This window comes from Glycine soja, chromosome 5, assembly GCF_004193775.1.
Source record: "Glycine soja cultivar W05 chromosome 5, ASM419377v2, whole genome shotgun sequence".
Classification (NCBI taxonomy): domain Eukaryota; kingdom Viridiplantae; phylum Streptophyta; class Magnoliopsida; order Fabales; family Fabaceae; genus Glycine; species Glycine soja.
In genome coordinates, this window is record NC_041006.1 from 29,372,096 (window position 1) to 29,444,184 (window position 72,089).

At 32.4% G+C, this 72,089-nt stretch overlaps 2 protein-coding genes across 5 annotated transcripts; one reads left to right on the forward strand and one right to left on the reverse strand.

Moving 5' to 3' along the window:
* The first annotated feature begins 6,446 nt into the window (after window positions 1-6,446).
* On the forward strand, window positions 6,447-9,035 carry LOC114412463 (scarecrow-like protein 32). The gene has a single exon (XM_028376371.1). The coding sequence runs from the start codon at window positions 7,339-7,341 to the stop codon at window positions 8,779-8,781; it is 1,443 nt and encodes a 480-aa protein (XP_028232172.1). The 5' UTR covers window positions 6,447-7,338; the 3' UTR covers window positions 8,782-9,035.
* A 9,284-nt stretch (window positions 9,036-18,319) lies between these two features.
* On the reverse strand, window positions 18,320-28,248 carry LOC114412464 (alpha-(1,4)-fucosyltransferase-like). Of its 4 annotated transcripts, none has more exons than XR_003666750.1 (7): window positions 27,876-28,248; window positions 26,925-27,015; window positions 26,552-26,654; window positions 26,192-26,276; window positions 19,623-19,700; window positions 19,473-19,534; window positions 18,320-18,919 (listed from the first exon to the last, which is right to left on the reverse strand). XR_003666750.1 is itself a non-coding variant. In XM_028376372.1 (4 exons), exons 1-3 carry the CDS (start codon window positions 28,200-28,202, stop codon window positions 19,478-19,480), a joined length of 462 nt encoding a protein of 153 aa, XP_028232173.1. In that variant the 5' UTR covers window positions 28,203-28,248; the 3' UTR covers window positions 18,320-18,919; window positions 19,473-19,477. The 4 variants fall into 4 exon arrangements, 1 of the variants encoding a protein (XP_028232173.1); XR_003666751.1 differs by having other exon boundaries at window positions 26,552-26,593; window positions 26,925-27,357; XR_003666749.1 differs by having other exon boundaries at window positions 26,925-27,357.
* Between the last annotated feature and the right edge of the window lie 43,841 nt (window positions 28,249-72,089).

The window sequence follows — 72,089 nt, forward strand, 5'->3', positions numbered from 1 at the left end:
ACTGATTTCAAAAGTTAAAGATTAAATACAAAATAAATCAATTTTTTAAGGATTAAAATCACCATTTGCAAGGCCTCCAGGCCCTTCTTAGCAAAAAAATTTTTACCATATATGTATTTTTTTTTGATACATTCATCCAAATATTTAATATAATTTAGGATTTAAATTTGAGACTATTAGTTAAATTGAAACAATCATGTTCTAGTTAATTCACATGTTTAGTGGTATATATTTATTTTTATTGTTTCTCCAAATGTATATTAAATATGTCGATGAATATGTACATGTATTACATGACGGGGTTAATTAAAAAAAAAATAAAAGAAGATGCAACATGGCATGGTTAATTTTTCTTTTCTTTTTGGATTTTTTTAATCTTTTTAACCAGAGAAGACACTTGATTTAAATCAGGAAAAATAGTAGGCCATCTCTAATGACTGGTTAGATATTTTTTTATAGATTAAAACATTTTTTTCTTGCTAGTTATTAAACTTGAAATGCATATATAATAACAAAGAGAGATTGTCATTTTTCGTTAATATATAGCTCAACATCCGATGCCGCTGTCTTTATACCTTTGGCTTGGTTATGTTTTGGGTATGTTCCATTCCTAAAAATTAACATAATCCACCCAGCGTGCATATTATGCATAATTTAAAATACAAAGAACAATTACTATCAAATTGGGCATCTAAATGCACATGATTATATACCTTACTTTCGTACTAGCATTTTTTTGTCTTTATTAATTGTTATCGAGGAAGAAACATTTTACTATGAGTGCCAGAGAATTTTCTAGCAAGAAATTCCAAAGTACTGCTCCAAGACAATTGCTTTATCCTATATGTCCTGTAGTTCTTGTACCTAGTTCAGGAATCCTCCTCAAAATTCTCATGTACAAGTATTAAATTTACGGTTCCTTAACTTATGTGTTTCTCCTTTTGTGCTTTCCTTCAGATTCTTCTCATTCCTTTCTTTTGCCGAGCCAATGCACACACATATATATATAAGGCTTAAATTATATCTGGAATTATATATGACTGAAAAAAATAAAATTTAAATAACCGAGATGGGAAAAGTTTATCAGCTTTTTGATTGTAGGATTCCATTCTACGCCTGAAAAAGAGAAAATTAGTTAGCAAACGAAGAGCTATATTGTTAAAAGAAACAAACATGCTGGAGCTTTGTGGGATTTCTTGGAAACCATGATTTGGAAAATTCAATATTAATATTTAGCTCCTTAATTTATATTCCTGTGGTCCAAAATGGTTTTCTCAGTATATATGAGATGCGGGGCCCGTTAATAATTTTGAAATCATATACATCAGCATTAGTTTATTTAATGCAGTATGTAGGATGTCTTTTCATGGCTGATAGAATATTATTTTTGGTGGATTTCATGCCTGATGATAGGTGATACAAAATTGTCGCTGCTATGTACGAAACAAAACCATATATACACCACATATATTACATCAAGCCCGAGAGAAAAAAAATGAAACGAGGGAAATAAGCACATGAAAAGAATTAAAAAAAAAATCAGTGTTTGGATACAATTACAAAAGTTCTTAACTTTAAATATATTTTTAGTTTCTTAAATTTAAATAAATTTTTTTCTTTAAGTTTAAAATTGATTTTTCTAATTTTGTAATTTGTAAAAAAAAAATTGTTTTAGTCTTTCTATCCAAAAGTCCTTTATTTAGACACGATCAAAACGATTACTTTAAAACACACATATGATAGAATATACTAAGTAAACTATTTGTACTTTTTAGTTAAGTGAAATATCTAACAACATATTTTAACAGAAGAATTGAAACAAACTCATTTCAAATCACAGGAATGAAAAGATTAATTTTAAATTTGAAAGATAAAAATTAAATTTATATAAATTTAATTTAATTAAGTCAAATCTCTAACATAAGTTGATTAGTCTATTTTAATTTAATTTTTTTGGATACAATTAGTCTAATTTAATTTAATTGATTTTAAAGGAATAGTTAATTTTTATCTTTTTAAAAGAAATAATATAGTATAAGTGAGTATCTTTTCATAGGATCGGTCAGTTTGTTACGATTTTTTTTAAAAGAAAGTGATTTTGGTATAAGATAATTTAGTAATTATTTTTTATAAATTTTAAAAAAGCAACATTAAGCTACTTTATGTTTATTTACAATCATAAAAAATATTTTAAAAAAGAAACAAATAATTTTAGGAGAAGTTAGTAAAAAAAACTAATGATTTAATGTATTTGTTTTTACTCTTTTGAATTTTTTTATTTAAAAAACAAAAACAACTCATGAAAACTAAAGAAGTTACTGTTTTTTAAAAAAGAAATTACCTTTTTTATACAAAAAAAAAAAAGAGTCGTAAATTTGTTACCATGAAAAGGGCTAAGTGTATTGTATCATAAATGACAGCTGTATAACGAATTTGACTTTATCCTTACAAAAAAGTTATGATTAAGGTATCCCAAGGAAAATAACCTAAATTCATATTGTAAAGCAAGTCGCGTGAATAGTGAGAAAAAGAAAAGTTTGTTCTAATCAGCAGTCTCATACAGGTGTGTTAATTAGATACTTATAGTAGAAAACTTTTGTCACTTAGTAATTTTATCCGTTACAAAGTAGGTATCATTTCCTTAATTAGTTGGAATTTACGCTGTTAAATTTATGGTAGGGTTTTAACACCTCAAGTGGAAACTGGAAATACACTTGAACATATTTGCTGAAAGTATATTTGTTGAACATATTTCTCTCTTCTCTTGTCTATGTTTTGCTGTTGGAAAAGGACATGAGAGGATCCAAACACCCCATTTTGAGTTTCCGTAGGCTAACTAGCTAGCTACTAGATAAAGAAATCTTATAAATCTTCCTCTGATCCAACTTCTCAACAAAAAAAGAAAAGAAAAGAAATTCTTATGTAACTTATTCTTTAATTTAAATGGTCCAGTTCCCATATGTATGCCCTCGAGAGTATGAGTGAGGAATACTGATTAGAGACTTTACAAAGAAATTTACTCCCTGGAGAGTTGGTAGATATGTGTTGAGTTACATGCTAGATAAAATACATGTCTGGATTTTGATATTAAAAGAGAGAATCGGTGTGTGAAAAAATAAAAGCAGAGGGAGAGAGAGAGAGAGAGAAAGTGGGGACAAAAAATGTACTCCTTGGATAGTTGTAGTCTTGTAGATATGCGTTGGGTTACATGCTAGATAAAACAGATGTTCTGGTCTGGATTTTGATATTAAAGAGAGAATGGAACTAGGAAGAAAAAAAAAAGAGGGTGGGGACCAAGGAGATATGGAAAATGATATGCATAGCAAACAATATAAACAGTACTTTTTAGACCAGTGATTCTTATATTATTTGTTCCGTCAATTTTGTCATTTGAATTTCGATGTAATATATTGTAGACATAATTATGAATATCAAATACCAATTGACACAAATAATAGTATCTTGGGTCCTTTAATCATGTAATTGAGATTTAAATCTTGATATCGGATATAAATTTTATATATGAAATAAATCATATTTTAAAAAAATATGCACGTGTGCTCATGTTTCTAGTTGAGATTCATTACTTTTGGTGCTAAATATATACTTCGTAACAATACCATTATAAAATAAATTGGAGATTAGTTGCTTAAGGCTCCTTTGTAATTTGCACGCTAAGTTTCCCAGATATATCGGGTTGGGGATTGTCCTATATATTCGATTGCGTTTGAAACAGCTTGCGTAGAGTTATATTTTATTTCATTTACAACTTAATCATGCTACATATCATTTTAACTCATTATTGTAGACGTGTAGTCGCTTCATTTGATATACGGAATAAAAAATAGTTAGACTCCAGAGTCATATGTAAGTAGACTCAAAATATTAATTAAAAATTATACAAAATGAGAACATGATACATAAAGTGGATAAAATGGGTAACTATTCACCTGACTTTGGGATCATTCCTTTCACCTACAAAGTACAAATTAAAAAATATGTTCTAATCTTTTAGTCTCTCTCCATTGTGTTAATTTGTTGATTAACGATCTTTCAATATCTTGCCCATGCACAACGCAAGGACTTTGGTTGCCGTACATTATTACTTTGTTCTATATGACGTGATCTTTACATTCTTCATGTGCAAGATTAATCATGTTTGGACGATATTGATTTTGGGTTCAAACCTATATTCAGTTAACTAGTGTTAGGGTAGTTTACACAAAGTTTTGGGTTCAAACCTAACCGTTGTAGTAACAAACAAAAAGTTAAACGATGTTTTAGTTTTATACGAAATTCAAAATTATTTATGTATGCTCAAATCTTTCGTTGGGTTAAGGCATCTGGAGACTATTAAAGCCACTTAGTATGCACCTAGCTCACGGTATTTGCTGTATTCTAAAACATAATCTAGAACACCCAACTCACGCTACTCATACAAGAAGTTCCAAAAAATGGTGTTGTGGTTCCTTTGCAGTTTTGTTGCGGCTACATTGCAGTTGTGTAGCGAAAATTCATGTGATTTAAACCCACATCACAATTGCAGACTGATGCGATTGTGGGTAGCTCTACAACAACAATATTATGACAGAAACAAGTGTTGTAGTCCACAACTTAGAACCCTGGATCTCATATATAATACCTGATACCAATAGAGTGGCAACTCACCAGTATTAATAATGTAAACTCTCTTTTCATATATTATTACATTGTTGGTTCTTATATTGACTTAAAGCATTGGAATTCCTTTATAGATATCTTTCATCTTAATCATGTTTCACCTTTTAAAAAAAAAAATCCTCTTGTGGGCCTTTTAAGTACGAGGGCTTAGATTAATAATTTTAGCATCATACGTGAAAATTCTTTATTTACTTATCTCTAGTTACTTAAAATTGTCTTTATTCTTACTCCTAATTACGATTCAACCTTGAACCATTAAGGCCTATCACATGATTGTGATAAGACCCTTTCCCACATCAATGACAAAAAGGAAAGTTGTATTGGAAAGGGTTTTCCTTGCCCCTCCTAAAAGGAGCCGTGTACCTAATAAACCAACTGATGTGTCTCTATAAGTCCAACTTTCACTTTGTTTAGGAGTCATGTAAGACTTGCGACGGTTTAAGTAAGCTTCTCGAGAAAAATTTCAATGAGAAGAAAATAAATGAAATAAAATTCTTTATAAGTCAAAATAAAATTGATTTTTTTTTTAAAAAATTGAAATAAATAAAGTTGCTTCCAAGCACATTTAAAAAAACATGCATTTACTCCTAAAAATTTCTAATTTATTATCATCTAAATAAAACTTATTCTTCTAAAGTCATTTTTAAAATTCTATTACCAAAAAAAAGCAATATTTTAGTATATTTCCTTTTTCTAAATCAACTTTATAAAATTACGTTTGAGAATAAACGAGACTGAATCGTATGTTTGAAATTAATTTTTTCTTGAAAATTCAGTTTGGGAAAGTAAGACTTCAAATATTTTTGCAAACTGAGTTTGTAAACTTAAGTTTAACCTAAACTAGGGAAGTTTGATGAAAAGGAGATAATTCCATTTGGAATGTATCAAATGGGGTATTTTTTGAATTAGTTCTCAAATGAGGATAAGTTGTAGGAATTTTTACCACTTCTTGGTATGAAGTCATAAAAAAATTCATGATTTTGACTTTTTTATTTTTTAAATAGTGAAGTTATAAAAAATTCAATGACTTTAATTTTTTTTAATTATTTATATAAAATTATAAATTTTTCACCACTTCAAAATCATGCTTAATTTTTTTAAAATTAATTTTAAACGATTTTAAAATAAAATGAACTTATATCGTGCACAACAACATGAAAGAAAAATAAAATAGTAAAAAAATATAAAATTATAATTAAAATGATTTTAAAGTCGTTCACAATTAATTTAAAAAAAAATTAATCATCACGTTGAAGTCGTAAAAAAATTACGACTTTATATAAATAATTAAAAAAACTAAAATCATTAGATTTTTTATGACTACACTATAAAAAAACATCGTGATTTTTTTTACAATTTCGTACCTAAAAGTCATACAAATTCTTATAACTTATCTTTATTTGGGAATTAATTCAAAAAATACCCATTTGATAAATTCTAAATGAAATTGTCCCATTTTAGTCAAATCTCTCCTAAATTAGTTTCACACTTGAGATGTTTCAAAGTCAATGTCAGCAGAATTTAAAAAAAGCATTGGAAGGTGAGCAGCACATCGTGGCTATACCTTTGTATTTGTCCCATGTTAACTATCTCAATTAATAACCGCATCCAAGGTACCTGGGCATAGTCTAGCTAGGTGTGTTATTTTAGCAAGATTTTCACAGCAACAAACAACACACTGAGACTGATAAAAGGTAAACAAATTGGGTAAGAACGATTTGTTCAACAGTGCCCACCATCGATGGGGCAGAAAAGAAAAGGAGGTGGTGATGAAAAAATGATTTGTTCAATTATGTGATGACCCGTGAGAGAGTGAGCCAAAAGCTTAACTGCCTTAAGTCCCTCCCACAGTGCCCACCATTACATGACAAAATCCCAACTCCCATATACAAACAATTTGATGGCCGGCTGCTTCACATGCCTCCAAAATCCAACACGAGCAGTGCCTCCTACGGCTATAGGTACTACTATCCTCTTCCTCTCTCTCTCTCTCTCTCCCACTGCTGCTGCTGCGTCTTATATTACACTACACACATCTCTCTCATCCCTCTCTCTTTCCAAACCAAAAGGGTTATCTCAAGAAGTGGGATTAGCACCCTTTTTGTAGCCATGAAAGTGATGTTCTCAGCACTACTCCTTTTGCCCTTCTGATAAAGCCTGAACTTCCCCTAGAATGGTCTCTTTTGCCCAATTTGACTTCAAATATGTTTTCTTTTCTCGGGACACGAGTTTCCCTCCCTCTCCTCCGATCAGTCTCTGTTGCTGCCAAGAACCATAATAATATAAATCCCCCACGAAAAAGCTGAACTGTCTCTTTTCCTCTCGCAGCCAATTTCACCCACAACAACCTGGATCGCTCTTCCCAAAGGCAAAGGTACCCACTACTACTACTAGTCAGGTCCCTTTCTCTCTTTTCCCTCTTCTCTGATTTTTCTTTCTTTTTTTAAACACATGCATCCTCCATACCTAAAGTAATCTTATTTAAGTCTGAATAAAATTATTATTCAAGATCTTTGATTAAGTTAGTTAGTTAGAAGAAGACTTATGATTAAACCGGAACAATTCAACATTAGTTGATCAACCTGCTTGATGATTCCCTCTTTTTTGACAATTTGTTAATTGTTCCCCCTTTCACTCTTTCTCCCCCCCTCCCCCCACATGACGCAATTCACACCCTCACTTCCTCCCTTGCACCACCAAATCACACCCCTCCTCCAAAACCCTAACATAATGAACAAAAACCAAATCCCTAGGCCTAGGCCTTGGCCTGCAGCATGCTTCCCTACTACCTCCAAGGCCCTCTCCAACTTCGGCGACGCTAACTGCATGGAACAGTTGCTTGTTCACTGCGCCAACGCTATTGAAACCAACGACGTAACCCTCGCACAACAGATCCTTTGGGTGCTCAACAACATAGCTCCCCCTGATGGTGACTCCAACCAACGCCTCGCCTCTGGCTTCCTCCGCGCCCTCACCGCACGTGCCGCCAAAACCGGCACGTGCAAGATGCTCGTCCCCGCCGGCGGCACCAACCTCTCCATTGACACGCACAGATTCAACGTCATTGAGCTCGCTAACTTCGTCGACTTAACCCCGTGGCACCGCTTCGGCTTCACCGCCGCCAACGCCGCCATCCTAGAGGCCACTGAAGGGTTCTCCGTGATCCATATTGTCGACCTAAGCTTGACGCATTGCATGCAAATTCCCACACTTGTCGACGCCATCGCCAGCCGCAACTACCACGAGGTGCCGCCGCCGATAATCAAGCTCACGGTGGCGGCGGACGCTAGCTTCAGGGACAACATCCCTCCCATGCTCGACCTCTCCTACGACGAACTCGGAGCCAAGCTGGTGAATTTCGCCCGGTCTAGAAACATGGTCATGGAATTCAGAGTGGTTTCTTCGAGTTACCGAGACGGGTTCGCGGGTTTGATCGAACATTTAAGAGTGCAACAACAACATTTTGTTTATGCAGCAGAATCTCGTACTACTCCGAGTGAGGCTTTGGTTATAAACTGTCACATGATGCTTCATTACATCCCCGATGAAACCCTATCTGATACAACAGGCTTGACCTCTTTTCTCTACGATTCTTCTTCTCTTGCTGCTTCTTCTGCTGTTAGCGTTACTCCCACTTCCTCACTGCGATCATTGTTCCTTAAGTCCCTGCGAGGTTTAGACCCAACGGTCGTAATCTTGGTCGACGAAGATGCGGATTTGACTTCGAACAACTTGGTATGCAGACTAAGATCCGCGTTTAACTACCTATGGATCCCTTACGACACAGTGGACACGTTCTTGCCGCGAGGGAGCAAGCAGAGGCAGTGGTACGAGGCAGACATATGCTGGAAGATTGAGAATGTGATTGCACACGAAGGGGTTCAGAGAGTTGAGCGGGTTGAGCCTAAGAACAGGTGGGAGCAGCGAATGAAGAATGCGAGCTTTCAAGGAGTTGCTTTCAGTGAAGACTCTGTAGCAGAAGTGAAGGCCATGCTCGATGAACATGCTGCTGGGTGGGGATTGAAGAAGGAAGATGAACACATTGTGCTCACTTGGAAAGGACACAATGTGGTCTTCGCCTCTGCTTGGTTACCTGCTTGAACATTATTGTTTTGTACTTTATGAATGAATGATTAATAACTGACATTATTATTATTTTTATTATTTTCCTATTTAGTAGTCTTTGCAAGCTAGTAGCTAGTTAGTTACTTTCTTAAATAGTAGTACAGTGTACTTTTTAAGAGTAAATAAGTAGATCAGGAGTTATTTGTAGGTCTTTGTCATGGTTTTAGATAGTCTAAATTAATGCAGGTGTTTCATATTTTAATTCTTATAACATTTGCTTTTACACTTCATCATTCCTTTCTTTTAAATTAAAGTGGCGTTATTGATCATTTCTATTACTTTCTTTTTCTTTTTTCTCTTAATTTTTCTCTCCTCTCTCAAAGTATACACCTTCATTGAGTGTAATTTTATGTTTTGTTTGCTTATAGTAGTGATTAAAATGTCACTAACCAGTTGGATACAAAGTTTGTAATCTCAAGTAGTATCTCTAGAAATAATAGAAATGGATCAATAATCCCAATTATATAATCTCAAGGTTTATACCGCAGTTCATTGTGTTTACCACATACTTATCGATAACCAAATTGTTAGCCGAGTATAGGTGCGAAATCTCATGGGCAGAAAAACCATTTTCCTGTTGATTGCAGTGTTTTGGACTTAGAGACAATCAGACAATCATTTGCCAAAACTACAAAACAAATTTAATTTTGAAAAAAGATGTGGTCAGCGAGTTTCTTATGAATAATTAGCAAGGAATTAATAAATAAAAATGCTTTATTAAAAATCATGATAACATTAAACATTACATTTGTATGAAAAATCTTTCACTTTTAATTTCTCAAAACCATTAATTTCTTTTATTTAAACAATAAATTTTGAACACGATATCTGTAACCACTGAATATTTGACCACCTGAAACTAATATTATTAATGCTGAAAGTGCATTAAATGAGAAGCTAGTGACACACTATAATTGTCGTAGACCAACATGTACGTGTGATCATCAGTGTTGGTTTGTTATAATTGTCAGAATTCGATTCTCCTAACATAATGTTTCTATAAGTACTGTGAATGAAAAGAGCGTTGTGATAAATTTTCTCCTTAACTAAATTTACCACGACTTGATTCCGGATAATACGTGAAAGTGCAAACACCGAACGTAATTTTCAGATATTAAAAGATTAAGAAAAAGTTATGTACTAGTCATATTCTTGTGCTACGTTTGGATAGTGCGTAATAATATTCTTTTGCTTAATTAGCAGAAAAAAAATTCAGAAAAAAGAGTATTTACTAAACTAATGCTTACTTTACTCAATTACTGTCTTCTTTTTTTTTGTTGAAAAAAGTGACTTTAAACTCAAGAGATTTATTAAGAGAATATTTAAATTCGTGAAGAATTATGGATGAGTACTACAGACCGAAGAGTAAATGCGTAACTGTGAAGAACATTGAACATACGAAGTGTTGATAATGGCAAAAGGTTGCAATCCGAAATTCACTTATGTAAGTGACAGAGCAAGGTGGCAACAAAAGCTAATCTACAAGCTAATATTGGTTGTTGTTAGTTAAAACTTAACAACTGCTACTGTAACAAGTTGTAGTTGTGGGCCGTGTATATATAATATATATGTGTGTATAACGCTCTCGGGGTTCTCTATAAGTTCGAGTTGCATTCTCTTGTATCGAAAAGGTTTGGTAAGAGATATAAAACTATTAGGAAGAGACAAATCTTTGAACGTGAAAAGTAGAAGAGAGAATAATTATGCCTTTTTCTTCACTCATTTTAAGACTAAAAGAGTAATTTTATATAATTTGTCATTTTAAAAAGGAAATATTTTCTTGCTAGTAATTTTAAATCTAAAATAATAATCTTAACTTTCCCGCTCTATTTTAAAATAAAAGTTTAACTATACAAATAATTTTATCATATAACTAATATAATTATAATTATAATTTTATATTTAGAAAACATTATATTTTTATTTAAAACGTGATATATAAAAGGATATTAGGAAAATCAAAATTTATTTTATATTTAAAAATGGCAGACCTTTGTTTTATTTTTCTATCAAAAATTAATTTAAAATCTGGGAAAATATTTATTTTATATTAATAATAAATATGACATTTAAAATTTATATTTTTAATTTTATATTTCTAATTGATAATTAAATAGATAATAATTTTACACTAAACGCATTTTCTTAAGATTATATTTTAAAGCTTAATTGTAAGAATGAAATAAAAATAAAAAACAAAAAATTTACAAGAACCAAAAACAATTTTTTTCTATTTTTTCATTTATTTGTTAATAAAAAAATAATTACTTGGATGAGTATTGAGTAATCATTGGTTGCCACATTATATTAATGAATTATCCATTTAATGTATGATCAACATAATAAAAATAAAATATTTGTTCGGAGAGTATTTATAACAGAAAATTTGAATATACATCCAAATATGATCTAAATCATGACAAAATTGAGATAAAATATATCCAAATCAATTATAATTAATAAATACGTTATAATATTGTTTTTATCATTTGATATTAGTATACCATTTTAATACTTAAGTTATAACTAAATTGAGCTATAAAATTATGATTCATTTTAATTTTAAAATATAATAATAATAATAATAATAATGAATTATATCAACTAGAAACACATAATTAACATAAATTGAGTATAAAGCAATGTTAGATTTTATTTGTGACACATTGTTGGACAAAACTATTGGGATGATTAATATTTTTTTATAATCATTGATTTTTTTTAATTCTTAGATATTTATATTTAAATTTAATTTATAAAAAATTTATATGGATGATGTTTAATTTTTTTTTTATATTCCAACATCCTTCTTTTTTTTTAATTTAGAAGTATAACAGTATGATATTAAACTATTGTATATTCTATTTATATTATGTAAATTCATATTTATATTTATCTATTGTAGGGTTATATTAGGACAAATCTATTTGGACAATTTTTTTATTATAATCATTGCATTTTTTATATCAAGAGACACTTAGGTATTTATATTTAAATGTAATGTACACAAATTCTCTTATGAATGATATTTATATTTATTTTTATATTTAAAAGTCATTCATTTTTTCAATTTGAAGATATAAAACATTATATTTTTAAAAAATTATATATTTTGTTTATGTTGTGCTAATTTATACTTATATCCATCTATCACACACGGAATCATACTAGGAGAAATTCATTGAGACAATTAATATTTTTTTATGTTATTAGACTATTGGATATTTATATTTAAATTTAATTTATACAACATTTATATGAATGATGTTTAAATTTATTTTTATATTCAAACATCCTTCATTTTTTAATTTAAAAAGTATAAAATATATTTTTAAACTATTGTATATTATTTTATGTTGCACTAATATATATTTATATCTATCTATTACACAGATAATCACACTAGGAAAAATTCATTAGAATGATTAATATTTTTTTTTACAATCATTGTTTTTTTATGTTGATAGATACTTAGATATTTATATTTAAATTTAATGTATTCAACTTTATACAAATGATGTTTAAATTTATTTTAAATCAAAATATCATTCCTTTGTTTATTTTAAAAGTATAAAAATTATACATTTTTAACTATTTTATGTTCTATTTATATTGTGTTAATTCATATTTATATTCATTTATCATACTATTATTCACAAAAGAATAAATTCATTTTGGTGATTTTTTTTTATAATTATTTGTTTTTATGTAGAGAGACTCTTAAATATTTATATTTTAATTGATACACACAACTTATATAAAAATTATATTTATATCTCTTTTATATAAAAAAATCCTTCATTTTTTAATTTGAAAATATAAAAATTATGTTTTTCTTAAACAATTATGTATTTTATTTATGTTTCTATAATCCATATTTATATTCATTACACAAGTGACCATACTAGGAAAAATCCTTTTAAATGATTTTCTTTTTATAATCATTAGTTTATTTATATTAAGAGACTCTTAGATATTAATATTTAAATTTAATATATACAACTTTTATATATGAATGATGTTTATCTTTCAACTTTATACAAATGATGTTTAAATTTCTTTTAAATCAAAATAGCATTCCTTTGTTTATTTTGAAAGTATAAAAATTATACTTTTAAACTATTATATGTTCTATTTATATTGTGTTAATTCATATTTATATTCATCCATCACACTATTATTCATACTAGGATAAATTCATTTGGTGATTTTTCATATAATTATTGTTTTTTATGTCAAAAGTCTCTTAGATATTTAAATTTAATGTATGCAACTTTTATACAGTTTAAATTTATTTTTTTAAAAAATTAAAATATCCTTCATTTTTTAATTTGAAATGATAAATATTATATTTTTGAACTATTATATATTCTATATTTTGGTGCACTAATGCATATTTATATCCATATGTAACATGCGTATTTATACTAGGACAAATTTATTTGGGTTTTTTTTAACCATTATTTTATTATGTCAAGAGACTCTTATATATTAATAATGTTTAAATTTATTTGTATATGAAAACATTATTCTTTTTAATTTGACAATATAAAAAATTATATTTTTTTAACTATTATATATTCTATTTATATTGCGGTAATTCATATTAGTGAGTTATTTAAATTCCATAATTTATTTTCTTTGACTAAAAGTTATAAGGCATAGCAAAAAATTCTTTGAATAAGAAAATGGTATATTATATTATGATATATATTGGCTTAACCATAATCACTAGAATTATTATATACTAAGTATAAATATATAGAAATTCTAGTGATTATAGAATATCTTTATATAATAATATAAGTATGAATAATAATGAAAACAATAATATATATGAATATAAAAATAATAATATATAAGATAAAAATAGTAAATCCAGGTATCCATTATATGATAAATCCTTCCATTTTGTAGTAGGTCTAGTATTTCGGACAGTTGCAATGGCTTCTTTATTTCTTCATGTTAAAAAAATAAGATTTTTTAGATATGGAAAACAAAGTCAAATTCTGAGGTTTTTTATTCCCCAACTATAACACTAAATTTAAAAAAAAGGAGAATAATGAGTATAATCTTCCCCTCACACAATGTACTAATATACTCTATGATGGAGGTTCAAAGAACAAGCACATCTTTTGGGCCATTTCTACTTCTTAGGTTCATTGGGGTTACTGTTGGTTGCAATTTCCAGTTATCTTGATATGAATTTGTTCTTTATTTCTAAGGAAATTAGTGATTTTTCATTTATTTCAAACTTCATTATTTTTCAGATGATTATTTTTTGGGATATAGGTGGTGATTTTTATATCTTCAATAAAAAGGGAAAAAGGTAAGTTTTGTTTGTTGGGGATTTCATGGAAAAAAATAATCGTATTATTCTTGAAATACCCATGAACAAGCTTCACTCCATAAGAATAATAATAAAAGTTAAAGAAGAGGGTATTTTTACATGTACCAATACTTTTGATAGTATCATTTATCCGGAAACCATATAACAATGGTTTATTCCCTTGACTCGTATTGAAGATACTTTGAATGGGACACAAATTGCACATAAAGCTAGCGAATTATCCATATTTTTTGGGTGTACCACTTTTTTAATAATGAGAATTGGACTTAATTAAAAATTAAATTGCACAAAAAGCTTCAGAATTGTCTTATTTATTTCGTGTACCTTTTGAAATATTTTAATTTTTTTTTCAAAATATTTCAATTTTTATAGATGAGGTGTTATTTGATTTTGAAATTCGACTATTGTATTCCTAACCTGAAGTGCTTCTTGGTGTATTCATAAAAAGTAATAATTTTTTCTTCAAATCTTATTCAATTTATGTATTTTTTTTTCTAAATTAAACAAGGCAAGGAGTAACTCTTGAATTGCAAGTAAAAAAATATGGGAGAATAAAATATATAGTTATCTATAAACTCTATGATTTGTAATAGAGTTTATGCTTGATCCAAAGGTTATTATCATATAGAGTTGACGAATGAGATGAAGTTGAGTTCATTATATAAAGATGAAAAATGACAAAATAAAATATTCATTCCCCTTTTATATCTTACATCTATAGTCTTTTTGACTTGGTGTATCTCTTTCACAATTAAGAAAAAGTCTTGAATCTCGATTTATTAATTGGTGAAATACTAGGAAATCCAAAATTTTCTTGAATGATATTAAAGTAACAAGTATTCTAAAAAAATTCATAGAATTTGAAGAATTGTTTTTCTTAGATGGCATGTTAAAGGAATGTTCGAAAACACATCTACAAAACCTGTGTACCTAAATCTATAAAGAAACAATCCAATTAATCGAAATGCACAACAAAGATCATATGAATACGATTTTGCACTTCTCGACAAAAATATAATTTGTTTCTTTATTCTAAGTGGTTATTCTGTTCTTGGTAATCAAGAACTTGTTGCTATTAACTCTTTGGTTTAAGAATTTATATATAATTTAAGTTACACAATAAAAGCTTTTTCTATTCTTCTATTAACTGATTTATTCATAAGATTCCATTCAACCCATGGTTGGAAACTAGTGATTGGTTTCATCTATAAAGATTTTGGATTTACACAAAATGATCAAATTACATATTGTCTTGTTTCCACTTTTCTAGTAATTTTAGATACAATTTTAAAATATTTGATTTCTGTTATTTAAATTACATATCTCCATCACTTGTAATGATTTATCATTCAATGAATGAATGATGGAAAAAATGATTCACTTATCCAATTTTAATTTAAAGTTGTTAAGCTAAAAAGAAAAAAGCTTTTTATTTCTCTTCTTTTTAACCCCCTTAAATGAAAAAGGGGTTCCCCACCTTGGATAGGGAACTATGTGAGTGACTACCTAATCTTATTGTAGAAATTTTTAGGATCAATGATTAGACCATGCAAACTAGAAATTCTTTTTCTTGTATAAAGGAAAGGATTACGCAATCCATTCCCATATCGATCAAGATATATATAATAATTCTAGCACCCATATCAAACGCAAATTCAATTTTTGCACAGTAGGGTTATGAAAATTCCCGAGAAGCAACTAGTTGTATTGTCACTACTACAAAAAAACCTTCAACATCGATTCTGAAGGACTTTCAACATCAGTTTAGAACCGATGTTGAATCAACCATCATTGAAAGTGAGCACCTTTTGCATTGATTGTAGCCACAACCGATGTAAATCATCCTAACCTTTTGCATCCCATTCATCCTCTTCAACAATGAGAGGGTTACCAATTTTCAGAGAAGGTCCAGAAAAATCAAACACAATATTTTCATATACGACCCAAGGTAACAATTTAATAAAAGTAAGAGAGGTTGCAGTAGACTCTAGACACTAAGTAGTTATAACTTCCAAATAAGAAAGGAAAAACATCCTTATGCCTCTCTACATTAATACTTGCTTTATTTAAACATCTTTTTTATTGAACAATTGAAAATTTGTGATAATATGAAAGAATCATTAATAATTAAAATAAATTTCTGAATAAAAAATAATAATTAAGAACCAAAAAATGAACTCAAGAAACTAGTGTTAGTGATATATAAACAATAAATGATTGATTTACTTGCTTTGACATTTCAATAGCTGTTAGCTTTGCTATAGCAGTTTTTGCCTAAAAGCATGACAAAAAATAAGTTAGGCTAACTTACCAATGGTGTAGTAGAAATATTTTTTAAAGCTAATCCAAAAATGTAATAGTGAACATGATATTTTCCTCTCTCCTCCTTGACTGTACTTAGTCTAATAGTGATAGCACCAATTTTCGTACCTTGAAAATACAAGCATTGTATTTAGATCATATAACTACAGAATAATAAGTGTCATGAGAAGTAAACATGTTGGTCCAACCCAATGACCCATGCCCAATGACTTAAATAAGGAGGGACAATGTCTAAGAGTGCTTTATCTTAAAGTGTTGCATCTAAGCTACCAGCTTAAGCTTTTGGCAGAGTTATAGGTGCCCTTGCCTCTTTGGTTTATCAAGTAGGATTTTAAAAAATAATCAACCTCGCAGTTAGCACCCGCCATATTAAGCATGAGGGTGTGTGCACAGAGATCTTATCAATATTAAAAGGACAATAAAAGGAAGATGAAACAAATTTTCATATATCATTGTGAATAGGATAGGAAAATAAACTTAACCTAGAAAACATCAATATACAAGCATAGTGATCATATGAAAATATTGGGAAAAACAATCAAACTCAAATCTCTCCCAGCCCACACCCTTTTTTGAATCCTGTGCAACTGCATTTAAAATTATTTATTATCTGAGAAAAGAAATTACTATCTGGATAAACCATCTCATTTAGCATGCTAGATAGCAAATTTTATATCAATACTTCAACTATTAAATATTAGAATTTTGGTTTTTAATACCTAGCCTTATTCATATATATCACTAGCAGATAGTTGCAATGTAAACTAGATTCTATTATCAAATGATCATACACTACAAGAACATTAGAGAAGGCTAGGCAACCATTCATGCCAAAAACTAAGTTTGTCAGAACATTTAATATCAATGCTACTGACATCAATGTTACATACAACAAGAAAAGTAATTTATTTCAGAACATATGGAAAAAATGTATTTATGGAGTTTGTCTTAATTACCAATTTTAGAAAGCTGAAGCTTCATCATGGCTTTGACCCTTTCTTCATATGACTATAGAAGCAATTGATACCAAGTATAAAAACTCGTAGCATTCTTCAAGAATAGATAAGCCAAACTTAAACAAGAGATACAAATCTAGCAAGTAAGAAGCAAATAAAAATGAGAGCATACTTGATAATCATCGTACTTTCTCAATATTTTAACTCTCACTTTGACGCATGACAACTTCATTACACTGCCAATTTAGCCTTGGATCAAGAAAGGTGGAAGAAAACCACCTTTTTAGATGATTAATTAGTTAATTTCCAATTTCTTGGGCTAACATTAGGACACGGGAACTAAAAAGAACCCCGAATTAACAAGAACCTGCCTGATAGCAAAAAAAGCACATTATCAAATGCAAACATTTGAGTTCTATATTCATGACATAACAGCTTTTCACCATACAAGTTCCCTATTTATAAATCACTTTCCAAATTTAGTGTCTCAGTCATCAGAATACACATACCAAGATGAAAATAAATAACAAACACACATTTAAATAGGAAACAAAGTGACTAAGAATTCTGGTATAACCAGGACAAAGCATTTGTTAAATTAATTCTAAGTATTTTTCAGTTAAAAAACATTAAGGTTATTGAAAGAAAGAATTCGTGAGACAAATTGTGTGTTAGGCTACACATTTGTTCTATTATTTATTGATTGGTTTATAAGCAATTAGAGCAAAATCTCAACAGATCAAAAGCTAATATCTAGCCTAATAATTAGTAATTGATTATTATAATCTAATGAACACAAATACATATGATTAACTATATATTTTAGCATTCATGCTAGTATTCTAATCTATATGTTAATATTATAACAATGATCACTTCCTTTCGGGGAAACATTTCTATAAGCATACTAATAATTAATTTACAATATTTCACTACTAGAAAAATTGCATTCTACATCGGTTAATAAGGACATTCTACATCGATTTACAACCGTCATCATAGGCGGCGTCGTAAAAAACATAGACTATTCTACATCGATTCTGTAAAGACCGTCGTAGAATGGTACAACTATTCTACATCGGTTTTGCAAAGACCGTCGTAGAATGACATCCATTCTAAGACGGTCACGTGCGAAGAACCGTTTTATAATGGTACGCATTCTACGACGGTTATCCTAGAACCGATGTAAAATGTATCCTATTCTACGACGGTCTTCCAAGAACCAATGTAGAATGATACTCATTCTAAGACATAATTCTAGAACCGATGTAGAATGCTTTTTTTTTGTATAATTGTGTCTCTCTTGTTCTTCTTTCCTTCTATTATTTAACATAGAAAAATAGTTACACACAAACTTATGACTCTTCATAATCACTAAATTTCATAAGAAATAATAATATTAAGCATATCTTCTTCAGTAGCATAGCCCATTCCTAGCATAAGTTGTGCTAAATCATCATGGTGTTCTCTTCCAAGTCTACTTGCACTGTTGGAAAAAGTATAATGTGAGATATACCGATATTTGAATTAAAAAGCAATGATTATGGAAAGAGGGAGAAAAAAGTAATCAAAATACCATTTTACTTGCCTTGTCCACATACCACAGACCACACGTTACAACTAATCTCATTTCTCTTTTGAGATTATATCAAATTAATAGTAGTAATTGATTAAACTTTAAATTAAGGTCTTTATATTTTTGTAACCATACTTTCTATTTAAATATAGATACATAAATAAATATTTATTCATTAAATTCTTCTATTAAAATAATAGCAGTAAATATTTTTTGAAAGTATATATTTAATTAAAATAATTTATTACTGACCATTGATTATATCAAGGAAAACTAGGTTCGGTGTGACCATTGATTAAATTTTACAAAAAGAAATGACATGTACAATACAGATGCATAAACATGAACATAAATATAAAACAAACTACCACTGCATCTAAAAACACAAGAAAAAAGTAGTACACAAATAACTAGGAAAAGAACATTTTGAGGAAGCTTAAAACTGAAATTATGAATTACAAACCTGGGTTAATTGTTGCGGATTATCCCATATAACTGACATCTAGCACCGCGTATGTACATACCCTGCAAGTAGACATTTTAGTATGTGCTTAAACACAATACACTAAAATAAAAGGCATAAATAAGGATGATGATTTTCAGTTAGGATCACCTGCTTTCTTGCTTTCTCAATCTCCAACTCCAATTGCATGAGCTTCACACGACTTGTTTCTAATTGTTGAACATAAGCCTATGAATTACATAAGTAAGAATCAGATTATAAACACCGGCCACCTTCCTAAAATATCTCCACAACTTAATAGTATGAATTGAATTAAATTAATGTTGGGCCACTAGCAACTGTCCAAAAAATTACCTGGCTCCACAACTTTCCCAATGCAATCTATCTAGTGTTATGCTTTAAAATTATAAACAAATAAACAAAGGGATTGAAATTGAACATCTGGATATGTAAATGGTTAAACAACATTAAAAAAATGATAGTATTTTTATGAATTATTTCTTTAATTTTACATTAAGTTACGTAGCTTTTTTTGCATTTAGTATCTAAATTTTTTAAAAAATATTTTTTTTTAATTTGATCTATTTTCAATACAAATACTTAAATCTAATTAATTCTAATTAAAATTTTATTTAACTTTTAATTTTAAATTATAAACTATATAAGATAAAAATGTTTTTATAAACTATATTTAAAAATTATTGTAATCTTTTTTCGTCTCCATTAAATTTTGAAGTTTGACATGTTATATTAATAAAAATATATTTTATTTATTAAAGTAATTTTTTTATATATTTAATTTATTATTTAATAAAATTAATGATGATAATATTTATTTTATATATATAATAAATATTATCATCATTAAACTATATATATATATATATAATAAATATTATCATCAAATTCAAAAGGCATTCTTTCGAAGTAAGAATAACTCCATGCATATCTATAGCTTGACAATTGTTAAGTTGAAAGGCAAAGTTAAATTTTCTTGAGTTTTATTTTATATTTTTTTTTTGTACATTGAAGGTTCATCAAGGACTCAATTGGAAAAATGTTAAAAGTAGGGGAAAACATGAATACAGCCCAAAAATACAGGGACAAGCCTATATTGTATAATAATGGAAACAAAATTAATCGATTTCAGTTTGTTTCATCAATTTAATCATCTTAATATTTCCTTCCATTTTATTTTTTTTATAGGAAAGTTAACACGTCAACATCAGCATAATTAACATTCTGAGATCCCAGCAAACTCTTAAAATTTGCTCAACATAATTTTCTTTTATAGTTTCTTGGATGGCACAACTAATAACAATTACAAACAGAAGAGACTTATCCCCACAACCTCACAAAGGTTTTCAAATCAGAATTCATATCATGAATCAAAAAATTTATTTACCTAATCATGGATTGAACCGTAACATGAATCAATTCATGATCAATAATTAAAAACGCCATAACAAATATTTTAACAGCAAAGAGTAAAAATACTAAAGTATTGGTATTTTAAAGTAAAAAATAGCTCACTACACAGCTAATAAAGTGAGATGTAAACTTCAAAATAGCGGGGAAAAAACTAATTATTTAAATTCAGCCCATAGCAAATGTTTTAATAAAAGCAAATATAATTTAATGAGGAAACAAATTCATCCAATTCTAACTACCATGATGTGCAATAATCCAGCATAGTTTACTCCCAAATCATAATCCTAAGGAATATTTTACTTCAAGGCAACCATTTATACATTATCTTCAAGGCAAAAACACCTTGAGAGCATGCACCTAGTCAAGCAAAAAGCACATATAGCAACCAATCCTCAGACTAGTGAAAATGAAATTAAATATCACAACTCACAAATGTATAATAATAAAATCAATAATGAACTATGATAACCAAAGCATCTTCAATATAATCACACATATTGAATGCTAAATTGAGATCAAGAGTTTGGTAACTTATCCTAAGTTCTAACGGTGTCTTCTTTGTAGCAATAGATCCAGTTTTCCGATAACGGTTAAATATGAGTTATTTTGATAATAAAAATATATTGAAAATATCTTTAAAAATATTTATTTAGCAGTTATCTTTGACTTAAATATTAAGATTTGATATTTTCCTGATTTTCTTATTTATGGCTTACAGATATGAAAAGGAAAGATTAAAAGAGAAAAAGATCGAGAAAATATCCAAAATATCATGAAGTATCAGGAAAATATGATTAAAAGCAAAATAAATCCAAAAAATATCAAAAATATCAAAAGGAAGATTTCTAGCATCAGGCCCAAATCCACTACAACAACTATAAAAAAGGAGTCAAGCCAAGCAGAAATCCACTACAAAGGTGTTTTCTATTCTACTATCTTTTCTGCTTTTATCTTGCATTATTAATCTTTATATTCTGTTAGGGGTTAGACGCTCGGGAGAGGATAACTTCTAAATAAGATTTAAAGAAGGTATCCATGCATTGGTTTTAGGGGTTAAACGCTTAGAAGAGGGTAACTTCTAGTAGAACTTCGTAAGAAAATCATTGCTAGGAATAGAATGATAATTTTATGCCCATGCATTCTTGCAAACATTTAGAATTCATACTTCATGCATTTTATTTGTTGAGTCTTTGCAAAGGAATTTGGAAGATAGATAAATAAAATAGGCTTGTCATTGTGAGGAATCAGGGGCAAGTAATTGAACAGATGTGGGTAGAATAAAATCACCCAAATTGATAAAGAAAAATCATAAACTCATACATCCTAGACAAACAAACAAGGCAGGCCAGGTCCCAACCTTATCAAATTCTGATTTTATTTTATTTTTATCTTTTACTTTTCTTATCTTATCTTTTATCTTCTATTTTCTTTTATCTTTATCATATTTTAATTTAAATATTTTATCTTCTCTATCTTCTATTTTTATCTTTAAATCTTTTATCCTTTCTTTTAAATCTTTATCTTATCTAATATATTTATTTATCTTTATTTTAAATTCTTTATCTATTATTTTTAACTTGGGTTTGCATTAATCTAAGTACAAACAAAGTCCATGTGGATTCGACACTCAGACTTCTGAGTACTTTAATACTTGTGACAAATTTGGTACACTTGGCAACAAGTTAACAAGTTTTTGGCGCCGTTATCGGGGACTTTGTTTTTCGTACTTGATTATTTGCATATTCCAATTTTAAAGCAATTAGTTTTCACTTTTTATTTTTTATTTTACTTTCTTTTTTATCTATTATTTTTCTTAGTTGCTTCATTTTATTTTTCATTTTTTTCTCTTTGTTCATTCTTATTTTACTTTTTTCTTTTTTATAAAAATAAAAAAAAAATATTAAGTTTAATTTTTATTCTGTGATAACATGCACGATAGTTGTTTCTTTTGTAAATAGTGCACATTCATTCTTTAAAAAATGCATCATGGCAGAAGATCGTCCATAGAGGATGACGCTAGAGGATTACTCTAGTCCTATTATACCTCAATACTTCACCAGCATAGCCAGATCAGAGATGCAGGCGGCCAACTTCTCATATCCATATTCCTTGATCCAGCTGATTCAAGGGAATCTATTTCACGGCCTACCAAGTGAAGATCCGCACGTACATCTGGCCATATACATCGACATTTGCAACACGATGAAGATAACAGGAGTGCCAGAAAACACCATTCGCCTCAATCAATTCTCTTTCTTCTTGGCCGGTAAAGCAAAAATATGGTTTCGCTCGTTTAAGGGAAATAACTTGCAGACATGGGAAAAAGTCGTAGAGAAGTTCTTGAAGAAATACTTCCCAGAGTCAAAGACCGCTGAAGGGAAGATGGAAATCTCTTCATTCCATCAGTTTCCTAACAAATCCCTCAGTGAAGCGCTCGACCATTTCCACGGATTACTAAGTAAGATGCCTACACATGAGTACGGTGAACCGGTGCAACTGAACATCTTCATAGATGGCCTGCAACCACAATCAAAGCAATTACTAGATGCATCCGCAGGAGGGAAGATCAAGCTAAAGACACCAGAGGAGGCAATGGAACTCATAGAAAACATGGCGGCTAGTGATCACGCCATTCTTCATGATCGCACATATGCACCAACAAAGAGAAGCTTTCTAGAACTCACCACTCAAGATGCAACCTTGGCTCAAAATAAGTTGTTGTCCCAACAAATAGAAGCCCTGACAGAGACTCTCAACAAGCTTCCACAACAACTATAAGCGGTAAGTCCTTCTCACTCTTCTGTTATGCAAGTAGGGGGATGTCACATATGTGGAGGAACACATGAGTCAGGCTTATGCATGGTCCAAGACGACACATCCAATGAAGTTAACTACATGGGCAGTCATAATCATCAAGGATTCCATCAAAGAGGACCACCAGGATTCTATCAGAGTGATAATTTTTTGCAGGACCATGATTGGAGATATTATCCAAGTAATAACTTCAACCAAGGGGGTTCACCCTATCAGCATCCTAGCCAGGGGCCGAGTCATCAAGAGAAGCCCACTAACATAGAATAATTGCTAATACAATTCATGCAGGAAACAAGATCACATCAGAAGAGCACTGATGCAACAATTCAGAATTTGGAAGTTCAAATAGGCCAATTAGCTCAAGAAAAAGCTGAAAGGCCCACTATAACTTTCGAGGCCAACACAGAGAAGAACCCAAAGGAAAAGTGCAAGGCAGTTCTGACTAGAAGCCAGAAGAGAGCACAAGAGGAGGGTGAAGTAGAAGAAGACCAGTTTGAGGAAGGAAGGACAAACAGAGATGAAGAGAAAGAAGAAGAGAAGAAAGAAGAAGAAGGAGAAAAGAAGGAAGAGGAAGAAAAAAGTGAGGAGAAAGCACAACAATAGGAGAAGTACTCACAAGTAGAAATTCAACAAGAAAGTATTCTCTAAGTCAATACCTCTCCTCATCAACTGATTGTCAAGGAAGAAAGGCATAGAGAACATACAAAAACCTTAAGTGTCATTCTTTCCTTGATCGCTACCACTTCTCTTGCAATAATGTGGAAGGTGCTTCCAGAATACACGAGTTTCATGGCGTCTCTAGCTAAGAGGCAAAAATGCAAGGAAGATGTGTTCTACATGACCTTCATGCCACCTTGAAGGCATTTGACTCGTCAAGCTAATGACGTTAAATAAGCGCTTACTGGGAGGCAACCCAGGATTTCTTACTTTATCTCTCTTTCAGTTAATCACATTTTGTTTTTTTTAGGATAGTTGTGTTATTTCTTTTCTTTATTTTGATTTTGTGCATTTTGATTTCAGCAATTTAATTCCAGTAGTTTAAATTTAGTCATTGAATAAAAATTGCATGATATTTGTGAAGTCACTATTTAGGCTTTTTTTGAAGGATTCAACACTTCAAATGCTGCATGACAATTGTGAAAGTACTAGTTTCCTAGAAGCAAGAGTCAGTCAAGCATGGAACATGAATCACAAAGAGAGAAAAGGTTAGCTTGATGGAAAGAGATCATGGTTCGGTAAGCCGATAACTTTATCTTGTCTCGGTGAGCTGTGTGAACTTAATTATGAGAGAACGAGAAAAAGATCGAGAAAATATCCAAAATATCATGAAGTATCAGGAAGATATGATTAAAAGAAAAACAAATCCAAAAGATATCAAAAATATCAAAAGGAAGATTTCTAGCATCAGGCTCAAATCCACTACAACAACTATAAAAAAGAGTCCAGCCAAACAGAAACCACACCATAAAACCCCCTAGGGGGTTTCATTTACTCCCTTTCTTTCTTTCATCCCTCTTATCTCATCAGTTCTTATACCCCATCCATTGTAAAGACCTCAATGGCCATGAGTGGCTAAACCCCTAGTTAGGGCCTGGCAGGGCTAAAAGCCAAGCGATGTATGATGTACTCACTATTTATCAATGCAAAGGTGTTTTCTATTCTATTATCTTTTCTGTTTTTATCTTGCATTATTCATCTTTATATTCTGTTAGGGGTTAGACGCTCGGAAGAGGATAACTTCTAAATAAGATTTAAAGAATGTATAATGCATTGGTTTTAGGGGTTAGACGCTCAGAAGAGGGTAACTTCTAATAGAACAAAAAGAAAGGATTTCATAAGAAAAAATCATTGCTATGAATAGAAGGATAATTTTATGCCCATGCATTCTTGCAAACATCTAGAATTCATACTTCATGCATTTTATTTGCTGAGTCTTTGCAAAGAAATTTGGAAGATACATAAATAAAATAGGCTTGTCATCATAAGGAATCAGGGACAAATAATTGAACAGATGTAGGTAGAATAGAATCACCTAAATTGATAAAGAAAAATCATAAACTCATACATCCTAGGCAAACAAGGTAGGCCAGGTCCCAACCTTATCAAATTCTGATTTTATTTTATTTTTATCTTTTACTTTTCTTATCTTATAATTTATCTTCTATTTTCTTTTATCTTTATCATATCTTAATTTAAATATTTTATCTTCTCTATCTTCTATTTTTATCTTTAAATCTTTAATCCTTTCTTTTAAATCTTTATCTTATCTAATATATTTATTTATCTTTATTTTAAATTCTTTATCTATTGCTTTTAACTTGGGTTTGCATTAATCTAAGTACAAACAAAGTTCCTGTGGATTCGACACTCGGACTTCCGAGTACTTTACTACTTGTGAAAAATTTGGTACACTGCCAACGAGTTAACATTTTCCAAGGTGCAGAGCCAAGTTAGTGAGTAAAGATAGAACTTACCCCAAATACAGATACAGGGATACCCTCTTGCGCACCTAACATGCATGCTTGTCTTCGTTTCAACCATTGCAAATAATTAAACATACTAAAAAGAAAACAGAACAGAAGTAGATATAAGAAACAATGAAGGAGAATATTTTTCTGCAGACATGTGCAGTTGATAGGTAATTCATAAAATGTGTTTCTCTCTTAACAATAAGGGTGTTGTGAGGTAATTTAAATTATATACTACATGGAGGGGGCTAGTTATTTATGGTAAGGCTAAAATAAGGTGAGAAATATAAATTTATGGCTAGCTAAGTCAATACGACAAAGAGAATTCAAAATCAAGCTAAGTTTCTAATTTAATTTTATGCATACCTTCTCCTGAAGACCCGGTAACGCAACTAATAATATTGCTCCCTGTTTGGTCAAAATCAAACTCCTCGTCATTCAAATTCTTGGTCATTTCTCATGTACAATCCTAAGTATTTTTAAATAAAAAGAAAAAATAGAGACGTAAAATAATTTATTATAATACCAATTTACAATCTTAAATTATCCACTTTTGGACAATTCAAAAATTACTTGTATCTTATACCATATACCAAATGTGTTTATTGCATGAATAAAATATTGCTTCTTTGGCTTTCTCATTGTTGTGAAGTAAATATAAATTCGAGTAGTCAATTTCATCTATCCCATAAATAAGTCCATAAGATTCAACAAGTTTATTTGAATTCTATATATGTACCTTCCCAAGTGTAAGCCTAATAATTTGTAATGGGAATTTGTTGCAGACTCAAGATCACTTGCTGAAGGGTTTGGGCCATGAGAATGTGATCCTAAGTATACAATATAAGATTGCAACAAACAAAAGACAAAACTTAAAAAACCATTGAAATTTATAAGCATAACTAGAACAAGCAAATTTATTACTTATTTTGAAGTTGAAAATAAAATAAGCTAAAAATCAGCAAAATTCAAAAACTGGAACTAAATGGAGAAATGAACTTGCCCTTTTGATGGCATAGGAGGATATGGGTATATGCTGAAAAGGATAACTTAACTTATTACTACCACCAGCTTCCCCTGACTACGACTCCTTGTACACCACAATCAGTCTGCCACCAATGTATTATATTTCACATCATAACTAGTTGTAGTTGTAATATTACCACTTCCTCCTATTCATGAGAATGAACCATTGTTCATCATATCTTCTCATAACTATATATAAAATCAGATCAATGCAACATGAGAATGAATCATTGTTCTTTGAAAAAAATGACACCTAATGCAAGTTTTGCAAGGCTAACAAGTTCAGTTCAGTCATGATTTGCGAACATATTCTTCTTAACTAGCACGGTAACATACCAAATGTCCCAGATCTACTCCAACATCAACTTTAATAGAAATCTAAGACCACTAGCGCTCAAACAAATTACAAACAGATAAACCATACGAAATTCTCACTATTTATTGTTTCAGCCGTGAAAACCAAAATAATAAATGAGAACCAAACTTCAAAAGAGGCAACTACAAAGCAAGGATCATAAATTGAACCCTGAGTAACATTAGAGTAACCCCATTCATGTCTTTACTACATTTAAATTTCTACAAGACTCGCCATCATTCCCAATCAAAAAATGTGATTTCGCAAACAAATCTAGCACACCCATGTGCATTAGAAGAAAGAACCTACCTGAACAGGAGGCATGGAAGATTCAAACAACAAAGCATCAGGCTTGTCAGCAAGAACGAGCGATTTGGTCCACAAGCAGCTCAAGCCACAAGAGCAAGAGTACAAGTTATCCAAGTTATCGGGAATCCAAGTCCACCCTTTGACCAAAACGCTAACATGGTTGAGTTTCAAGCCCCCACAATCGCCAACTTCCTGTAAAGACACGACCTTTGACTGGTTAAGGGGCACCCCATTGGGTTTGTCTTTGAAGCGAGCGCACCCCACTTGCGAGTCCCACTTCCTGAAGGCCGCGACCAGATTAGAGAAGGGTTCCACCTTGGATGGCATGGTTGAGATGGGGAGCGTGATGGGAGGGAAAGAGGAGGAGGGGAAGTGGTTTGGCTGCTGCGCGTGATGACCACTCATATTTAGGGCTGCTGCACTTTTAATTTAATTAAATTAAATTGAGATAATGACATTTTTTAAAAGAAAACCGTCGTTATTTTCTATGACCAACACACATTCTAAGGCGATTATCAATAACCGTCTTAGAATGTACATCGTAAAACGAAATAATTACAAAAATGCCATCAACGAGTTTTCTAAGGCGGTTCTAAAGTAACCGTCATAGAATTCCTATCGTAAAAGCACCTTTTTCTAATAGTGTTTATACATATTTTTCCAAGCAACCTTACCCATGCATCACATGTATACATATTATCCTCATGGAGCCAGACAATGTTGACCTCTAATAAGGAAGAAAAAATAACCAGACAATGTTGTTTAGTACCTTATCATACTGCTCCTTAGCTTGAGCAGCCAATACTTTTGGATCTTCACAATAGTGCCTTATTTAATTCCTAGAACATCACATCCAATAGCAGAATGCATTATTGTGAACATTCTTCTCACCTGGTTCCTTGACTTTCATATTGACCTTCACATCTATAAAGCATCTTAGGAGAGTAAGAATGTGCACTTAGAAAAGAATTGCATACATAGTTTATTGGAGAAGGAGGCAGCTGTTCACATGTAAACTTGAAAACAAATCATGAAAGTAGCCAATTGTTAATTGAGTGTTAAAGTAACAAAGTGATAAATTTGGCTTTTGAATACATAAGGCAGATCACGACGAGGGATTTCAACATTGTAATAACATACAACCCTGAATCACAAGCTCGAAATTACACGAAAAGAAAAAAGAAATAGAAAAAAAGGTGGTTTTGATTAATCAAATGAAAAAAAAATAATGTACTTAAGTCAAGTTGACTTTAAAAATCATAATCTTTTAGGATGAGACACTACGATGAAAACTAAAATATGAATATTTCTATGGGAGGAAAACCCACTGCTACTAGGACATTTACAATCACCACTTTATTTGATTCATCTACCACTAAACTAGAACTAAGGGATGCCACATAAATTATTCTAAATTATATTTATTAATAGAGATAGAAACAGATAAAGCACAACCTATTAAGGTCACATTTAGTAATTCAATGCAAATTACCTTATTCAAAGCTTCACTAGGTTTAGAATCAACAAACATGTCCATGAGAGCAACAAAAAAGTGTTGATGAACTGGTGCATATAGACTATGTTAGACAAGTGGCCTCAGATATCTTAAGAAGGGGGGGGGGGGTTGAATTAAGATATTACAAACTATTTCCCCAATTAAAATTCTATTTCACTTTCTATTCAAGTTACAAATTCCCTTAATAATGAACTTCTTAAATATTGATTCAAATAGAACAATTTGAATATAAATATAAAACAATAATAAATAAAGGAGTTTAAGGGAAGAGAAAGTGCAAACTCAGATTTATACTGGTTCGGCCACACCCTTGTGCCTACGTCCAGTCCCCAAGCAACCCGCTTGAGAGTTCCACTATCTTGTAAAATCCTTTTACAAGTTCTAAACACACAAGGACAATCCTTCCTTTGTGTTTAGAATTCTTTTACAACAAGAGACCCTCGGTCTCTTAATCCCTTAGAGAATTAGAAAGAGAAGAAGAATGAATCTCTCTTGAAAGAGATAGATTTTACAATTTGAGCACTCAAATGATTCCTTAATGAATTGCAATTGAATTGGCCAAGGAATTCTTAAGAGGATAAAACTATTTTGCTTTTTGAGAGAATAAACACTTGTTGTTCTGAAAAACTCTTAGCAAATTCGTGTTCTAAGTCACATATATATAGACCATTGGTAGTCATGTAAAAGCCTTTTGAGAAGTTGTGACTCTTAGAAATATTTTTCTGAAAATCTTGTATGGTAATCGATTATAGGATTTGTGTAATCGATTACAGCTTTCAAAATTTGAATTAAAACGTTCATTAACTGCTGGTAATCGATTACCAATATTATGTAATCGATTACACAGTCTAAAGTTTGAATTCAAATATTTAGTAGCTGTTGTAAAGCATTTTTGGCCACTGGTAATCGATTACATCCTCTGGTAATCGATTACTAAAGAGTAAATCTCTTGAAAAACACTTTTTAACTTAAATTACTTGGCCAAACCTTTTGCTATATCAATTAGGAATTCCTTTCCTAAAATACTAGTGATCATCTTGATGTTGTGGCTTGTATTTTTGAATCTTTGTCTTGAATTTAAACTTGAAAATCCCATTTGCATCAAATCATCATGATCATCATCAAAACACCAAAGGCATTTGCTTCTACAGACTAGGTGCAATCATGGTTCCATATTTTTTAAACTCTCTAGGGAGTAAGGCCCCTAAGCCGAGAATTCCAGTTAGCTTTACTTTAGCTTTGATCCTTCCTTCCTGGAAAAACACACATTTTCCAAATTTCAATATCATATTCAAATAGTTCATGAAAAATCCATAAAAAAATCATGTTGAAAGTTCCTTCAACCAAAAATACACGCTAACTTAATTCAATGAGTAAAGAGATGCAAAGTCTAACAATAATTCAAAGGGTTGACAGATATTAAATATTTGTGAATTTTACAATAATTAACATAAGATTGATTTAAAATGTCATAGTCAGCAAGGTTGTCAAACCCACGATTTTATGTAAACTCGTGGAGGCCTCGTAAATTTGATTAGTAGAATCATCTTGTAAACTCATAAAAGTTTACTCAATATAAAAACTACATTAATATACTTATATATAAAATCATAACTAAATATCACAACCCTAAAACAAATCAAAATAACAAACTTTAACAATAATTCAATAAACTAACATAGTCCACCCCCAATTAAACATAAATTCATACAATACAAAACATAAGTTTTTAAAATAAAAGCATTTTAAAAACATAGAAATAGTTCAAATGTTTATCAATCCTCTAATTAAATCATCTCCAATATCACCCCCACCACCATCATCTTCAAGCTCTTCCTTGGTTGAGAAGTGATCTTCAACATTGTCATTCAAAACCAAATTGTCAATATCAAATGCATCCAAAGTTGTATCACTTAAACTTTCTCCAATCAAGTCAATATTGTTTCCACTACCACTTTCACCTAGAGGTTGCTCAACTTGGACATTGTCTTCATAAAAAATATCATCTCCATTTCCTGTTATCCACTCATCACTAGATTCCATATCTTCAAATGGAAGTTCGAGCACCAATTTTCTTATTTGGCCACTTTTTAGCTTCAAGTTGTACATCACATAAACTAAGTCATTCATCTTCTTTTGATGCAAGTGATTTCTCCTCTTTGTATGAACCTATAAATAACAAAAAAAACTGAAGTTCATAACTTAACTCTAAGTTTGGTTCAATTCTATCGAGTTTACTACTGATTCTACTTGATTTGCAATTCTACTCATGATTTAACTCATGGAGGCACTATGAAATCGTAAACTCGTACAATTTTACAAGTTAAATCGTGATTTGATAACCATGATTGTCAGCATATTTGTCTCTTAAAAGGATGTGATACCCTACTTGCTTGATTAAAATGCCAAAAAAATCCGTACTCATAGTTGGCCACTTTACATATGAAAGAAATTGTAAGTCTTCTAGATCTTTGGACTTCTGCTAAGCCAGTTCTCCAGTCTTGATGTTTCCAGAGCATTTCATGGTCCTTTTCATGCAAACATACATAATTTTCAATTGTTTCCCCTCCACCAGTGAAATTTTTGAAGTAAGCGTCAAAATACTTGATGTATCCCAAACAATCACATCCCTGTAACACCAAACATTAACCGCAGATAAAAAGGAATCCAATAGGAAAGAATACGATGACAAATGATAAGCATACAAGAGAACAAATATTATGTGAATATCTTTTTGAGGGAATATGCATTTTTTTCCCAATCGATCTTTAAACTCTATCACCATTGTGTTTTGCATATCAACAAGAACATGGATGCCCTCAACAGGTTGGGCATAGCCATTTTCCATAGGACAGTCACTCTCAGTTTGACAAAATATGAGTGGTTTAGCAAGTCTTTTCCTAGGAGCATCTGCTTCACTGTGATAACCAACACACATGTAACAAAGTTATGTAAAATAAAGACTCAGTAAAGAAAATGAAAAGAGATAGAATAACAATGTCTCTAGAAAAGAGATATATCAACAATGGTCATCCAACTAAAATTACTAGGGATCAACAATAGTTATAATTCATGGTAACCAAAAAGGCTTCAAAATAACTCAGAATACAAGTACAAAGTGAAAAAACCTAGCAGAGACATTATGCGATTCAAAATATCGTAGAATTACAAAATAGGTTCAATCAATTAGGAGAAGACCAACACAACCAACAAAAAGAAAAAATGGGGGAAGTAAAACCCTAATCAAACCTAGATGCTAAAATCACCATTGAGAAAGACATTGTGCAATTCAAAATCAATAGGGAGAGTCCAGGGAGAATAACCTAGTGCCTCTAAAATCGAGATCAGAGGCAAGAGCGGCCAAATCGAACCCTAATAAAACCTGATGTTCATGCAACGCATCACACACAACTTCAACTCTTACACTACATCCCTCCATTGCTTAAATTTGAGAGCCCCTGATTCGTGTGAAAGAGCTTTGGTGGCGACAAAGAGAACCACCACTTCTCATAGACGTCTTGTCTTTTTATTTTGAATCGTGTCTTGGGGTTAGAGGCAAATCAGTGTCGAGAATAAAGGGAGAGGTTTCGAGGGAGCTAGGGGAAGGAATGACATCACAGTGTGAGACTGATATTAGAATATAACATTAACAACATTGGTTTTAAAAAACTTATGCTAATAAAAAAATACCAACATCGGTTTTATGAAAAACCAATGTTAACTTAGCACTCACAACATTGATTTTAAAATGATAGATGTTAAGCGAAAAATACCAACATTAGTTTTATGAAAAACTGATTTTAACTTAGCACTCACAACATCAGTTTTAAAATATCTGATGTTAAGGAAAACTCACAACATCAATTATTTTATAAACGATGTTAACAATGACACTTTATTTACAAAAATGCCTCCATATTTATGTTAACATCGATTTTCATGAGAACCGATGTTAAGTGGTCGATGTTAAATCCATATTTTCTAGTAGTGTGTCTGTACCAATTGCCATTTAGCTAATAAGCATGCTGATATTGAGGTTCCACAAGTTGTAATCCTGATACTGTATTAAGCAGTTGTTCAAATTCCTTATGATATGCAAGTGAAAGAAGTTCCTGTTAATGGTAAAAATAGAGCTTCGAATGTGGGGGATGTTCTTATTTTACCAAAAGGTTTTGAATTGACACCCCTCGATCGTATTTCACTTGAGATTAAAGAGAAGATAGACAATCTATCTTTTCAAAACTATCACCCCACAATATGTGTGTGTGTGTGTGTGTGTGTGTGTGTGTGTGTGTGTGTGTGCCTTGTACGAGCACCATATTAGGACCGATTTGGATGATCATTCTTTTTTATAATTCATAGATTTCTACAAGTCAAGATAGTATTTCATTATATACATGAATGGGAAAAAAGTAACCTAAAGAATTTATTAGCCAAAATTCACTAGCAAAAAAGTATTCTTTTTTTATAAAAGTAGTAGTTGTAAGAGTAACTATAACAAAAGTATATTCAAATAGTTATTTTTGTTAGCTAATGACTATTTCTGATGATTAACATGGGTTTGACAAAATTGGGCTAAAAACATCCCAAAATCAAGCCTACTTTGAGGCAGACTAAACTGGAAAGGAAAGATGAATGTGGAAGACAATTGTAGGCAGCTTTACAAGACTAAATATTGTGAATGTATGAATACATGATTTTGATGATATCAAAGAATAATCAAACAATATTGCTTTCAAGATTATTTCAACAAACATTCAAAGGTTAAGCATTGCTTCAAGATTAAGACAGGGCTGCTTCAACAGACAAGCATTGCTTCAAGATTCATTCAAGATCAGCTTTTGCCTCAAAACACATTGTTTCCAACATATCAAGGCTCTGATAATCTATTATCAGGCAGTGTAATCGATTAAGACAAGTTTGCAAATCACCTTCTTAAAAGGGTTTGAAATTTGAATTTTTAATGTGTAATCGATTACCATTGATGTGTAATTGATTACCAACAAAGAAACTCTTGAAATTCAATTTGAAAATACATGACCCTTCAAAATATAACTATGTAATCGATTACCAAAAACTTGTAATTGATTACCAGTGAAAAATTTCAGAAAAAGCTTTTTGAAAAGACACATCTCTTCAAACCATTTTTGAAAAGGCACGAAGGATTTATATATATGTGTGTCTGACTTTGAAAAGCAAGACAGAGATATTCTAAAAGAACTTTATTGCCAAATTCTCTCTCAACAACTCTTGGGAAAACACTTGCAAATCTATTGAGAATTCATCCAGGAACTTCAATTTGTATCATTCACTCTAAAAGAGAGAAATCTTTCTGTTCATCTCAGAAAGTTAATTGTAATCAAGAGACTGGTCGTCTCTTGAATTGTGAGTTTCTTGAACAAAAGGGAAAGGGATTCCTTGGGTGTTCAAAAGTTGTAAAAAGGATTTTTACAAAGTTAGTGAAAATCTCAAGTGGGTTGCTTGAGGACTGGACGTAGGCACGGGAAGTGGCCGAACCAGTATAAATCGAGTTTGCATTTCTCTCTTCCCTTATCTCATTTATGTTATTGCAATCAATTTTGTCTTGCATGTTTAAAGAACATTATTAAATTGATTGATGGTTCTTCTTCTGCATTCTGAGCCTATCATTTAAAAAGGGGTTAAAAGTTTGTTAGTGGGAAATTTTGAAACTTAATTCACTTCCCTCTTAAGTTATTGAGGCCACTTGTTTAACAAGTGGTATCAAAGCAAGGTTCTTGTTTACAGTTTAAAAACTTCAAGAATAATTATGGCCTCATCTAACTTTCCATTTCCTGAGGGAAATTCTATTAATAGGCCTTTTATGTTCAATGGTGAGGGTTATCATTATTGGAAAACCCGAATGCAGATCTTTATAAAAGCCATAGATTTAAATATATAGGAAGCCATTGAAATTGGTCCCTTCATTCCTACAATGGTAGTGGGAAATGCAACTATAGAAAAACCCAGAGAAGAATGGGATACTGATGAAATAAGAAAGGTTCAATACAATTTAAAGGCCAAAAATATAATCACTTCTGCATTAGGCATGGATGAATATTTTAAAGTCTCAAATTGTAAAAATGCAAAAGAAATGTGGGATACATTACAAGTAACCCATGAAGGCACAACTGATGTCAAGAGATCTAGAATAAACACTCTTACACATGAATATGAACTATTTAGAATGAATCAATATGAGACCATACAAGATATGCAAAAGAGATTTACTCATATAGTTAATCATCTTGTATCATTGGGAAAAATATTTTCTAATGAAGATCTCATTAACAAAGTGCCGAGATGTTTAAGCAGGCAATGGCAACCAAAAGTAACCACAATTGTAGAATCAAGAGATCTCACTAATATGTCTCTTGCCACTCTTTTTGGAAAGCTTCAAGAACATGAAATGGAACTTATGAGACTCCATCAACATGAAGAGAATGATAAAAAGAGGAAAGGAATAACATTCAAAGCCTCATCATCTTATATTTAAAAAGAAAGTGACAAAGAGGACTTGAATGAAATAGAAGAAGATGATGATTTCAGATTTTTTGTGAAGAGATTCAATAAGTTTCTGAGAAACAAAAGAAATCAAAGAAAATCAAACATCAATCCAAAGAAGAAAGGAGAAGATTCCTCCTTAGCTCTAAAATGCTATGAATGCGATTAATCTGGGCACTTGAGATTTGATTGTCCTGTCCTTAAAAAGAATGGAAAAATCCGACAAGAGAAATTTCAAAGAAAAGAAAGAAAAGAAAACATACATCACTTGGGAAGACAATGACATAGATTCTTCAAGTGATTCAGAAAATAACATCATAAATATGAGTCTCATGGCGAAAGACTATGAAAGCGGAGAAGAGTTGGCACATTGATAGTGGTTGCTCCAAACACATGGCGGGAGATGCATCAAAGATTATTCATATTTCTCCCAAAGATAGTGAATATGTGATCTATGAAGACAACAAATAAAGGTAAAATTGTTGGAGTTGGAAAAATAGGTATGAATCCCTCTACCTCCATAAAAAAATGCTTTACTTATTGACGATCTTATGAATGGTTTATTAAGGTCACTTGATCAACAAGCCCAACAAGTGGTATCAAATGATACCAAAAGGTCACTTGTCTTTGATTGATTGCTTTTGACGATTGTTTTTTATTCAGTTTAGATTGTCCTTGATGATTGTCTTTGAGAGTTATGTTGATTGTCTTTGATGATTGCTTTTGATGATTGTTTTTTATTGAGCTTTGATTGTCCTTGATGATTGTCTTTGAGAGTTATGTTTATTATTGATTACTTTTGATGATTGCTTTTTATTATTATATATTTTGATTATTTATATTGAATATGTATTTTTATGAGTGCAAAATAGTTAGTTTTAAGGCCTTTTGATATCATTTAATTCTCATACATTCAAACAAGTGATAGCATTCTCTTTTGGGCCAAGAAATGGTACTTTGAACGGTATGGCATGCTCTACTCTTTTAATTCATTATAAATTGCTTAATGCTATTCTCCTCTCTGCTCATGATTTGTTTTTGATGTTGACAAAGGGGGAGAGATAGATAAAAGATAAGATAGTAAGGGGACTTATCTATTTTTTTTATGAGAGTTTTTTTTATATATATGAAATCTTCAATTGTTTCATATAAGCAATCATTGCAAAATCAAGGGGGAGTAAACTATACATATAGATATTCTTTTGTTTTTACTCCTAACCTACAGATGATTGTCATCATCAAAAAGGGGGAGAATGTGAATCATGCAGGTTTCAGGTTTTATGCCGAAAAGAATTTCCTTGATAATTATTCTCATCATCAAAAAAGGGGAGAATGTAAATAATGCAGGTTTTGATGATGCTGAGAAGAATTCACTTGATAATGATTGTCATCATAAAAAAGGGGGAGATTGTGAATGTATGAATACATGATTTTGATGATGTCAAAGAATAATCAAACAAGGTTGCTTTCAAGATTACTTCAACAAACATTCAAAGGTTAAACATTGCTTCAAGATTAAGACAAGGTTGCTTCAACAAACAAGCATTGCTTCAAGATTCATTCAAGATCATCTTTTGCCTCAAAACACATTGTTTCCAACATATCAAGGCTCTGGTAATTGATTACCAGGTAGTGTAATTGATTACTAGAAGAAAAGTTTGCAAATCACCTTCTTAAAAGGGTTTGAAATTTGAATTTTGAATGTGTAATCGATTACCATTAATGTGTAATTGATTACCAGCAACAGAACTCTTGAAATTCAATTTGAAAAGACATGACCCTTCAAAATATAACTGTGTAATTGATTACCTGTGAAGAATTTCATAAAAAGCTTTTTGAAAAGACACATCTCTTCAAACCATTTTTGAAAAGGCACGAAGAGCCTATATATATGTGTATTTGACTTCGAAAAGCAAGACAGAGATATTCTAAGAGAACTTCATTTCCAAATGTTCTCTCAACAACTCTTGGGCAAGCACTTGCAAATCTATTGAGAGTTCATCCAGAAACTTCAATTTGTATCATCCACTCTAAAGGAGAGAAATATTTTTGTTCATCTTAGAAAGTCAATTGTAATCAAGAGACTGGTTGTCTCTTGAATTGTGATTTTCCTGAACACAAGGGAAAGGGATTCCTTGGGTGTTCAGAAGTTGTAAAAAGAATTTTTACAAAGTTAGTGAAAATCTCAAATAGGTTGCTTGAGGATTGGACGTAGGCACGGGAAGTGGTCGAACCAGTATAAATCGAGTTTGCATTTCTCTCTTCCCTTATCTCATTTATGTTATTGCAATCAATTTTGTCTTGCATGTTTAAAGAACATTATTAAATTGATTGTTGCTGCTTCTTTTGCATTCTGAGCCTATCATTCAGAAGGAGATTAAAAGTTTGTTAGTGGGAAATTTTGAAAATTAATTCACCTCTCTCTTAAGTTTTTAGGGCCACATGTTCAACAAATATATTTGGAGCCATGATATCCTAAAAACTAGAAAAAATGAGTAACGTAAATCAATTGTTTTTTTTAGTGTGGAATGTAATAATCATAAGAAAAAAATGTGGGAAAATGTTCAATGACAAATTTTAAGACAACTGCCATGATTATTAATGCTTGAAAACGACAAATGTACTCACGAAATGATAATTAATGCTTGCAATGATTTAGAAAATCTATAATATATGCATAGGAGAATAAATTAAAAAAAAGGAAAGTTCACACATGGCTTTCTCACAAGTTTTGCTAATTAATTATGTTTCTAATTACTAAAACCAATTACTAATTAAGTTTATAACTTACCCATATATATAATCACAAATGGAGGAGAATAACTCAACATAATATTACCTCCATCAACCAATTATAACTTGATATGTGTTGGCCAGTTGTGTTGCAGAAAAAAAAAAGAAGTTTTTCTCTAAAATGTTTGATTGATATGTGTTAGCCTATTTCAACCAAAGCAATTAGATCAAACAAATATAATATAATGGTAATTAAAATCAATTAGTGAAAAATGTGTAACATATAAATTAAAAAAGTAGCAATTATAACTTGATACATGTTAGCTGGTTGTGTTGTAGTAAAAAAATTATCTACAATGTTGGATTGATACGTGTTAGCCGGCCAGTTGCAACCAAAGCAATTAGATCAAAAAATATAATATAATGGTAATTAAAATCAATTAGTGAAATTTAGAATTAATTCAATTATTAATATGTGTGTGTTTGTGTATATATATAATCAATTATAAAAATAAATTATTAATATTGATTGATAGTAATGATAATTTTAATATTTTTAATTTCCATTTATCATAATTATACATATGTGTCAGAATTATCAAATGGTATTCAACTTCCTATATAAATGGATAATCAGTTTAACAAATTCTTATGCTTTCTTGCTTATCTTTCATCCTAATTCATTGTTTTTCCCATCTACAATTTCATTTCAAATGGCTATGAAATATGACTTGGTTTTTGCTGACACTAAGAAACACAAGAACTGCACTATACTTGTGCGAGTTTTAAGGATGTGGCGAGTGCCCGATGCCCATACAAAAACATATCACTTTCCCTTGAAATGGTGTTGATGGACACCAAGGTTGTAATTTTATAAATGTTATTATATATGCAAGTTATTATTTATTATATATACTCATTTTTAATACACGTTTTCAATTCTTTTCAGGCTACCAAAATCCACGATTCAATCAAAAGGGAGTATATATACAATTTGAAAAGGAATTAGTTAAAGGTGATGTTTATCTTACATCAAAGTTTTTTGTCATTGCAAATTTGGGAGAATATCGTTCAACACATCACTCCTTTAAGTTGAATTTTCAACTTGGTACAAAAGTGATGAAAGGTTATAGTGGATTAGTTCCAGACAATGTCTTTACCTTCATTCCCTTTGCTGATTGCTTTCGTAAAATATTAAAAGTAAACCTCTTCAATGGGTATAGAGACGTGAACATTAGCATCTCAAACTTCTTCAACACCCACATTCACCATATCATTGGCCAAAGGCATGTGGGGTACGATTGATGACCCCTCATAAACTCTCCCAAAGGCAACTAGATGGGGAGGAATGACATCAACATACAACCCACACCTATCTAAGATATCAGTGTCTGGATCTAGCCTCGAAGCATCAACATAGTTTTCCTTTGTGCTCACACGGGCATCGGAAAAAGCTACATTTGGCTTAACTGAATGTGGTTGTTGGGATTGCATTTGGTTGAACAACAACATTAGTTGTTTCATCACTTTTTCAATGATCGACTATTCCAACTCGTCTCTAATATTTTGTGTCAAGTCCTCTTTAAGATATTGTTTTTGTCGATCTGTCTCTTCTGGGCTTATCGATGTAGATGTGTGGGAGCTTTGTGATGTGATCCAAAATATTGTCTAATGGTGACACTGACTCTAGCAGCATAAGCACAACCAATGTGCTCAGGTCGCCCAATGCAGTAGTCAGTCGATCCTAATGTCCATGGGCAACAAAGATATTGATAACTACTAATTTTGAGTATATTTTGGGGTTAAATTATATAGGAATTTTTAATTTTTCTCTCCTAATTTTTTCTTTTTGAACAAATAATTGTTAAATTAACATCATTTAAGTTTTTGTGCAAAAAATATTAAAAGTGATGAATTTATGATCTTTAGTGAGTAAAATAAAGCCTAAAGGAAAATAGGATAATTAAGGAAAGCAGACTAATTAAGGAAAGCAAGGCTAATTAAGGAAAGCAGACTAATTAAGGAAAGAAGACTAATTCAGGAAAGTAAAGGCAGGCTTGGCACTAGAAGTCCGCTTAGCTAAGCTAATCTGCACTTATAAAAGAAGAGAAAAAAAACACACAGAAATTCCAAGAAAATATAATTCCTTATAGAATGTAAAGACTAGAAGAAGGAGAAGCAAACATTAGGAGTCATTCATTCCCTTCATTCCCTTTCTTATCTTTTTCCCATTCACTAAATATCTCCCTCTTGTAATTGTAAAGCCTCCATGATAATAAGAGGCTAAATCCCTTTTGTTGGGAACTTGATAGTCAATTACTCTTGATGTAATTTCTCTTCCTATCTATTTATGAATATTACATTTTCATAATCTTTTCTTGTGATTAATATTATTGCTTATGGCTTGATCACCCATTTACATGATAAGTTTTAGGGATAGCGTTGGAAAACGTTATTTTCTAATAGAACTGGGAAAGTGTATCTAAATAAAGTCATCGCTAGGGATAAGTTGATATTTGTTTAGCTTGTTATACATCTCTATTCTTAATGCAATTTACTATTTTAGCTCTCCAAAGGTATTTAGGAGAGAAAATATATAAATTAGGCTCCGTCATGCGGGAGACCAAAGTTAGAGTATATTAGTAGATGCAGCTGTAAATTGGAATAATTATAAATTGAGAAAAATCATTGGCATTACATCAAAGAGTAGTTCTGGTAGGCTAAGTTTCCAACATTCTCATCTTTTGAATTTAACTTCTATAATAATTGACTTTTCTTTTACTTTCTATTTTTAATTAATTAATTTAAATTCTTATTTAATTTCTCCTTTTGTTTGATTTAATTTTCTGCCAATTTAAATTACTATTTTCTCATAACCTTTTCAAATTAATTTTCTTTAACCTCTTTTATTAATAAAACATTCATCTACCTAAGTACAAACAAAGTCCCTATGAATTTGACACTCAGACTTCTGTTTTAACTTTACTACTTGGAATGAATTGGTGCACTTGCCAATCCATCAACAGCTAACCTATGCAGACTGTTCTTCTAAGGAATCCTACAACCAACAAAAGAAGAAATTGTTTACGGGGTATTGTTGTTATTATATATAGTTACGTTTGAAACTAAAAATTAACTTGCACTCCTCCTATCAGCAATATGGTGTGCATGAAACAACTTTCACTTCACGTGTCATCTAATGGGAGATGAAGGATCAACAATTGCTTCACCACTCCCAAATTGGGATGCTTGCTTCAATTGTTTCTTTTGTTTTTCCTCCATTAACTTCTCGTCAAGAAAGTCATAACCCCATGAGACAATACATGAGTGGCAATGTTGTGTTTTTGGATGGTTTGTGCCTTTTTTCTAACATCCTTTAAGAATTAGACACTATGTCAACTAAATGCTTAAATAAATTATAAATGTTAATTTCAAAAACAATAACCACAACTAACCTCCCATGAAGGGTCTCTACGACTTTGACAAAATTGGTTCTACTTGTTTTTGCTAATACCGTACTTGTCACACACAATCTCATCGTCATCATCCTTGCCTTTTGTAAGGCCCCATTTAGAGGTCAAATATGACTTAAATTGCCTCCATCACTGATATGAACCCTCATGTGGTGTCATTTAGTCCTCCTCCATTTGGGCCATGATACAACTCACAACCTTGGACTTTTCTCCTTGAAACTTGGGCTTGTATTCAAACAGTATGGACAGCACTTGTTGAAGAGCTTCCTTGGCTTTCCTTGATCTAGCCCTTGTCATAGGTCCTCCAAGTCCTTCAAGTGGATCCTTGCCCTTGCTCTTGGTCATGTCCTCATCAATCACTCTCCTATAGTCTAGAGGATTTTCTTCTTCGTCTTTTTATCAAATGCTTCTGGAATATCAAATTCATGCTTCATTACAGTATGACATGTAAGAGTTAGTGATTAACAACAATGTGTTGATTTAATACATCTAATTACCATAACATACAAGGTTTAATTGAAATACCTGAATGTCTTCCAAAATCAAATCCTTTTGAGATGCAGGAACCTGTTTCTAGTTAATATATGTAACATCAACTTTGTCTCGGGCGACGACCCCCAAATAGGTCCTTAATTTCCTTCTGTATGGACCAATAGCTTTCCCAATGTTAGATCCACATGAACAAGTGGTCTCTCTAAACCCATAGGTCTGGCAGAAAATGATCTAAGCCATGTGGCTTTTCTAGTCCTCTTGGACATAAACGGTGAAGGTGCTGACTCAGGAGGAGGGAAGTTCGGTAGTGTAGCCATGTACCTGTTAAAAAAGAACATTAATTAAAGTTGACTCAAAAGTATACTAAGTTATCTAATTGTAAATATGGAAACAAGTATATATAAAAAATGATTACATTATGCGATGTTAATTAATTCTCCTTCATCATGATCAATATGATTTGCAAGTAAGTCGTCAACTTCATCCTCTACATTGATGGTAGGCTTGTGTGTGGAAAAAGGAGTGTGACAAGTATCAAGGGTTGAATCATCATCTTCAAGATTAACACCAATGGTTTTTCGTGTAAAACCACTAACCACCTTTTCATCAAAGGATCTTAGACATAAAGCACTTGTTTAGCTTATTCTACCATAATGAAAAGACTTATTCTTATAAGCTAGCTTCTTAAGATCTACCAAAGTAAATATGAAATCATTGGTTCGCACACTGATATTGGTATCAACCTACTTACACTTAAAAACACACACAATGAATTTAACATAATTAATCCCCTTAACACTATATCCACTCAAATTCTCATATGCTAGAAAGTTATTAATGGTACAAAATACCATTGCATGCAACTTGAAGGTCTCATTTTGATTCCCATCAAACACGTCAACCCCTTCCTCCCACAACTTTCGTAAGTCTTCAATCAAGGGTCTTAGATAAACATCAATGTCATTTCCTAGTTGTCTTGGCCCGGAAATTATCATAGACAACATCATGTATTTTCGCTTCATGCACAACCAAGGAGGCATGTTGTAAATTACTAGCAAAATAGGTCATGAACTATGGTTAGTTCCTAAATTGCCAAAGGGATTCATTCCATCAATGACAAGTCCAAACCTAAGATTTCTTGCCTCTTTCCCAGAATTTGGATACAAACGATTAATTTTCTTCCATTGGAAAGAATCAGCCAAATGGCAAAACATTCCATCACAGTTTCTCCCATCTACATGCCATGTAAGGTCTTTTGCATCATCTCCATTAGCAAACAATCGCTTAAACCTTGGAATAATAGGAAGATACCGTAACACCTTTGATGAAGAGGCCTTTCTTGGTACTTTCATCACTACTACACTCATCATCCTTCACTTTGTACCGTGATACCCCACACTTAGGGCATTTATGCATTTCTTCAAACTCATCTCAAAATAGTATGCAATCATTAGGACATGCATGAATTTTTTGATACTTTATACCCATCAGATACAATATCTTATTCACCTTGTAGTAACTTTTTGGCAACGTGTTTTCTTCTGAAAGCATACCCTGCACCACCTTAAGCAATGATGTAAAGCTTTTATGGCTCCACCCATATCTGGCTTTCACATTAACCAAACTTAACACCACTGACAATAGTGTCAATGACTTTTTGCACCCCGGATACAAAGGCTTCTCCGAATCATTTTCTAATGTATCATACAAAGGAACATGTGCTTGCTGAAGAGACTCTTGTCCAAGATCACGAATCACATCCTCTAATCAATCTCCTATTTCTACATCATCCTGCTCAATTTGGGACCCCTTTGCATGTTTGTCAATTCATCATGTCATATTCATGTTGTAATTCTTCTTAATTTCATCACAGAGAAGATGTTCCCATATGTTGTCTACTACTTGTAGTCTCCCATTCAAACAGTTAATACAAGGACACAAATATTTCCCATCCTCATCTGATCGAGTTCTTTCCAAGGCAAATTCCTAGAATTATTCAACCTCATTCTCATATGCAGGACTCATGCGACTTGCATTCATCCAACTTCAATCCATCTTTCCTCTTCTGTGATACTCACAAAGTTATTCCATGCATGAAGATCTCACTTTTTTCATTAAAGGTGTGGCCCTATCCCATTCGAGAAGACTTTTTTTATACTTGATTCATACACATAGGTTAAGTATATTTTCTTAGATTTGACGAAATTTCAGCAGCATTTTACATTGATCTTCAAATACACAGCATGAAAGCAATGACATTAATTCCATCACAATCAAGTATGCACCAGGAGAACAAAGAGAAATGCATTATACCAAAATTTTATCAAATTTAATAAAATAAACTTAACCCATACGTATGAATCTAGTATAAAAAATGATTCTTCCCAAACTGTTCAAAATGACAATTTAAGATTCAATACAACGATTAATCCAAATTATTTGTATTAATCATTGTATTGAATCTCAAACGAGAAACTAAGATTCACTTATAATGAACATAACTTGTATATAAAACAATTGTCATTAATAGAACAAATAGAAGCTTTGCAATAAAATCAATTTCCAAGATTCATTAAAGAAATTACCACTATGACTACCAAGGATATATGCATTAAGCGTGAATATCTACATTTCCATCTATGGTGTAACACTGATGAGGAAAGAAAATTCTTATACAGGGAGTTCATAAATCAAGCATTGTAAGGTCATGGAAGTGGTTGAATAGCAGCTTGCTATAAGCACCAAGTGTTCTTCAGATCTCAATTAGTGAAAAACATACATTCTATTTTGGTAGTATGAATATAACTAGTTCTTGATTTCAGCCTTGATTGACCAATAAAAACAAAGTGAAAAAACAGTTGGGTTGTAAGCTAATCATAATAACAAGCAATGAAGCAAATATTCATCTCACCAAGATTGAAATCATATAGCAGCATGGCAAAAGGCATAGAAATAGAGGATGTATTATTTCCACTCATCACAATTGTCGATTGTCATTCTTATTTTGGGGGTCTAAAGCCCACTTCCCAATTACAATCCCTTTGTTATTATAATACACAAGATGTAATGGCTAGCTGCATGATTATAATTTGAAAACAAAATGGATTTACTTGCTAGGCAATTAACCGAGTATATCTAGGCGTGGTCTTCAGCTTGGTTTATTACCAAGTACCTTGTAAATGACGTGTACTCCCAACAATTGAAAATCAAAGCACCAATCAACAATATCATAAAGGGACACCCTTCCCATGATCATAGGCCATCTTCAAGTAGTTATTTGGAGGTAAGTTCAATAGAACAATGACATTAGTTTCAAAACACCACTACTACTACCTTCAATTTTCAAAACTCCGTTACAGATGTCAATTACCAAAGACTCGACTCCTAAAACAACCCCACTCCTACCCCATTGGACATTTCTAACTAATCATGGCGCCTCTTTCAAGTGTTAAAGAAAATAGAAGCATTACCATCTCGTAACTACACTTTGCAAGAAAGATCTCAGTTTCATTAAGATAAAAATATTACATCACCAGACATACTACCATGATATTTACCCAGCAATTGCAGTAACATTCTCCATAGCCAATCCCTAACAAGAATAATCTTTCCTCACACTACTGGAAAAGCGATTACAAATCATGCAATTAGGAAAGTAGAAACCACAGGTATCAGTGTATTTGTCCTATTGGTATATTTGCAGAATTGTAACATGAAATGATGGAATTATCATACCAGAAAACATTTCATCTTAAGCTACCTATTTTAAACTCTCTTTACTTGCCTGCACAAAAGCTTCAAATCCAGAGCAAGTGTCATTATGTTGTGTTTATTGCTATTTTCTTAGGAAAGGTAAATTGATATAGAACTCTGCAGTTTACAGGTAAATTAAGAGATATGGTGTTTCATAAAAACTCTAATAAATTCTACATATATCATTCAACTTACCTCATGCTGATAATAATAACTACAAATGGAAGAAACAAAAGATCAAACTCATAATCACTTACTCATCAAGGTATCAATAGAACTATGATACCAATTTGACACCCTTAACTTACCTCAATGTTGTGATATTAAAAACTACAAATGGAAGAAACAAATATCAGACTCGCAATCACCTAGTCATTCAAGGTATCAATCAAACTATTATACATTGCCATGAACCAACTTTTCTAACCAATAAACTTATAGTACAAACCTAAAAATAGTTGGAGTTGAGTTCACATGCAGTCCTTGGCAGCAGGCACAAATTAGCAAACATCTATTAGGTAATTGGATTGCACTTAGGAAAATAGCTAGTTTATCACTCTATCCATTTGCGCAAAAATTATCATTGGTCGTGATGCACTCTGCTCTAAGTAAAACTATTTACAACTATCATCCATATTGCTGAGTTATTGAATAGGAGCACTTAGCCCCAGCCATAGGTGATAGGCAAAAAAAATATTTAAAAAAAAAACTATCAATAATTTATCTCAAATGCAAAAATCACTGAGAATAATATGAAAACATAACAGAAGACAAGGATGACAGATAGAAATAGTATCTCTAGCATTCATTTGAATTTCGCATCTTAACTTGAAACAATTTTTGGATTGGCATCAAGACTAGAACAACTATACAGATAAATAACAAGATCAATTTATATAATATGATCAAGATCAAAATTAAAAAATTATATAGTTAACCCTTTTCTTCATAAGTTCTCTTTTTCAAAAAATAATAAAGGTTGGTGGAAAATCAATTTACATGAGAAAGTTACATATGGTCAATGTTTTAAGACAAGATTTAAAACAGTTACATTACACTGGTACGCCATTGATCAGAAAAGCAATGAAAGTTGATGCACAATTTCAATGCCCTAAGCATTTCCAAATGATAATGTCTCCAAAAAAATGTCCCCTAAACATCATCAGTTGCATACCCCATTTTAAGCATTCAAACCCTTATGTAGAAGTTTATAACCTTCCCTTCAGCAGTGTACAAAAACTCTGATATAAAAATCAGGGTCAACTGAACAGTTGATTTGCAATTTTATACTTGTGAATCTAGATAATATGAGACTAAGAAGACTTTTTAATGCAGTGATTGTTTTTCCTTTCATTTTTATTGTTAATTTACACTAGCCTTATGCCCACACTCTGCCAAATAGGTGAAATATGAAAGAGAAGGATAAAGACTACAAAGTATTTGTTTGGTTGACTGATGTGAAAACATATTTGGACAAATTTTAAGCTTCTTAAGGTTATATTTTTTCAGAAAACACTTTCACTTTCTCCCACTCAACTTGTGATATGACAAAACGAAAATATACTAATATACTAAAAGTATCTACTTGGTTGTGCCATTGGTTGCATTTGTTAGGTTCATTTGCTGAACTAAATTGATGTTACAGCTCTAAATGTAGAGATAAAAAAGGAATATTTCTCCCTCCTCTCACTCTCCAAACTGTGTAATGCAAATGCATGAGTAATGGTCACATATTCTTCACCACTCTTTCATGCATATTTTTATTATTTTAAATTTTTTTTTTCATATCAAGTGTTAATTTGTTTCCAACAAAGTCTAATAGTAATTGATGTGAATAATGAGGTGTTGCTTCTGGTTCCGCATCTTACTACATGTAGATCCAGAAGCTGCAAATGGCTCTCATCTAACTATAGGACAAGGAAGGGATATTGAATAAACTCATCCTTAATTACTTTTCTTTCTAAAAATTGAAGGATTTGTTGATCTTCATATAAATACTATCACATGAATAACAGTCATAAACAGTAACAAAAGCATGAAATTAAATTTCACAATAAATAGAATACCAGACGAAGATTTGAAAGAGTGAAAATAATTATCCTCGTAACTTCTTGGTTTATTTTACAGATTGAAAAGTCAGAAAATATAAAAAAAAAAAAAAATTAGATCTAGCAAAGAAAATGTCAACGACTAAGTATCACGAAGACCAACCTAAACCTCATAAGAAATTGCAACTATTAAAACTCCTACTATACGATTATTAATAAAAGGATGTGAAATTTGTCATTCCATACCAGTACCAAGCTACCACTTGCACTAAGACTCCTACTTCTGAGCAAGTTTCTATTTTAAACGATAAATCACACATGACTCAAAAATCTGAATTAGTTGTACAGTTCAAATAAAATGAATAAAATTATTTCTCCAAAATGGAAAAGATAAGGGGTAGGCACACAACTATATACTTTTACCCTTTCCATAAGTTTGCCATTACAACTTCTTTCTTTTATTTGACAAAATATGAATTACTTTAATTAAAGCAGAATAATTTCCATAATCCAAATGGTTCATTTTTTGAATGATAATTTTGATATTTATATTCTATAATAGATCTTCAATTTTTAAGACAAAGTAGGTCTGCCTATCCTTTAAAATGTAATAGTACAACCACATGAAATAAACTTACCACCCACTCCTTTAGGTCAGCATCGTAAGTTTCCCCACTGTCTGGCTATACAACAATTGGGTTTATAGTCACCTGAAGAAATCATATAAGAATCAAGGATAAGTATTCCACAAAGACAAGTCCCATAACTATAATAATATAATAGCTTATCAACACTGGCACATTCCTTACATGAAAGTAACACAAAAAATAACAAGGGAAAATGACATTATCACCCAACCAACAAGTTAAAACCAACAATTAACCTAGAATCATCGCCCATCTATATTTATGTTTATTTTTTATGGCTAAATATCATATAGATTAATCCAAACTCAGAACCCAATATTAATACCCTAGTACCTATTTGTGAGGCAGATTCTAAATTGATCTTCTTAGCTTAGTCATAATAATATCTCTAAATAAATTTTGAGGGAAATAAAGAAGGGGATCTAATGCACTTACCGGGAGTTCCTAAAAAATTCTTTAATTTGGATGAGACATCCGCAAGGAACCTGATCAATTGGAGAGTGGACAGAATATAAGCCTCATGTATTCAGCCCATATGAGTTTAACAAAAGTCATTTGACTGGTCACCCAACTTTTATTTTACTTATATTTGTATTTTACATCTTATATATACAATAACATTTGAAGCTTAAGATTTTTTTCCTGACATCTGTATCTTACAAGTTGCCTAGCCTCCATCGCATATAGCCGGTCCCGAAGGAAATTTCATGGCAGACATGGGCACTAAACAAATTCAAAAGCATTGCTAAATATGAGGATGGATAGTTCGACACATCTGCCCCACTACTTGGCACTACACTTTCAACTCATGGCTATGGGCATGTTATGCTTTTCCTATGCTACTTTTGTTTCTAGTGTGTCAAGGAAAAAATGTTGGTAGTTTATTAGATGATAGTTGATAGTTGATAGTTTTAGAGAATTGTTTTAGAAAAAAGGCTATGTCATTGATTTCTTGGATGATCAATTACTGTTGGATCGAGTGGTCTCAGAATAATTAAGAAGGGGGGGTTGAATTAATTATTCCTAAATCTTTACTAATTAAAAATTGCTCTTTTAAGACTTTTACTAAATTGTTAAGAGAATGGGGAGTAGAAGAGAAACTTAACAGAAAGTAAAAGCATAAATTAAATGCACAGCGGAAAGTAAAAGAGTAGGGAAGAAGGAAACAGACACACAAGAGTTTTTATACTGGTTCGGCAACAACCCGTGCCTACATCCAGTCCCCAAGAGACCTGCGGTCCTTGAGATTTCTTTCAACCTTGTAAAAATCCTTTTACAAGCAAAGATCCACAAGGGATGTACCCTCCCTTGTTCTCTTTGAAACCCTAGTGGATGTACCCTCCACTAGAACTGATACACAAGAGATGTACCCTCTCTTGTTCTCAGTCAAACCCAAGTAGATGTACCCTCTACTTGTACCACAAAGGATGTACCCTCCAATGTGTTGAGACAAAGATCTCAGGATGTTAAACCTTTGATACTTTGTGAATGGGGATACAAAAGAATTCTCAAGCGGTTAGTCCTTTGAACACTTTTGTATTAGGGAATGGGAAGAATCAAAAGAATTCTCAGACTGTGTTGTTTTGAATTCTTTGACAAGGGAGAAGGGAGACACAAAAGAATTCAGGCGGTTAGTCCTTTGTTCTTTTGGAAAAGGGAGAAGAGAGACACAAAAAGAATTCAGGCGGTTAGTCCTTGGCGAATTCTTTTTGGCAAAGGGAGAAGAAAATGAAAAGATGAATAGCACAAGTTTTCAAGGTTTAGAAAACCAGAAAACTTCAAAAAGCTTTTGGTACAAAGAAGAAGAAGAAGAAGTTTAAAGAGATTTCAAGGCTTGTAAAGAATTGATTGGAAAAGCAAAAAGTATTCAAGATGATTGAAAGGCAAAACAAAGCCTTGCTTTTATAGACTCTTCATGTCTGGTCAAGAAGACCATTTAGAAGAGTTATAACTTTTAGAAAAACTTAAAACCAATTTGAAAAAGTCAAAAACCTTTTGAAGAGTTACATCTTTTGATTTATTCAGAAACAGTCATTGGTAATCGATTACCAAATTAGTGTAATCGATTACACAAAGCTTTTAAGTGAAAGGATGTGACTCTTCACATTTGAATTTGAATTTCAACGTTCAAGGACACTGGTAATCGATTACCAAAACATTGTAATCGATTACAGCCTTTTGAAAATAATTGGAACGTTGTAAATTCAGTTTGAAAACTTTTTCAAACTCATTTTGCTACTAGTAATCGATTACAACAATATGGTAATTGATTACCAGAGAGTAAAAACTCTTTGGTAAAAGGTTTTGTCAAAAATTCATGTGTTATTCAAAGTTTTGAAAAACTTTTTAATACTTATCTTGATTGAGTCTTTTCTTTATTCTTGAATCTTGAGTCTTGAATCTTGATCTTGATTCTTGAGATCTTGAACCTTGAATCTTGATTCTTGATTCTTGATTCTAGGCTTTCTTCTTGAGTCTTGAATTCTTCTTGATTCTTTTCTTGAACTCTTGACTTGTTCTTGATTCACTTGAGATGTTCTTTGATTCTTTGAGCTTTTTGTTCATCACCTTTGTCATCATCTTTTGTTGTCATCATTGTTATCATCAAAACACCTTTGAATCACATTCACCATGAAGCCTTGCTTCTATAATTACAACATACCAATTGCCTATTTATAGGCTCAAGTCACCAACCTCTCAATGGTGGTGAATGTTTCTACATTACTTTAGGTCTTTTTAGAGTTATCATGATAGTTCTAGATTCTTCTATCTTATACATACATTTATAGTTCTAGATTGTTCTACCATATTCATACACATTATAGTTCTAGATTGTTCTACCATATTCATACACACTATAGTTTTAGGATATTCTACTATTTTCATACATATTATATTTAAGAATATTCTAGAAATTTGTAGCAATTTCAACAAAAATGCATGTCAATTTGGAGAGCATGTTAAATTTTGTTCAATTTGTTAGACATCTCATTTGAGTAGATACTTTGTTCAATTTAATAATTAGTTGGTTGTTACACATTTGATCACAAGATGCATTAAAACCCCCCCTTTTTCGTAAACAGGCACTGTCTACTTGGTTCTGTGTACATTAAACACATTATTACATGCAAACAAAAAATTTAGAAAATGTAATAAAAAATAACAGTTACAAAGATTGTGATTATGACATAAAAGTAACACTTACTGCCAATTATGACACACAATATGATTATACTAAACAGAGTAGTTAACTTCTCATTGTGAATTTATGATCGGGATTTATTACCATAAGAAATTTATGACCTGTCATATGATAACATTTTTCATTTTTTCTTTATATCAACACCTAAACCTATAAATTAGTCCCATTTAGTTGATTTGGGTATTATTGAATGCCCTATCTAAGAGAGATGGAATCATGCAAATGAGATCAAAGATCAATGATCCTGCTTGTGTGAGTCAGTTACTACTTATTAGTAATAAAAAATGAACCTTGCTAGAAGTATAACCATTCACCAACAGTTAGATTTTTTACAAGCGTACCAATTGTCGTTGCAGGTTACATATTTATAAAAAGAGTTCGTCTCCATAGGGACTTGAGTTACTTAATTCATTCGAATAAAGATTATCAACTCAATAGTTATGTATAAATTTAATCGAATGTCATTGGTTTTGGTTTAACTAACCAAAGATAACTTAAAGTAAAAGAATAGTGAAAATAATGGATTTAGGGAAATAACGAAAATAACGGAATTACAAGAATAACAAAATTTAGTGTGTCAAAAATACGTAAAATTATGGAAACAATAATAACGAATTTAATTAATTCAAAAAAATAGGATTGAATTTCATCGTTCATACCCTATATATGAATCATTTTCTAACATTATTGATGCACACATTAAGTTATCCCAAGTCGATCCTTCGCACTTGAGGCCTAATAATATTTACCAAATATCGATCCCTCGCATATGAAGTAAACACCCCAACATTATAATCATATTCTCATGCTTTTTGCAATCAAAACGTTATGCTCTATTCCTAGTAACGTAGCGTAAAGAGTAAAATCATTCAGTTCAAATTCTAAGATTACTTTCGAGTCTCACTTAAAATTCAATTTCATGACACTAGTGATAAAATAGAATCAAGCATTACGAGTAGAATGAAATCACCAATAATAAGTAGAAAAGATTCATACATATATAATATCAAAAGGGATACATAAGGGTACAAAGATTACATCCAATCCTTAATAAAAACTAATCGATCATTGCGTAGAGCACAACACTAACAAGAGAAATGACGAAGGATACGATCCACGGTCATAATTCTGCAACGCCTTGACTCCACTTTTCCTTTTCTCCTTCTTCTTCCTCAGCCTCTGCATGTTTTCCTCACTATTGAATGCTGTTAGCCCCTTTTCCCTTCAAAAATGCATGGCTATTTATAGAAAACAACCAACGAGTGTAGGGAAATTCACCCAGGCGATTTGTGGCTTAGTGTTGAAGTAACTAGCTCGCACCAAGCGAGTTGTTTGCTTAGGGCTAAAGCAAGATCACTAGCCCAGGCAAGCTGGTTGCTAGCCCGGGCAAATTGGGTGTCATAAATCTTTGTAAAATGACAATTGTGTCCTTCTTTTTTACTTTGTTTTTGGATCTAACAAACAATCATCAAAACCTACAAAATCATGGATGAATCTTTCATATTTAAACAATAGCATTAGTAAATGTACAATATATATAAAACAACTAGATTTAATGGTAGTTTATACGAAAACTGTTACAATCAAATGATAAGTGTTAACAATTTAATTCCTAAAATAACTGAAATTTGACACTTATCAACTTCCCCCAACCTAGAATCTTGCTTGTACTCAAGCAAAGTAAAGAAAAAATACAAATAACAATAGTATAAGTATAAAATAAATATGCTTCAAAAATTATGAACATGCTTTGTAAAGAATCAATCCCCAAACTGATCAAAACAACATTTTTGAAAATGCAACAATGAGAAATGAAAGCACAAAGATGGAATTCACAAAACCAAAAATGAGATTAAGATCAATTCGCATTTTGTTTCTAAAGAACATAAGAGGAAACACTAGAAGCATTCAAACAAAGGAAAACCTCTCAAAGGTGTATAATTCTCACACAGGCACGTGTTTCATCTCAAATCCAATCACTGATATGTCATAAATCAATTTTACAAGTCATTTTCCATCAAATCAAAGATAAATTGCATAATCATCATGGATCAATAGGTCTTTTAAGGTTGGGCCTGACTTTGAAGGAAATCTTGGTTTTTTTGGATATTCAAACATACATTGAGAATACGAGAGCTAACATAAAAATCAGTTAGTAACTCAAATGAACGATCACATTCTATCCCTTTTTCATTTCAACCAAGTTAGAACTTCTTTCTATATATTCAGATATTTACAACAACTCTGATAAAATGTACATGATTCAGACATTTATTTATCCACAAAGAACTTGTTTTCCTTTTTTTTCTTTTTTTTCTTTTTCTTCTTTTTTCCTTTTTTGTTTAAATATTTAATTTCCCTTAACACCCATATTAACAACAGAGTATTTACATCATATTAGCCACCAAATGATAGAAATTCCCAACAAAACACCTTTGCTCTCCTAACCTAAGGTAAGGTAAGAAACTTTTATCCTAGGTTAGTGTTCCAACAAAATATCAATTGTTTGGCTCAAAGGGCTTGCAAATGGCAAAAATAATATACATTGGGATAGCTTTTTGGCCAATGGCTTAAAATGTACAGAAAGAAAGAAAGCCTAAATCATATCCACGAATCATATGCTATGACAATTAGAAATTTATGCAAAATCGACTGTAGAACATATCAATGAGGACACTCAATGTAAAATCTGTGGTTGCTCATAGTCACTAAAGCTTAAGGCATGTTTCCATATTCAAATCAAATCAGTATTTCAAAATTTGTTCTTTTATCAAGTCCACGCAAAAACATTTGAATTCATTTGATATTTGGGAAAGCCATTCATTGTTTTCATTTTCAATGTTTCAAAAAAATCCTTTTGTTGTGTTCGGATCCAAAAAGTAAGTTTCAAAAATACTAGTTGTTGATTCTTTCCAAAGCATGTTATGTTCAAGAAAATTTTTTTTTTTAAGTCCCAAAAAGAGTTATATATCAAAGCATGTGTAAATCAATCAAAAGCACAAACTCGCATAAAAAAATCAAAACAATAAATAAGGTAATAAAGTACTGGATTTTAATACAAAGCGATAAATAAACATAAAGACAAGTTCATGAATTTTTGAAGATCATGACTAAGGAGCTCAGTCTCTTCCAATGAAATAGTTAATAGGATCTGTCATGTCATCTTCTTCACCTGTTCTTCCTCCTCTTGAAAAAATAGGCCTGTCCCTAGGCCATGCAATGATAGCTCAAACAAAACAAATTAGACATTAAAAAACATAATTCATGAATAAAGACTCAAAAGTAAAGTTCAGACATAAAATTATAGTAAAACAATTTAAGACAAAGTTTTTTTTTAAAAAAAAACACTAGGTTGCCTCCCAGTAGCGCTTTTTTAACGTCTTTTAAGCTGGACGTCATTGTTGTGGCTGAGGGTTCACTATTTCATCATCCATAATTCTTTTCTTCTTTGTAAGCAAATCCTTCATGAATTTAGCATATGTTGGCATCTGCTCCAACGCCTCAAAAAAAGAAATGGTAATCTGCAGTCGTTTAAAAATGTCTATAAAACATTTGTATTGCATTTCCTTATCTTTCTTTGATGGAGCATGCGGATAAGGAAGATGCTCAATTGGTGGATGGTTTACTATAGCTTTACCTTTATTAATGATTTGATCATTTGATTTCTTCTTCTCTTCTTCACTTACCACTTTTTCTTCCACTTTTCCACTAGTCACCACTTCATCATTTTTCTTATTTTCTTTTTCAACTCCTTCTTTATTCTTTTTCTCATCATTATCCTTCAAACCAACCACATTCCCCCACCTTGTTGTAATTAAATTATAATGTTCCTTTGGGTTAACCTGTGTGTTTGCTAAGAAAGATCCACTTCCATGTTCAGATAACTGTTTTGTCAGTTCTCCAACCCAAACTTCTAGATTTTTAATAGAAGCATTAGTGTTCTTCTGGTTTGAGATGGATACCTGCATAAACTGTGTTAAAGTATCTTCCATCTTTGACATTCTATCTGGTTGAGCTTGATGTTGTTGTGGACCCCTACTTGAAGAACCTCCATAAGAGTTGTTAGAAGGACCTGCGCAAGAAGTGTTAGTGGGACTAGAATTTTGTGGTCTCCGACCATAAGGTTGATTTGAACCTGAGCCACCTCTATAGCCTTGGTAGCTTCCTTGGAAGTTTTGTTGAGGTCTGGCTTGATTTTGCAGATAATGGGCCTTCTCTTCTTGTTTTCCATCACCAAGTGTTGAACAGTGGCCATTCTGATGGTTATCACCACAGAAATCACATCTCAAAATTTGTTGAACTTGGTGAGCTTGATGTGTTTTCTGTGGTCCACCTTGGTGACATTGTTGAGGAAGTTGGCCTATCTGCTTTGTTAAGACCTCAATTTGTTGCGTCAAGAGTTTTTTTTTTGAGCTAGAATTGCACTCTGAGTGTCCAGCTCCATTATACCTTTTCTTTGAGTCGGAGCTCTATCATGATGACTTTGATAATCACTGGCTGCTATGGAGTCAATGATTACAATAGCTTCCTCTGGACTCTTGGACATCATAGTGCCACCAGTTGAGGCATCAAGGATCATCTTGGTTTAAGGTTTCAAACCACTATAGAAGATATGCAGTTGTGCAACGTCATCAAAGTCATGGTTTGGGTACCTCCACAACAAAGCTTTGAATCTCTCCCACGTCTCACAAAGAGGTTCGTTATACCCTTGGGAAAAAGTCACGATGGCAAATTTTGCACTAATGAATCTAGATGGAGGAAAGAACCTCGCTATGAATTTTTCCTCCACCTCTTCCCAAGTGTTGAGGCTTTTATTTGGATGTGATTGGAGTCATGTTTTTGCCTTACATGCTAATGAAAATGGAAAAGCTCTTAGGTAGACAGCTTCAACATCTTCGTTAGAAGCTCCCACGATACTGCATAGTTCCATGAAGGTAGACAAATGCGTGTATGGATCCTCATGATCCATTCCAACAAAGGGATGCAAGACAATTAGACTAAGCAATGCTAGCTTTAATTCCACGACCTTATTGTTGAAAGGAGGAATGACTATATTGTTGTAATGCTTTGGTTCTTGTTGATAAGCATAGTTACCAAGAGTCCTCCTTGGTGATCTATTTCCTTCTCCTCCTCGATCAACCATGTTATTTTCTACAAGTGGCCTATTAGTTGAAAGATAATCAGAAGAAGAAGACTCACCCAGTGTTTTAGTGGTTGCTTGTTTCTTTTTCTTTCTATTCTTTCTTCCAGTCTTGGTAATTTCCGGATCAAATGGCATTTTATTCACTGGAATTTTACCTCGCATAAAGGAAAAAGGAACACACTACAACAACCCGTAAGCACCAAAGGTTAGTGAAAATAAAAATAAAATATAATAAGAGAGAATTTATACAAAAATAAACAAAGGATTTACAAAAGTAAGAAAAATAGCCTATCTAACTGAAATTTTAAATCTAAAAGAACTAGGTGGATGGCTCAAGTCCTCGGCAACGACGCCAGAAACTTGTTAAACTTTTGACAAGCATACCAATTGTCATTACAGGATACACATTTATAAAAAAAGTTCGTCTCCACGGGAACTTGAGTTACTTCATTCATTCGAATAAAGGTTATCAGTTCAATATTTACGTACAAATTTAATCGAATGTCATTGGTTTTAGTTTAACTAACTAAAGATAACTTAAAGTAAAAGAATAGTGAAAATAATGGATTTACAGAAATAACAAAAAATAATGGAATTTAGTGCGTCGGAAATACATAAAATTACCGAAACAATAATAACGAATTTAATTAATTCAAGAAAACATAGGATTGAATTTTATCGTTCATACCCTTAGTATCCTAATAAGATTAACATATAAGAATCATTTTATAACATTACTGATGCACAAATTAAGTTACCCCAACTCGATCCCTCGCACTTGAGGCCTAAGAATATTTACCAAATATCGATCTCTCGCATATGAAGTAAATACCCCAACATTATAATCGTATTCTTGTAACTTCTCATTTTTCGTAAATAAATTAAAAAGGTTTTTTAGTAAATAAATAAATAAATAGAGTTTTAGAAAATGGTGAGATTTTTTTATAATTAAATAAATAAGAAGAAATGATGTTATTAATTAAAATAATGGTTTGAAGGAAAAAAAAAGATATTTGATTTATTTATTTGATAGGGAAGAAAATTGAGTTTCTTTTTATAAAATAATAAAAATAAATAAATAGAGTACATAATAGGCTTTGAGTACCTTAGCTATAAATAGAGACATCTTAGGTCAGTTTTCATATTGACGATACTCTCTACACCTCCTCTTCCTCTCAATTTCGTTTTCCCTTCTCCTCCTCCCAAAACCCTCTCTTTTTCCCGCATACCACCAAACCTGTCTCAGAAAAACAATGATCTCGGACTTATTCACCGTTGGATTGTCGTGAAATTTGAGCACCAGGTTTGGAACTCATTTCTGAACATTCTCACCGTTGTAAATTACAAAAACATGTCGGAGCAGAGAGAAATACCCTTTGCATCATAGCTTTTTCCCGTCCCATAGAAACCCAAAACTATCTCAGTAAAATTATAATCCCCGACTTGTTAACCGTTGGATTGTCTTCAAATTTTGGCATTTAGTTTGAAATTTATTTCCGCACATATTCACCGTTGGGATTTCTAAAGTAATGTCTGCAGAGAGACAAATACTCATTTCACATAGACAGTGGAATGAAGGCTTCAATCCCTTCTCCTCTCTCTAACGCTAGGAAACCTTATCAGAACAATCAAAAGAAAAGCTTGAGGAATCTCAGGAAAACTATTAGAGATGCCGCTATCACTGTCAGAATACACACGTGAGTCCGCTTAGAGGTAATGGATGAATTTATCGCAATTGGGGATTAGAATGAACATGTGTAGGGATCCTTAGATGATTAAATTGGGTTTATCTTGGGATGTTTATTGAATTTTTACTTTATGATTATAAATACAATATTGATGTCTTGATGTGAATTGGTTGATAAAATTGAGTGAGTTCTCTTGGTGTTTTTGTTTTTCATACCTATGATTTTGATATAATTGTGCGAAATTATTTGAGGGGTTTTACTTCTCATGTTGTGATAAACCTTTTGTATAAATAGTTATATTGGGATTATGAAATTATGATTGAAATTGTATATAAGTGATAAAATGAATATATGATGAATTGTAGAATAATATATTACTTTGAGATTATAATATTGTTTTGGAGATTGACTATAAGTGTAAAGTTGAACATGTGTTAATTTGTGAGATACATGTAAACCTGTGATGGTGGATTATGACATTATGAAATATTAAATTGTGGACATGATATTTGATTGTGAATAAGTGTGTGTGTTTAACACTTGATGTGACAATAATTGTGTTGTGAACTGTGAATTATACAATAACCCGACCAATGTTTATATCGATAAAAGTGTTTATGCGCAGTGTTAAAGAGAAAGTGTAGGTTTTTAGTTAGGAACCAGTGTTAAATTGTAGCGTAATGTGTTAAACGTGTTTGAAACACGAGTATGAGATCATGGGTATTGTATAATTCATGAGCAGTGTCTGCTTGCAAAAAATTATTTTAGGGGTTGGACCTGAATCAGGAGGGAGAAGCCCTGACGAACTCTCGAAATGTAGGCCTTGTGGGTAAATACACCCGGTTTGAGTGCTCCTTTAATCCTGTGCCGATCCCAGATGGTTGGAGCATTCTTGCAAAATAGCGTGACCTTGACTGGTCTCCCTATGATTTTACTTAGTGAGAATGACCTGACATACCTATTTTATGGTGTGTCTTGTTATGTACTCCGAAGCGTCCCAGGGTTGTTTTTCACTGACATGGTACCACATTGCATATAGTCTTGAGTCTTAGCATAACTGTTGCATAACGCTTGCTAATTGTTTATTATAAAATCGATGAGTGTTATTATGTCTTGATTGGAGTGTGTGATTCATGTGTAATGTGATTGATGATTGAAAAGTGAATTTTAAATGACAAAGTGGTGGAATTACGTGAGTTATGTTTAAGTAATTTGTATCTCATTTATATGATATGTATAACTAGTTTTCTTGTTTCTCTAACAGTTAGGAATGTGATAACTCACTCCCCATGTGTTGTTTGTGTTTGGATCCTATGATGATCTTGAACTTCGTGTTCGGGAGAGCAGATGACTAGGTGAATTGCTTTAAGGAACCTTGTGCTGAAAGACGTCGGGACACAATGCTCTGATAGGATGTGACATTGGGGCATACGTTTCTATATTAATTGCATTAAGTCTTGAACGACCTTGTTTTAAGCCGAGATGATTTTAGTATTTATCGGAGTGTGTCATTTTATGATGTTAGAAAGTGAATGTGAGTCTTTTACCCTTTTGAAATGTATTTTAAATACTTTTAATTAATTTTGAATTTTTATTCCTTTTATTATTGGTACATATATGTATGGGGTAGAAGGTGTCACAATTCTCGTACTTTTTGCAATCAAAATGTTATGCTCTATTCCTAGTGTCGCAACCTACCATTCGACGGGAGGGCGAGGTGAAATAAAAAGGTGTGTCTTCTCAAAAGAAAACGCATGGAGTCGCTACCAACTTTTATTCGAGGAAAACGTTAGAAAAACCAAAAAGATGCCTACGAAATTTGAGAATAAAGGTTCGGGAGTTGTTTACACACAGGGAAGGTATTAGCACCCCACGCGTCTATCACAAGGGACGACAGCCTTCAATCGAGTGTGCAAAACATGACTTCAAAATTATGTATTTTCCCTTCTTATGTTTATTATTTTTTTGGGGTCGACAAGGGTGTTGCCCTTGCTCCTACGTATCCTCAGGTGCGATGAGGAATTCAGACCTACGTAGTTTTCTTTAAGTCTGAACGTTTGTGTTTTACATTGATTTTATGTTTTTTGAAAGATTGATTTTAATTGCGAACAAAAGTCATTTAAGGCGTTGGACCTTGAAACGATGTTTTAAACTTTGAAAAGTGGAGAGAATCGTTAAGGCGTTGGACCTTGAAACGATCTCAAGCGAGATTTGATGAAATGAAGAAGTTTATGAGTTGATTTTATTTTGGTTTTGCTTATTAACCTTCAATCCTTTTCAAAAGATAACTTGCGGCACTAATGAACGATTAAAACTTACTTTACAAGAAGAAAATGAGATTACTGATGATAGAAGAAAGAGATGAAGATGCACAAAATAAGAAGAGGACCCCTAAGGGAGCATAGATCGCATTCAAATCCTTAAAACAAAAACTAGCCGGATGACGAACGAAGAACGAATGAAGAACGATGTAGAAGTTGATTACAGTCACAATTTGATAGTGCCTCGGCCTCCTTCTCTCTGATTTCTCTCAATGCTGGACCTTGGAACCCTTTTCCCAGCCTCCCTCATGCCTATTTATAGCAAAAGATGGCATTAGGGGTCACGGCAGCTCGCCCAGGCGAGTTGTTGCTTCAACCTGAAGTAACCTTGCTCGCACATGGGAGTTCAGCTCGCCCAGGTGAGCTTGTTACTTCATCCCTAAGCTATTTGGCGGCCCAGGTGAGCCATAGGGTAGCCTGAGTGAGCCAGGGTTCATAAATCCCCCTGAAATGACCCTTTTGCCCCTCCCTTTTGGTATCTTTCGTATTCTTGATCAAAACATTGAATGATCATCTGTTTCGCACTGTAACTGACGTTCAACACCGTAAGTCGACTAACAAGGATCAAAAGATCAACAAACGATAGTCTCCGGACGAAATTATGGTATGACACCTAGCAACATAACGTAAAGGGTAAAATCATTCAATTCAAATTCTAAGATTACTTTCGAGTCTCACTTAAAATTCAATTTGATGACACTAGTGATCAAATAGAATCAAGCATTACAAGTAGAATAAAATCACCAATAATGAGTAGTAAAGACTCATAGATATATAAGGGATACATAAAGGTACAAAGATTACATCCAATCCTTAGTAAAAACTAATTGATCATTGCACAGAGCGCAAGACTAACCGATTATTTCACAGTCACAACTTTGCAGCACCTCGGCTCCACTTTTCCTTTTCACCTTCTTCTTCCTCAACCTCTGCATATTTTCCTCACTACTGAATGCTACTAGCTCCTTTTACCTTCAACAATGCATGGCTATTTATAGAAAACAACCAAAGAGTACAAGGAAATTCGCCCAGGCGAGCTGCAGCTCACCCAGGTGATTTGTGGCTTAATGCTAAAGTAACCAGCTCGCTTGAAGCTAGATCACTAGCCCAGGTCAGCTGGTTGCTAGCCTGGGCGAGGTGTGAAATATTTGTAAAATGATCATTTTGCCCTTCTTTTTGGCTTTGTTTCTAGATCTAACAAACAACTATAAAAACCTACAAAATCATGGATGAATCTTTCATATTTAAACAATAGCATTAGTAAATGTACAATATATATATAAAACAACTAGATTTAAGGGTAGTTTATACAAAAATTATTACAATCGAAAGATAAGTGCTAACAATTTGATCCCAAAAATAATTGAAATTTGGCACTTATCACCAACTCAAAAACATAAGTCTCCCAAAACAATTTAAGAAGCATGCTAGAGTATTAGAAAGGAACAAAATTTAAGGAACTACACCTCACTATAGTTATTTTTCAACTACAGGGCAACCAAATCCCATTTGAACATGTTCAAACAAGGTAAATGGAATACCAAGCACTAGGTCGTGTCCTCACAATTTGAAAATCAAAGACCAGGTAGAGTTTTGCAACTAAGAACTCGAGACACATCCATATAGCCAAAGTGAGTAATAAAATATGAAAAATCAACAACTTTCATAAAAACTTGGCCATGAAGATGAATCAGGCATAAACTAGGAATCACAAAACAATAAGGCTAATGATAATCAAAGTTCAAACTTGGTCCAAAGTAAGAGAACAATAAGGGTAACAAGGCCAACGAGTACCACACGAGCGGTGACAGAGAGGCGACGACACGATGACACAGTGGCGGAGAGTAAGAGAGTGGCAGTGACGCGATGGCACAGTGGTGGAGAAGAAGAGAATATGTGGTGAGAGAGTAAGAGATTAATGGTTCTTAGTGAACTCCAGGTGCCAAAGTACGAGATTTGGAATTTTAATCTAAGGGTCAACATTAGTTTTGAGTAAAAGCCGATGTTAACTGAGCACTTCGCAACATTGGATAATTTCTAATACAAAGTTTAATAAAAATAAAGTTATAAGTATAAAATATTTTATAAAAAAATTCAAAAACAATGTAACCCATGCTTGACACGAGTCACCCACTCTAACATTATAAATAATAGAAAACATGATGTAAAACAAGTCCTTGACCAAATTGATCAAATTTATGTTTTTGTCATTTATTTTATATTTATCATTTTGTTTACAACATTTTTTTATCACTTTCCTTTATTGCTAATTCACAAGAGTAGCATAGCATATAAATATCACTTCAACAACCGCTAGATAACTTTTTGGAGTGGACTAGAAATCTAATCAAGTAGCATAATCTATTCTTAGAGTCAACCGCCTAAAAGAAATCAACTCATTATTAATTAGTCATTTCCCACTACTAATTAGTTGCAAATTTCACACCAATGTAAATCGGCACGTCTGGTGGGACTTTAGTCATCTCAAACTAAAGTTCCCTTCACCATCGTTCGATTATGATTGACACATGCAATGGAGATCAAGACTTGGCATTTCAAAGATGAATTCAACTCGAACAATGAAGACTTTTAGAAGTCGTGTTGTGAAACACTTAACCACGGTTACAACTGCTACAATTGTACTTCCCATAGTAACCACTCAGGCCACTATTAGTCCACCAACTACAACGGCTTCTAGACCACCTCATCACTCACAAAACTTCTTCATCACCAACTTAGTAGATGTGATTTTTGTTGGTATTATAAATGTTGTTTGGTATATTTGGACTAGTAGAAATCATATTCGATTTTGCAATGTTTTTGAACAGGTTAGCTCTTTAAAAGCCAAGGTGATTTTTTAACGGGTAATTTATCCTCCAACACTTTGCTTTATTCCATGGAGGAATTTGTCCTTTTGAAAATTTTCAATGATGATGGTCAACCAACTAAGGCACAAAAAATTAAGTTATATGGAGTACCCCTCTAGCAGGTTGATTGAGGCTTACCTAGTCTGGCAGCCAGTGCTGGCATATTTTGGGACAATTTGTGTAATTTCTTGGGTGATTTTACTTTGCCTTTAGGAATGGATTCTTCCTTCAATGTTGAACAGCTTACATTACAACAATGTTCATGATAGGTATGCGGATGACAAAAATTGGTTTCCTCTTTGACTGGAAACTGATTCTTCTCTTGTGGTGGCAACATTTGATAATGTCAACTTGGTTACTTGGCATCTTCTTACTCGGTGGAGTAACTGTCTTGCTTGCTTATATTCCAAGACTTGTAACATTTCACAAATTTATTGAGAGGGCAACAATTGCGCTAATCATATGGCTAATTTGGGCTTATCCGTCCAGGGATTTTTGAAGTGGGACTCACTAGCTGATTTTCTTAGGGATGATTATTTACATATAAAAGTAGGATTTCCTTTTTATAGGTTTTGCTCGTCTAAGAGGGTACTTCCCCTTTTACTCTATATTGATCCTCTTTGATGATTATTCTTATCTTCAATAATAATTGGGTATGTGGACAAATGAGTGGTAATCATTTTAGTGTCAACCTAATTGGAATCTTTGTCCTTACTGCGATGTTTTGCAATCCTAGCCTTTATTAAGAAAAAGTAAAAAAAAATAAAAGAAAAATAACATAATAAAACTCAGTTTTTCATTGGGATACATTCGTTGACATTGTGATCCATTTTATGGATGATGCTAATGATTAGTGATCTCTTCTTTATCTAAGAGAAAGAAAGAATGATTTACAAGGGGTCTATTTTTTTCATCAATAAAGAACATTTCATTAATAACGAGCATAAATAACACCCTAGCCAATTACAACATGATAAAATTGAATGTAATAACATAACCCAGAATGGGTTGCACTGTATTAAGCGAACCAATCCGCTAAATATACCATAACCCATAACTGAGGGTCTTCTTTCACAAGGTTTAGAGACAACTTTTACCATGGTTAAATATACTACTTTCATAATCTTTTTTTTCTCTCTAAAATAGTGATCGATTTTGATTTAATGATAAGATATATAAATTATAGATTTTTCATTAAATTTTCCAAAAACTTAAAGCTAGAACACCTCATTTAGATAAGCATAATTCAATACGTGACCTCATTTTTTTATGTTGTTCAACATAAAAAAAATGAACACATTAACTTCGTTTCTCTTAAAAAATCACCATTGTTGACCTTTCAAGAACTCAAGAACAGAAAAATAGAAAATATGGATAAGATGAACAAAACGACGCCATGATCCACGGAGAATCGATAAGCCGAAGGAGGATTCTCCACAAAGGAATAGCTTCCTTGATAAGAATCAATTTAGTTTTCAGTCAAAAACCAAAGAAGAGGCTAAGTTCTCTTTAAGCACAAGCTTAATTTCAATTATGTCAAAAGTCCCTACAATTAAGAGTCTCTGAGTATTTATAGAACTAGGCTTTAGAGGATAACTAAGCCTTTAATATGGTCTATCTACATCAAGCTCAAGCCCATTACACAAATAAACAAAAATTAGGAATTTTTGTAAATTCATGTTGAAGGTGTGCGCTAAGCCAGACAGCTTGCGGTAAGCTCAATTTCTCCTTGGGTTGGAATTAGGCTAAGCCCACTGAAGGTGTGCGCTAAGCCAGACAGCTCACGCTAAGCCTAATTTGTCCTTGGTTTGGAATTGGGCTAAGCCAGACAACTCGCACTAAGCTAGACAGTTCGCGCTAAGCCCAAGGGTTTTGTTTAGCAATCTTCAACGTGCTCCAATTCAACTCCTTGTAATTTTCTCCTTCCTTTCCTTTGATGAGTAGTCCATCCTTGATCCTCTTGGGCATCTCTTCTTGTAGAAACTTGGCTTTAGACCTTGTCATTGGCCCCTTCAAATCATGAAGTGTTTCTAGGTCCTTGTGTTCTTTGGATAGCCATTTATCATCCCCTCCTTCTTGAAAAGAATCTGTCCTCGGATGTGCATCCAAATCATATACATCACAAGAATAAAGATCAACGACATTGAAAGTAGAACTCACCCCATACTCACTTGGCAAGTCAATCTTGTCGGCATTGTCATTAATCCTCTCAAGGACCTTGAAAGGTCCATCACCCCTAGGTTGGAGTTTAGATTTCCTTTGTGAAGGAAACCTATCCTTCCTTAGATGTACCCAAACCTAATCATCGGGTTCAAATACAATGGACTTTGTTCCTTTGTTTTCTTGACGTGCATATTGCTCCATCTTCTTCTCAATTTGATTTCTCACCCTTTGATGAAGATCCTTAACAAAAGTGGCTCTAGAAAACCCATCCTTACTCAAAATAGAAGAATCATTAGGTAAGGGAATTAAATCAAGAGGATATAAAGGATTAAAACCATAAACAACCTTAAAAGGAGAAAAAGAAGTGGTAGAGATGGTTACCCCATTATAAGAAAATTCAACATGAGGCAACCACTCTTCCTAAGTTTTCAAATTACCTTTGATGAAACACCTTAAGAGTTGTGAGAGTGTTTAATTCATTACCTCGATTTGCCCATCGGTTTGAGGATGACAAGTGGGTAGAGAAAAGAAGCTTGGTTCCAAGTTTTCCCTACAATGTTTTCCAAAAATGACTCAAAAACTTGGAATCCCTATCTAATACAATGCTCTTAGGCAATCAATGAAGACGTACTATCTCTTTGAAGAAAAGATTTGCCACATGACAAGCATCGTCCACCTTGTGACATGAAATAAAGTGTGCTATCATGGAAAACCTATCAACAACCACAAAAATTGAATCCTTGCCCCTCTTGGACCTTGGAAGACCAAGCACAAAATCCATGGAAATTTCGGTCTAAGGGAAGATAGGAATTGGCAATGGAGTATACAAACCATGATGCATGATTTTGGACTTTGCCTTATAACACACAATGCAATTAGAACAAAACTTGATAACATCATGTTTCATTTTAGGCCAAAAGAAATGTTCATGCAAAATGTTCAAAGTCTTTTCAACTCCAAAATGTCCCATTAACCCCCTTTTATGAGCTTCATAAATCATAAGTTCATGCAAGGAACTTTGAGGCAAACACAATCTATTATTTTTAAACAAGTATCCTTTATCCCTAAAGAAACCTTGATGAGACCCCTTTTCATGCAACTCAAACAATTTAGAGAAGTCATGGTCTTGAGAATACAAATCTTTTATGTGATCCAATCCAAACATCTTTGTTTCAAGCATGGAGATTAGAGCATATCTCCTTGGAAGTGCATCAGCCACAACATTAGCCTTGCCTTGCTTGTGTTTAATCACATAAGGGAATTGTTCCAAGAACTCTACCCATTTGGCATGCCTCTTATTAATCTTTCCTTGGCTTTTCAAATGTTTGAGTGACTCATGGTCATTATGAATCACAAACTCCTTAGGAAGGAGTAGTGTTGTCAAGCTCTAATAAGTGCATAGAGTTCCTTATCGTAGGTGGAATAGTTCAAAATGGTACCCTTAAGTTTTTCACTAAAATAAACAATTGGGTGACCTTGTAACAATACAACACCTATGCCAACATTGGATGCATCACATTCAAGTTCAAAAGATTTTGAAAATTTTGGTAAAGCAAGAATGGGTGCATTTGTTGACTTTTCCTTCAATGTATTGAATGCTTTCTCTTGCTGATTTTCCCACTTAAATTCCACATTTTTCTAAACAATGTCATTTAATGGAGATGCTATGGTGCTAAAATCTTTGATAAATATCCTATAGAAACTAGCCAACCCATGGAAACTCCTCACATCACTCACATTTTTAGGTATGGGCCAATCTCTAACAGCTTTAATTTTCTCATCATCCACTTGGACTCCCTTAGCACTCACAACAAATCCTAGAAACACCACTTGATTAGTGCAAAATGTGCATTTATCCCTATTAGCAAACAACTTTTCTTGTCTAAGCACTTCCAAGACACTCCTAACATGGTATAAGTGGTCATCGATTGTTAAGCTATAAATCAAGATATCATCAAAGTAAACAACCATAAATTTTCCAATAAATTGCCTCAAAACATGGTTCATGAGTCGCATGAAAGTGCTTGGTGCATTGGTTAAGCCAAAAGGCATGACCAACCACTCATAAAGTCCAAAATTAGTTTTGAAAGCGGTTTTCCATTCATCACCTTCTCTCATTCTAATTTGATGGTAACCACTTTTCAAACCTATTTTGGAGAAAACACAAGAACCATGAAGTTCATCCAACATATCATCAAGTCTAGGGATAGGATGTCTATACCTCACGGTGATGTTGTTGATGAGTCTACAATCCATGCACATCCTCCACGTGCCATCTTTCTTGGGGACTTGGATGACCAGCATTGCACATGGGCTTAAGCTTTCTTTCACCCATCCTCTTTGCATCAATCCTTTAGCATGCTTTTGGACCTCCTTTGTCTTTTTGGATTTTCTCTCTCAAAGGAATTTTTTATTTTTTGATTTTCTTTTCTCTTTCTATTTTCAATCTCATTTTTATTTGATCCTCACACACCTCACTTGGAGACAAAGGTGAGAGAACTACCTTTTTACCTTTATGAAAGAAAGAATATAGATTGGTGACCCCATTGTGGACAAGATCTCTATCATATTGCCAAGGTCTCCCAAGAAACACATGTCCGGCTTCCATGGGAACCATATCACAAAGCACTTCATCAACATACTTTCCAATAGAGAATGTAAGTAACACTTGCTTATCCACAACCAACTCACCATTGTCACTCAACCATTGCAACTTATAAGGCTTAGGGTGAGGGGTAGTTTTTAAACCAAGCTTCTCCACTAATCTAGTGCTTGCAACATTGGTACAGCTTCCACCATCAATGATTAGAGAACAAACCTTTCCAATCACCAAACATCTAGAATGAAAAATGTTTTCTCTTTGTGTATCATCTCTATCTTTGCATAAGCTTCCCATGAGCCTCCTTACCATCAAAAGATCTCCCTCTTTCAGTGGAAGAAAACCATCATCCTCCGCTTCACTAGAGGAACTATGAGAACTCTTAGATGACTCACTATCCACCTCTCTATTCTCCAACACAATCATGGTCCTTTTGTTAGGACATTGAGATGCAATATGACCCTTTCCCAAACACTTAAAGCATTTAATGGAACTGGTTTTATTGGGAGGGGGTTGAGTAAGAGAAGTAGGATTACCTCTTGAAGACTTCCTTTCAAGATGTTGTGAAGAAGAACCCTCATTCCGTGAAGTGTCTTTATCCTTTCAAGATGAATAAGTGTATGAAGTCTTCTTGTAGGTTTGTTTCCTCTTTAATTTTTGCTCCACTTTCACAACCCTATGTATAAGTTCATCCATGTTGTTGTAGCTTTGAAGTTCTACAACATCTTAAATGTCCTTATTCAAGCCATTCAAAAATCTAGTCATTGTAGCTTCATTAGTATCTTCAATGTTTGCTCTTATCAAAGAAATCTCCATCTCCTTGTAATAATCATCAACACTTTTACTTCTTTTATAGAGTCTTTGTAATTTGTTATGCATTTCACTTACATAGTGAGGTGGGACAAATCTTTCCCTCATGATTCTCTTCATTACCATCCAAGTGTCCACTCTATATCTTTTCCATCTTTCTCTATCCTCTTGGTTTTGATTCCACCACATCAATGCATATCCTTCAAATTCTAAGCTAGCCAACTGCATTTTCTTTTCTTCACTAAAATTGTTACAATTAAAAATTTGGTCCACTTTCATCTCCCAATCAAGGTAAGCCTCCGGATCATAAGTACCTAAGAACTTGGGAATTTTAACCTTCACATCATTCATTCCATCCCTATTCCTCCTATGTCTATGTCTTCTACCTTCTTCCTAGCCATCATCACTTCTTTGAGAAGAATGAGGTGACCTATGATGCCTCCTCCTCCCTGTCTTCCATTCTCCCACTCAACTCTTGAGTGCTTCTTTGTATCTCATCAAATCTCTCTCCCATCCTCCTTTCAACATTTCTTTGCAACTTATCCATTTTCTTAGCCAATGAAGCCATTAGCTTAGTGGATCGAGGGGAAGGTGGATCACTATCACTTTCGGAAACCATTGCTACAAGAAAAGGTTAGTAAAAACAAAAATTGGACCTTCCACTCATTAAATGTTTACCCTCTTCAACACTCGTGTTTCACACTTATAAGACTTTTTCTATAATGTTCACTCGTCTTTTTTTCACTCTCTAACTCTTCTTCAGTCCTTGAGATCAACCAAAGATTTCAATTCAAGGAGTATTCAAAGTGAAAGATGAAACAAATCCAAACTTGACTTAAAAGGTTAAAGAAGAAAGAAAAAACTCTAAGACAAAACCTTGGAAGTTTAGAAGACAAGCAGTAAAAGCTCAAAAAGAAAGGACAACTCAAAAAGGAATGCCAAAGAAAAACAAATAGCAAGATATAAGAATTATAAAAAAAAATATTTCTTCTCTAATGTTGTACTTTTTTTTTTGGCCAAGTATAAACCACTACAATTATCCAAAAACAAATGAAAGTATTAAAAAGCAACAATAAGCACACACTAGGAGAGAGGGCTATTAAATTTTGATTGTAATTTCTTTTTTAACTTTTTTTACATCTGGGTCCTCAAATTTTTTGATATTTTCATTTTGACCCCAAAATGTTTCTGCTTTTTCACATTGGCCCCTCGTATTTTTCTATTTTAGGACCAGAAACTTTTATATTTTCAAAAATGACCCAACACTCTTCAATAGAATTTTTTATGGATCACACTCACAATTTTTCCAGTAGTGCTATGAATGTCATGAAGAACAACCCAAACTTAGATTATGACCAAATCAACTCCAAATTCAACAAAAAGATAGGGAAATCGAAGGCACATGCTAGATTAACTCAAAAACACACAAGAAACACACAAACAAACATGAATCAAATGAAAATTAGTTTCTCCTTTTTTTCCGGAAAAATCAAAAACAAAAATGATAAAACTGCACCTAATTGATGGATATAATTTCAAACTGCTCTTCGGATTCAAGCTCTAACTACCACGAGATGCAATCCAAGCCATGGACGCTTGGTTCGGATCGTTCCAGATGCAAATTCAAGAACCACCATTCTTGAACTTCTAAGAACTCAAGAACAAAAAAACATAAAATATGGATAAGATGAAGAAGATGAACAAAACGATGTCACGATCCACGGAGAATCGATAAGCCAAAGGAGGATTCACCACAAAGGAATAGCTTCCTTGATAAGAATCAATTTGGTTTTCAGTCAAAACCAAAGAAGAGGCTAAGCTCTCTCTAAGCACAAGCTTAATTTCAATTAGGTCAAAAGTCCCTACAATTAAGAGTTTCTAAGTATTTATAGAACTAGGCTTAAGAGGATAACTAAGCCTCTAATAAGGCTTATCTACATCAAGCTCAAGCCCATTACACAAATAAATGAAAATTAGGAATTTTCGTAAATTCACATTGAAGGTATGCGCTAAGCCAAACAGCTCGCGCTAAGCCCGGCGTGTTGTTCAGCAATCTTCAACCTACTCCAATTCAACTCCTTGTGATTTTCTCCTTCCTTTCCTTTAATGAGTAGTCCATCCTTGATCCTCTTGGTCATCTCTTCTTGTAGAAGCTTGACTCTAGACCTTGTCATTGGCCTCTTCAACTCATGAAGTGTTTCTAGGTCCTTGTGCTCTTTGGATAGTCCTCTATCGTG

Excerpts from the sequence above, each read along its gene's own strand:
- LOC114412464 (XM_028376372.1), bottom strand. The coding sequence starts at position 28,202 with ATGCCATCCAAGGTGGAACCCTTCTCTAATCTGGTCGCGGCCTTCAGG. Across the intron at positions 19,701-27,875 it reads CTTCCATGCCTCCTGTTCAG|GCTTATGTTCAACAATTAGA; the intron begins GTAGGTTCTTTC and ends TGTAATTCATAG. Across the intron at positions 19,535-19,622 it reads TTGAGAAAGCAAGAAAGCAG|GGTATGTACATACGCGGTGC; the intron begins GTGATCCTAACT and ends GTCTACTTGCAG.
- LOC114412463 (XM_028376371.1), top strand. The coding sequence starts at position 7,339 with ATGACGCAATTCACACCCTCACTTCCTCCCTTGCACCACCAAATCACA.